Raw genomic sequence first — 72,089 nt, 5'->3', positions numbered from 1 at the left:
CCAGCTACTCTGGAGGCTGAGGCAGGAGAATGGCGTGATCCTGGGAGGCGGAGCTTGCAGTGAGCCGAAATCGCGCCACTGCAGTCCAGCCTGGGCTACAGAGCGAGACTCCATCTCAAAAAAAAAAAAAAAAAGACACCTCCACGTTAGCAACACAAAGTCCTTTAGAACTGGAACAAATTAAAATTTTCTATAATTTTTAAAATCTTTTGTAGATATGCAGGCTCACCAAGTTGCCCAGTTTTGAAGTCCTGGGCTCAAACGATCCTCCTGCTTCAACCTCCTAAAGAGCTGGAACTACAGGCATGAGCCACTGTGCCCAGCTGCAAATTTAAATTTTAAAACTCTGGGAATATGTAATATGATCTTAAATGTGATCAACGACAAGATGTGTGTCAATGAATTAACCACATTTATGGCATTCACAAGAGGTAGGTTTGTCATCATGAAAAGCTGGTAATATTTTTGTGGAGATGGGGTGGGGCAGAATGGTTCCCATAATAAGTCCTAACCTCACAACATTTCACATTTTGAAGGCAGTAAGGAAGCTGGGAGGAGAGCAATCAGTGCCAAATTACACAGCTTCCATGCAGGCGCAAGGCACTCTTTTGTAACACTTGGACTTTGTCTTTAGTGCCTTATTTCCCATGGTGCACCTGTCTCTCATTCTCATAACAGGAAGGAGGGTATTCTGGGGCTGAGACACAAGTGGATCATGAGAAGTAAGAGGCTATCAGTCTTTTCCATGCCCAACTACCTCTAAATTTTCTGTGTTGCAACACTTCTTCTTCCTCTCTTCTTCCATCAATAAGGAAACATTTGACTATGTCTGGAGACATTTTTAGTGATTACAACTGAGGGTGGAGTGCTCCTGACATCTCTAGTGGTTAGAGGCCAGAGATGTTGCTAAATGTCTTACAATGCACAGGACAGCTTCCCACATCAAAGAATTATCAAGCCCAAAACATCAACAGTACTGGGCTGGAAAACCCTGCTTTCATGTTCTGATATCCCAGCTGTATTATTGAAAAGCATCTCTTTGAACTAACTCACAATATGGTTTGAATAGCTGATAATGCATGTATAACCCTGCCAGGGCCAGTTGGCTTTTAAAAATGGTTCTCACTTGTTGGCAGGACTTTAAGTCAGGCAAAAAAGGAGGTGAAGACTCTTGGGTAGCCACTAGGTGAAAGTGTGTGTGTGTGCGTGTGTGTGTGTGTGTATTTGTGTGTTGGGGAGGCTCTCCTGGCTATTCCTTTCATCTCATCATGGAGGCATCTACCTACTTGTGCTATGGGTAGAAAGACCAGCCCTGTCCACTCATTCTGGCAAGGGCTGATGTGAGGACCCAGGTGTGTCATCTCCCCTACCTGCAAATGATGGGAGGCATAAGCATTGACTGACACACATGGTCCAGTTTACCCTGTGAGGAGAATGATTCTCAGTTAAAAGATTGAAGGGATAGAGCTGGGTCAGAAAAGCCACAACACAAAGGCTGATGTGAAGACTGGACACATTGGCCCTGATGCCTACTTCTGCACAGCCCTCTCCAAGTAGTTTGTGAAAATGTACTAAATGCGTCTTTTGAGTTAGGGGTTCTCAACTTTGGTTTCATGTGAGAATCCCTAAGGAGGCTTTGCAAACTCTAATGCCCAGGACTCATAGCCCCCAACCATTTAATGAGAATATTTAGAGGTGAAACTCAGGCATCAGTATTTTTTAAGTTATATTTTATTGAAGTATAACATACATATAAAACGTGCATATATCTCTAGCTATTCCACTTCTGGATATATACACAAAAGAATTAAAAGAGGGTCTCAAAGAGATATTTGTATACCCATGTTCATAGTAGCATCACTCACAACAGCCAAAAGGTGGAAGCAACCCAAATGTCCATTGACAGATGAATGGATAAACGAAATGTGGTATACCCATTCAATAGGATATTATTTGGCCTTAAAAAGGAAGGAAATTCTGATCTATGCTATAACATGGATAAAACGTAAGGCCTTTATACCAAGTGAAATAAGGTCCCCAAAAGGTAAATACTGTATAATTTCACTTATACGAGGCACCTAGAGTGGTCCCATTCATAGAAACAGAAAATAGAATGGCAGTTGCCAGAGCTGGGGTGGAGGGAGGAATGAGAGTTGTTGTTTAATGAGCTTGGAGTTTCAGTTCTGCGAGATGAAAAGATTGGTATCACAACATTGTGAATGTACTTAACATTACTAAACTGTACACTTAAACTGATTAAAATGATAAAGTTTATGTTGGGTATATTTTGCCATCATTTTAAACAAATATATATATCAAAAGAATACAGCTTGATGAATTTTCACAAAGTAAATACACACAAACATCCAGCACCCAGATGAAGAAATGGAATATGACCAGCACCTCACAAGCCTTCTTGATGCCCCCTCCTGGTCACTATCTTTACCCCAAGGGTGTTGGTATCCTGACTTCTAACACCACAGTGTAAGTCTAATTTTTAAAGCATCTGCAATAGTTTAAAGATACATATTTTATACCATCATTCCCTATGCCTCTAATTGACTTCAAAGATTTTTTTTTTATATATAAAAATAAATGCGCTACTTTGGGCATATATCTTTGTCCACATCTCTCTATTTTCTTAGGATAGATTGATTCCTAAAGGTGGAATTTCTGAGTCAAATGGTGTGAAATGTTTAAAGGCTCTTGATTTTTTTTTTTTTTTTTTAGATGGAGTCTCACTCTGTTGCCCAAGCTGGAGTGCAGTGGCATGATCTCGGCTCACTGCAACCTCCACCTCCCAGGTTCAAGGGATTCTCTTGCCTCAGCCTCCTGAGTAGCTGGGATTGCAGGCGTGTTGCCACCACACCTGGCTGATTTTTGTATTTTTAGTAGAGACAGGGTTTCTCCATGTTGGCCAGGCTGGTCTCAAACTCCTAACCTCAGGTGATCCACCTGCCTCAGCCTCCCAAAGTGCTGAGATTACAGGTGTGAGCCACCGTGCCAGCCCCTAAAGGCTCTTGATTCTTAAAGGCATCAGTAGAGGTTTTCAGGGGATCACAAGGTGCAGCCATGGCAAGAATCACTGGGCTGGAGTTTGTGGAGGACCTCTGATCAATTCCTTAACGAATATGCCTTTAACTTCCACTTATCTGGACTTGATCCAAATTGAAATTATTTAACGATTCAAAGAAAAACGATGTAGCAGTTGAGTTGGTTTTGGCTGCAAGGAAACAATTAGATATCACTCAACAACATTTATTGTTCTCCCTTAACAAAAAAATCCTAGGTAGGTAGATAAGCAAAGAATTTGGAGTTACTTGGGAATTTAGAGAAAGAATTTGGAGAATTTGAAGAGAAGAAAACAAACAATATGTAAAAGTCATCCCATTTTACATTCTTTTGAAACAACATATATATCTAGCTAGGGAAAACAGGATATGGAGCAGAGAGGGGAGTATAAATAAGTAAATCATAGTGTTTTAGGTCAAATACCAGATTAAGTATTTAGAATTTATTAGTCCATTTAATTTGACACTTAAAAAATGTGAAAGAGCTATTACTGTTACAGGAAAGGGATCCGGATCCAGAACCCAAGAGAGGGTTCTTAGATCTTGTGCAAGAAAGAATTCAGGGTGAGTCCATAGAGTAACATGAAAGCAAGCTTATTAAGAAAGTAAAGGAATAAAAGAATGGCTACTCCATAGACAGAGCAGCCCTGAGGGCCGCTGGTTGCCCATTTTTATGGGTTTTTAAAAATTATATACTAAACAAGAGGTGAATCTCCTTTTTAGACCATATAGAGTAACTTCCTGATGTTGCCATGGCATTTGTAAACTGTCATGGGGCTGGTGGGAGTGTAGCAGTGAGGACGATCAGAGGTCACTCTCATCACTGTCTTGGTTTTGGTGGGTTTCAGCCAGCTTCTTTACTGCAACCTGTTTTATCAGCAAAGTCTTTATAACCTGTATCTTTTGCTGACCTCCTGTTTCATCCTGTGACTTAGAATGCTTTAGCCATTTGGGATTGCAGCCCAGTAGGTTTTAGCCTCATTTTACCCAGCCCCTATTCAAGATGGAGTTGCTCTGGTTCAAACACCTCTGACATTTCTATCTCCATTTCTCATGAGATACAAGCCAAAGATTTATTTTTTAATTTTATTTTTATGTATTTATTTATTCATTTTTTGAGACAGAGTCTCACTCTGTCACCCAGGCTGGAGTGCAGTGATGTGATCTCAGCTCACTGCAACCTCCACCTCCCAAATTCAAGCAATTCTCCTGCCTCAGCCTCCCAAGTAGCTGGGACTACAGGCATGCACCACCATGCCCGGCTAATTTTTGTATTTTTGGTAGAGATGGGGTTTCACTATGTTGGCCTGGCTGGTCTCGAACCTGTGACCTCAGGTTATCTGCTCACCTCTGGCTCCCAAAGTGCTGGATTACAGGTGTGAGCCACCGCGCCTGACCAAGATACAAGCCAAAGATTTAAATGATGTGTCCAGGAATACCCAATTTGCTAGCAAGTGTCAGGGAATCAAATACAGTCTCCATCCTGCCCCCAGCTTGCCAGGTGGCTTTGTGCATGCTCTGGGCACTCCCCTCCCCAGGCCAGTTTTCAGCCACTTGGAACAAATGATCTCAAAGGTTTATTTTAGATTTAGCTATTAACCTGAGTGCCATTTTCAGCAGTTACACATATACTAATGGTTACTGGAAGCAGGACAAAAGAATAGCTCTGAAACCAATGGCATTGACTACAGCTTCAGGAGCAATTTGGGAATTAAGGATAGCTTAGCAAAACTTTAATATTTAGCCCATTAAAGCAGACTATGGACCTTAGGATGCTAAGCCCCATCACTGTGTGGCCCTCCCTGGATTCCAAGGCTCCAAGAGTCCTGAAGACACTTCCACGGTGGGCATGGCTGCCCTAAAACTCAGTCACTGTTAACTTACTTTATGCTAAGACAGTGGAGGCTCACCATGGCCAGCCTTGTGAGCTCAGAGCCTTTCCACGACCATTTCTCTCCTGTTGATGCTTCTCAGCCACAGATGCCATCCATCAGGATCACAAAAGGCTTTCTTTCTTTTTCTTGCTCTATAGATCCAATGAAGTCTTTTCTGTGTCCAGCCAGGAAATGGAGGAGCCTTATAGCTTAATTAAGATGAGCTTATTCAACATCACTCAGAGGGAGCTGCATTTCCCAGTCTGCTAACAGCATTTTTACTAACATTAAAATGGCTTATGAGAGGAGCAAATTAACATTGCTATGGAAACTTCAGAATTTTCTGACATTTTAGAGTTGACATTTTTAGCCTCAATCTTTCCTCAACAAGGTATTTAGTATTTAATAAGTTCTGGGATTAGGAGCTTTATTCTCCAGAAACAAATATTAGCTATAGTCTGCAAAGAGGGCAGTTGCCTAAATGTTGAATAAACCCAGAATGTTTTCCCCAAACATCCAGAACACGTTTAATTAAATGCTACCTATCTCTCATACTTCCTCCAGCTGCTAACCCAGACTATTCTCCATCTATATCCATAAAAAAATAAAAAGGAATCTCCAGACATTTCTGTAGTGGGAATTTTTTGTGACTTTAAAAAATACATATTCAAAATTTTAAACGTGAATATATATATATATATACACACACACACATACAGACACACACACACACACATATATACATATTTTTTTGTTTTGAGATGGAGTTACGCTCTTGTTGCCTAGGCTGGAGTGCAGTGGCACAATCTTGGCTCACTGCAACCTCCACCTCCCAGGTTCAAGTGATTTTCTTGCCTCAGCCTCCTGAGTAGTTGGGATTACAGGCATGCACCACCACATCCAGCTAATTTTGTATTTTTAGGAGAGACAGAGTTTCACCATGTTGGCCAGGCTGGTCTCGAACTCCTGACCTCATGTGATCCACCTGCCTCGGACTCACAAAGTGCTGGGATTACAGGCATGAGCCACTTTGCCTGGCCAAAATGTGAATACAATTGATGTGACCAAAAATGTCAGTTTTGAACATTAAAGAAAATGACAATTTAATGAGACTAGAAATTGAATATTAGTCTTGCTAGAAAGAAGAAAGCAAATTATTTCATTTTTGATGAGAAAACAATATTTAAAACTCCAAGTTTCTAGGTATTACTTCATCTGTGTCATTTTTTTAAGTGGATTCCATCCATCATCCTCTCCGTTCAGTTCAGATAATGTCAGCTGGAATGGAATCTACACGCTTAGACTTCAAATCAGCTGAGGTAATAACAGCTAGGACAGATTTCATCCAATAGACATTTAGTACTGGGTTTCTTCAACAATATTTATCTTTAACCAGCAGATTCCATCTATCCAAAATCACTGAAGATGACAGTGCTCGTATCATTTGTAATGGTTTCCATTTATACATTCCACTGGGATGTGTAAACACATGGAAAATCAAGTGGAAAATTAAGGATACATCTTAACAACAAAATAAAGACAGGTAAAAAGTCTGTGTAATCCTTATCTTCTATATCAATTTTTGTTAAGGTTTTTCTTTTACTTTTTTCCTCCTTTTTTCAAATAAAATTTAGTTCTCTACTTAGTTTTCTGGGTTTTTTTCTTTAATATTAAGATGCAGGAGAACTAGAAATGATAACTAATATTAAAACAGGTCATATGATTTTTATAAAAAACAGGAATCTATTTTCACTGGAGGACACCCACTGACATCTCTTGAGTTCTCATGACAGGCCAGGCCCACACATGGAAGAACAAATGCTTCTCTTCTCCCAAAACAGTTGAGTGGAAAATGAAAGAAATATTTAATAAATTCAGTTTATCCTTAGCTTGCAAGGGTCAGCCTGCAGTCCCGCCAGCCTGGTCCCTGTGTTGGATTTTTTCCTGCAGCGTGACCAGTGAAATCATGATGGAAGGGACATCAGCCCAGCCTTCTCAGGACCTGCTGCTGCTCCTCTCCCAACAGGCTCCAGTCTCAGTGCTCAGGGCTTCAGCCAGTTGTGTGCTGGTAAATGTTTAACACAAGCTCTCCAAAAAGAAAAGGGTTGGATTTGCTAGTTCCCTTAGTATAAATAACTCCACCGTAGCCAATTTTTTTTTTTTTTTTTGAGATGGAGTTTTTTACTTGTCTCCCAGGCTGGAGTGCAATGGCGCAATCTCAGCTCACTGCAACCTCCACCTCCTGGGTTCAAGTGATTCTCCTGCCTCAGCCTCCTGAGTAGCTGGGATTACAGGCGCCCGCCACCATGCCCAGCTAATTTTTTGTATTTTGAGACAGGGTTTCACCATGTTGGTCAGACTGGTCTTGAACTCCTGACCTCAGGTGATCCACCCGTCTCGGCCTCCCAAAGTGCTGGGATTACAGACGTAAGCCACCATGCACCATGGTCAATTTTTAGCTACCAACATGAAGTCACTGAATATGGAATTGGGAAGAGATGTGCACAATGGGTTCTAGCAAGCTGGCAGAGCTGGCACCAGTACATCCTCTGTCTTTAGCCCTGGAGACCAGCTCCCTGATGACTGTTCCAGAGTTTTAACACCTTCTCTTCCTGGTGAGCAGGGAGGTGGCGGGTTCAGGCCCACTGCTGACTTGGCCAAGCAGGAAAGCACTCAAGACAGATGGCAAAGCTCATAGGCTATGGTGCTTTATTTAATCACCTGAATGATATTTCTGTCCTACTCCTCCAGAGAAAAGAAGACACCAGCATCATGAATAAATGTAACACATGAATGTCGTTAGCATATACAGTCATCCCTCAGCAGCCACAGGAGATTGGTTCCAGGATCTCCTTCAGATATCAAAATGCACAGATGCTCAAGTCCCTCATATAAAATGGTGTAACATTTGCATGTAACCTATGCACATCCTCCTGTATACTTTAAATCACCTCTAGATTACTTATAATACCCAATACAGTGTAACACTGTGTAAATAGTTAATAGTGTATTGTTTAGAAAATAATGACAAGTTTAAAAGTCTGCACACGTTTAATACATACATCCGTATTTTTCTCCTGAATAATAATAATAAAATGGTGTAGCATTTGCATGTAACCTACGCACATCCTCCTGTATACTTTAAATCATCTCTAGATTACTTATAATAGCCAATACAATGTAATGCTGTGTAGTTAATACTGTATTGTTTAGAAAATAATGACAAGTTTAAAAGTCTGCACACATTTAATACATACATCCATATTTTTCTCTTGAATACTTTTGATCTGTGGTTGGTTGAATCCACAGATGCAGAATCTATAAATATGGAGGGTTGACTGTAATTATGTCCCCTGTGTCATTATTGCCAGAAGTCATTACCCAGAGCATGGTGTTTGGTTAAAGGTGGTAGAGGCTATATTTGTATTCAGACAGGAGGGGAAGTGGTTTGACCATTTTGATCTAAATTAATAAGCAAGAATGATTAAATTGTCAAGAATAAGAAAAATAAACCTACAGTCCTACAGAATATCAAGCAGAGCAGAAGAAAAGGTGCTGATTAGTTAAGAGTCAAGAACTTTATGTTCTAACCTTATCTCAAATCTACCAGTGGAGTGTGCTGTTAATTTAGGACAAGTTGTACATCATATGTTCACATTTTCCACATACATTATAACCAAGTAATAAATACACTTTTCTTTTCTTTTTTTTTTTTGAGGCAGAGTTTCACTCTGTCACCCCAGAATGGAGTGCAGTGGCACAATCTCAGTTCACTGCCACCTCCGCTTCCCAGGTTCAAGTGATTCTCCTATGTCAGCCTCCTGAGTAGCTGGGATTACAGGCACACACCACCATGCCAGGCTAAGTATTTTTGTATTTTTAGTAGAGACAGCATTTTGCCATGTTCCCCAGGCTGGTCTCGAACTCCTCACCTCAGGTGATCCGCCTGCCTGGGCCTCCCAAAGTGCTGGGATTACAGGTGTGAGCCACCACGCCCGACCCACCTTTCTTTTAATAAGTGAAAGATCATTTGATATGGTTTGGCTCTGTGTCCCCACCCAAATCTCATCTCAAATTGTAATCCCCATGTGTGGAGGAAGGGACCTGTAATTCTCATGAGTGGAGGGAGGGAGGTGATTGGATTATGGGAGTGGTTTTTTCACTCTGAGAACTCGCTCCAGTGAGTGAGTTCCCACGAGATCTGATGGAATTATGAGGGGCTCTTCCTCTTCCCTTCTTCTTCTCTTGCCTGCTGCCAGGTAAGACGTGCCTGCTTCCCCTTCTGTCATTATTGTAAGTTTCCTGAGACTTCCTCAGCCATGTGGAACTGTGAGTCAATTAAACCTCTTTGGCTTTTTTTTTTTTTTTTTTTTTTTGAGACAGAGTCTCGCTTTGTCACCCAGGCTGGAGTGGAGTGGTACGATCTTGGCTCGCCGCAACCTCCACCTCCTGGGTTCAAGTGATTCTCCTGCCTCAGTCTCCCGAGTATCTGGGATTACAGGCACCCGCCACCACATCTGGCTAATTTTTGTATTTTTAGTACAGACAGTGTTTCACTATGTTGGTCAGGCTGGTCTCGAACTCCTGACCTCGTAATCCACCCACCTCGTCCTCTCAAAGTGCTGGGATTACAGGCATGAACCACCACGCCCGGCCTGGGTCCCATCTGTTAATGTTCGAACACAGAGGAGGTGGAGTTCCTAGAATATTGGGACATAGAGGCTTCACAGAAGAGTATCTTTTTTCTTTATAAATTACCCAGTCTCAGGTAGTATCTTTCTAGCAGTATGAAAATGGACTAATACATCATTTATGCTGCCTTGCATAGTGATTTTTCCCTATTTGTTTAGAAAAACAAATCGTGAAATAAATATTTATTGTATTTTCACAGTGCTCAAGAACTGTGTGGAGAAATGTATTTAAAGTGGTTTGTCTAATTTCTAAACAATCATACGAGGAGTGATGCTTTCAAAGATCAGTGTTCTACTCAAAAGAGTTAAATTAGAAGCTCCTAAGCAATCTAATGATGTTCTGTGTTACAAAGTACACTTATAACATTTGTTTAGAGTTTCTTTAGAACCAGTTTATGAACCTCATGATAAAATCAGTCTGAGTAATAATTTTACGTGTGAATTAAAGTTACATTTTCCATCAAAGTCTTTGTCCAGAATCATCATCAAAATACTTTTGGCTGCTTCCAAAACTAAAATTCATTTCTCAAAAGAAAGACTAACCCTCTGTGAGGTTGTAGAAAAGAGTCTTAGGCTCTGAGAGCATTTTTTTACTTTTTTTCTTTTCTCTTTTTTTTTTCTTTTTCTTATAAAAAGTACCATACATTCAGAAGAATATAAAAAAATATGAATTGGCTAAGGAATAATAATGATAAAATAAACACCTGTGTACTTACCACTCAGGTTAAGAAACAGAACCTTACCTCAAACTGGCTACGTAATTAAAAGGCCTAGTCCAAAATAAAAACAAGGCTCCATTGCTCAAAAACCAGGAATAAAGTGCTATTAAATGTACTAAAACATAAAGCTTTTTCTTTCTTTCATGTTTCTCCTCTGATCATGCACATGTTCCATTGTGCCATCAGACTTTACTTACAAAACACAGGCTCAAAGATAACATTATCAAGAATTTCAAACCACGACAGCCAAGCCTTAAACCTAGTGCAGGGCCCTTCTTCAAAAGGGGCCCCATGTGATGGTACAGGCTGCACACATCAAGTAAACCCTGAACTTGGAAGTCTCCTCTGCATGTTGCCCCAAATGTTTCTCCTTCCCTCTCTTCCAGGGTGAATACAATTTCTAAAGGGCAAGGTGGGTGATTAAGGCATCACTGGAATAAGTGCATAACTCCTGAAACATCTCATTCATTTGGATGTACCTTTATTTGACCAGGGAATAAAGACTTTCTTACTTTGGAGTCACACTGTACAAAATGCTGTCACCATAAATAAAGGACAGAACTTAGTAAGGCAGACAAGGCATAGAACCACGAAAAGTTAGATATCAATATAAGACGAAGTTAGCATGACAAGAGATGAAAAGAGCTAGAATAATGTGTCAAAGCAGGAGTCACAGTTCAGGAAGGATATTGACAAAGTGCTCTGAGGAGGGTGGCTGCAAATGTAGAAACCATGTGGTATCCGTTGAGGTTTCCACTGAAGGACTTGGAGAAAGGAGGACTCAGAAGGCTCGATGGCTGTCTCCAGTCAGTTCTTAGGTGGAACAGGGAGTCGGCTTGTCCTACATAGCCTCCAGGACTCTAAACAGAGAAAAGACCTTAACCAAGATCTGGAACTTTATCCAAAAAAGAAACGGAGTATCTGGGACAATGGTAAATTCCACACTGTTGGATGTTCAAAGAGAAGCTGGTAATATTGCAAGCAGGAGGGATATTGTTGAAGGAGTTCAAGCACCAAATGAGTGATGAGGCTGGATGACTTTTTAAAGGGCCCTTCCAGCCCTCAAGTTCCATAATTCAAATTCAAATAAGACAGGGGCAAAATGGTCACCCAAGGAGTGCTCTGTATTCATAGGAAGGGGGGATTAAGCTCTCACACAGTATTTTTCAAAGTACATTGCCAGCCATTTCAGCTTATGAAATCAAGTGGGCTGACTAGCACTTTAAAAAATGAAATTGAATAGAAACAGAATGCATCACAAGTAGGATGGGTAAATGTGAGCAAATATGTGTGTGTTTATTATTTACTCTGAAGCTAGGATAAAAAATTTATTTTGAAAGCTTGGAAGCTAGACAGAATCCCCCAAATGCCATTTCCCATTGTGCAGGGCTGTCCCTGGCAAAGTAGAGGTACAGCTAAGCAGAGAAGGACTGCAGGTCAACCTAGGCTAGTCAACGTATCAGGTATACAATGAACAATGCTAACCTCTGAAGCAGGAGACCCACCACCAACCAGATGAGATCATGGATTACAGGCAAGAGGAGCAGGTGAATCAAGAAGACAAGACAGTAAATGAATCTCAGATTTACAGTGAAGGATTAGAGAGTGCTGATACTCAAGGGATGGACTGAATCAAACAGGAAACTGGAAAGCCATGTGGGCACCACGCAATCGACAAAAGGAAGCCAGAGAACATTACTGCCCCTTTGAAATAATTCGTGTATAAATCATTAATTGATGTTAAAACCGTAGTGTGAAATGTTACTGAGGACAATATATTAACATAGTCTAAAAGTCTAACCACATCTATTCTTCACTAATTCTGAAAGGGAAAAGCTACCTTTACAACAGAGAGATCTAGTGGCCATTTCCTTAACCAAAAAAGCTAATGCAACATCAACCATAAAGAGGTGAGCAGAACTTATGGAGCCTCTGATGGGATGCATTGAGAGGAATACAACGTCACCTTTGTTGGATTCTCACCAGAAACATTTCACTTGAATCTAGTCTTGAGGAAACAATTGGACAAACCAAATTGAAAGGCATTCTATAATACTGGCCTGGACTTTTAGAAAATGTTTGTATCATAAAAGGAGAAAAGAGGTTGCAATGGCCTCTGATGGTCATAAGTGTTACAGATCAGGAATCAATGTGTCCACAGTGGCCTGACATCATCCTTGTTCCAGAAAGACTCAGCAAGAGCATGACTCATGAGGCTCTTCCTCAAGTTAAAAGGGATAACAGGAAAGTGAGGATGCTGAGCCTATGTGCTGAGCATTATATGTTGCCCCTTTTAATATTGAAATCCCGTTTGAAGTAGATGTCATTGTCCTTCGTTTACCGATGAGGAGACAGAGTCAGATCATTTGCCCAAGGTCATGCAGAGCTGGCATTAGACTCACATGCACCAAATCCAAATCCTTCTCCTCTCTCTTCTTCTTTGTAAAATCACCATTTTCAATCACAAAATATTGCAATGATGAAAAAATAAATACAATAATATAACAGACACCTATGTAGTCATCAGTTGGATAAAAGTTAACATTTTCTCACAATTGTTTTATATTTTTTTCATTTATGGCTCCTGATTTAAATACCCTCTTCAATTCAAGCACCTGGGGATTTCTTTTCTCTTTTCTTCCTTTTCTCTTCCTCCTCCCTTCCTCTGTTTCTCCTCTCGGTTCAACCATGTACTTACCATAGAGGAGGTGGTGATTTTATTTTATCTAGCATTTCTATGTGTTATAGTGGAAGGAGCATTCATATTAGCTCAATCTATTTTGTCATCAGAGCCAGGCTTCCAGTTCTATGCTCTTTCTGCTAAATTACAATAGTTGGCAACATAAGACATGTACCTGGATTTTCACAGTATGCAAAACTTAATCACCCAATCACCAAGGCTCATTAGAATCTCTTCATGGTACAGTTTCCAGGAAAATCCGACATGAAAAATCAGGACTAGATTCCTTTGGTCTTAGAATTTTGAGAATGGCCATTAAAGAGTCAAATTTGGAACTGCAGCTCACTGTGCTTTTTTATTCATAGTTTATTAATTTGCAAAGCTGAACAAATCAAACCAGCACCATGGATTTTGTGAAGAAAAACAAGCAGGAGGTTATCAAAAACCGTACATAAAAGGTTGTAAATTCATGAGCTTTCTATCTCCCTTCAGATTCTATCAGATGTTACACTAAGCTCATTAAGTTCCAAGAAAGTATCTCTTCTTCTGAGGTTCTCCTCTCCAAAAAGCCAGTGATCTAGAAACCATACATATGCCTTGAGTATATATGGGAGGTGATGTAAGTATTCCTCTTTATGAAGCAGTGAATTTGTCAAGCAAAGCATAAGATGTTTTCTCCCCTAGTAGTTTTTCCCTGACTGGCAATATTTAGGAGATACAATCCTAAAAATATATGGTAATGGTCCCTGCCCTGAGGGTAAGGATGATGGTAATCTTTAACATTTGCAAAGATGTTACTGTACTAAACATTGTATAAGCATTATACAATGTTCATTTAATGTTCACCAAAATTTGCGAGACAGGTACTACTATGATCTTCATCTTACACGTGAGGAACGGAGCCACTGAGAAGTTAAGTAAATTGCCTAGTTAGAAAGCGCTGGCGACTGGTCACAAATGCTCATTCTAATAAGTCCTTATTTGCTTTGACTCCAGAGCCCTGAAGGCCTGCTTCAAAATTCCATCTTCAGTGTTAGCATTTCCTGAGCTGTTTCCCCCTCACAGCCACTCCTGTCTGCATGCCCTATATCATATCACATTGCTTTGTGCTTATTTGTTGAGGTATCTTTCTCTCCTCACAGATTCTCAGTTCCTTGAGAACAGATACAGAATCATATGCATCTTTGTTTCCTCAACACTGGCCATGGGACCAAGTACATGTTAAGGGAGAGTTGTCATCATCAGGGCAGTTTTAATCGTAAGTAATAGAACTAAATTCAAACTACTTTAGCCATTATTTAGTGGTTTACGTGATTAGGAAAGGCCAAGGTTGTAGCTAACAAGAACTTTCAGCTTTCTTTTTCTTTTTTTTTTTCCTCCTCTGTACTTATAAGCTCTTTTCTTGCATCAAAGGCTGATGGACTCATTCCACACAGAGGAACCATGGCTGCTGAGGCTCTTTAGTGTATTTTCCAGTTTGGTCAACTGAGATGGTGGTGCCCGACCATCACCACTGCTAAAGACCTCCAGTCTTCAAAAGTCTCCCTGGGGTGGGGGAGAAAACTCCTCGGCATGGGTTGAGTCACATCCTTACTACTGAAGTGATCAGATTGAAGTGTGATGATTGCAGTCATGACTAGAACTGCACAACTGAAGTCAGGGAGGAGGAGGAATTACCCCAAAAATGGTAGGAGGTGAATTTGCTAGAAGCCAACAAGAATGTTAGGCAAATAAAACAATTTCTTTCTGTCACAGGGCTCCAGTTCAGTTTTGTTGAACTGAAATGGAATTGGAACTGTGCCAGCCCCACTGGAATTGGACCCCATATTCTCTTCTGTCTCTAGAGAAGCTTTGGCCTTACCTGAAGCTCACTCTCAGGCCAATGGAAGATAGTGAAGTGTGATTGCATGAATTCTTGGAATCAGCACGTCATAAGGAACAAGAAGAAAAATATCAGGAAATAGGGGAAACAATTTGGTCTTGTACAGATAATTAAAAGTATTATTAAAATATTATTTTTTCAGTTTTCTCTCATCATTTAAAATGTTCCATTTTTGTATATATTTTCTGTCCTATGTAAGATAATGCTGTAGTCATATATGTGTATGATTTTGAAATAGACATACAAATAGAGGCATGGGCATAAATGTAGCTTAATTTCAGTTTTTACTGATAAGGAACATAAGTCAAAAAGTTTAGCAATCATTGTTCCTATCCATTAAGACTCAAGTCCCAAGCAGACTCTTCCCAGTAAGACTCCCTATAGTTTTGCTCTCTTGGGACCTCCCCAAGGTCCTCGCAGGCTTTCATGATAAAGTCTCACACAAAGTTTGGTCTTCAAATAAGGTCTTCATCTAGGCAGAGCAAAGGCAGAGGACGTGCTTTCGAAACCCCCAAAAACAGATCTGCACTTCAGAAAACTACAGATGCTGGTACTTTTAATATGCACATTTCCCAGTGCTTATAAGTCACCTAGGTAATCTAATAATTGTTTAAAATTCAGTGAGATTCTTCACATGATGAGGTAAAGTTACCAGTGCATTCTCTCATCAGTGTTCTCCATGGAGACCCTGCACACCTCCTAAAATCCAGGGAGCCAAACTGTCTTGCCTTACTTGAAGAGAATAGAAAAAGAAAACTTTCAAATGCATCCTCATCTGCAAATGTGTGTGGTGATACCTTCTCTATGTTAAGTGCCCCACACAGTGCCTGGCAATTATTGGCATCATTAAAAGTTGGCCCAGGAATCCAGAGGGTAGCAAAAAAAGAATCTAGCAGAGGAAGTAAAGAGATCAGTCTAGGAATAGAAGAGGAGAAAAAAGACTTAGATGAGCCTGGGTCAGCAGAAGAAACAATATTTTGTGCTAGGAGCAAGGAAATCTTTTTAAAAAATACAATGATATCCCAATCCCCATAAGTTGCTTACCTAAATGTGTGGGAAAAAAAAAAAGTTAAGAGGATAAAATAATTGAACAGAAGTAGAGATAGCCCCAAGAAACGTGTAATTAATTATCAGATGAACCATCAGAAACTGGAGCTAGGGAGCTCCAAGGACTTATGCTTGCTGTCCCTGGAGCCAGGTCCCATCTTTGGTGGTTGGTCCATTTTGGCCATTTAGAATAGAAGCTGTACCTCATGACCTTCAGACAAGAGCATAACTGGCCTCATATCAGAAGACATGCTGTTGGTTGTAATTCTGTTCAGTTCTACATTGATTATGTACTCACTACATGTCAAGACCTGGAGTGGGTTCCAAGAATTTAAGGATAAATAAGACTTGGTTCCTGTCCTCAAAGAGCTCAAGGTCTAGTTAAGAAAACAAACAATAATCATCATTTCATTACAATATGGTATGTGGAATGGAAAGTCAGCCTTAGCAATGTTACAAATATTCCAAGTTTTCTTCCATCCATTATCTCTTTGATCTGGAAACAGCACTGAGAGATGACTAAGACGACTGTCCTCATAGTTACTAAGAACTTGTGTCTTATATGAAGTGTACTTTCCTCACTTCGAAGTGCCTCACATAATTAACTTCAGTTAATCATTGATTGAGAATCTACTGAATGCAAGACTTTATGCCGGGGACCGGGTGTTTATAGAGGTATATAATTTGGTTCCAGAATTTTAAAAGCTTAAATTATAATTAGAAAAACAGACTATTTGGATAAGCACACATGTAAAGTACAAATGGCAAATGAGTTACAGTTAATACATAAAAAATGTGTCTTTGGCAATGACATAACTGGGTGGGAAACCGCCTGGATGGGAGAACAGGAATACCCACATTCTGTCTCAGGCAGCTACTCTTTTCAAGACGTGCATCTCTGCAGGGACTCAAACCCCGGGGCATAACTCCAGGGAGGTGACTGGTCCCTGTGGAGAACTCCCTTACCTTAAGGTGTGGTTTCTCTGAATGGCCTAGAAACAAGGCAAAGAAGCTCTGACCTTGACTCAACCACAGACCTTCCCACACACCAAAGAGAAAGACGTTAGAATCTGAGCAAGACTGGGTCACAGTGCTGAAGACCCTGGAGAAAAAAAAAAAAAAAAAAAAAGAGCAAGACTGAGGATTCAGGCTCCTACTGCCATTTCCCAGAGTTCTAGAAGCACCATCCAATACAGTTAGGGAAAGAAGAGATATAAAAATTGGAAACAAGGCAAAATGATCATGATTTATTAAGACTGCAATTGTATTTTTAGATCTCTCAAGATGATCACCCCCAAATCTGGGAACTAAAGAAAGCATCAAAAAGTGGTTATTTTATTAAAGTACACAATAGTTTTAATATAAACAAACAATAACCAGATGGGAAATATAATACAAGAACTACCTTATATACCACAGCAGGTAAAAAAAAAAACAGGTAATATATAAGAAATGTAGAAAATATATACACGGAAAAATTTTAAATGACTGCATAATGTAACAGAAAGTTTATCTTATTCTTGGAAAAGAAAATAGTAATATAAAGTCAACTATCTCTAAATTAGTTTGTACATTTTATGTTACCTCAATAAAATAGTATTTTTTTTAAATTTTTTTTAGTATTTTTTAACAGTAGGAATTTTATAGAATGATACTGGAATTAAAAGGAAGGAATGCAAAGAAAATTTCTGAGGGAAATAAAATAGTAAGTAGTGAGAGAGACTGTAACAGACATTAAAGCCTGTAAATGAATAAGGTCCCATTTTCTTCTGGAGAGGAAATAATCAGGAGATTCAATGAACAGAAAACAGAATCCACGAAGAAACTCACTTATGCTTATTTATTATCTTTTTATATATATATATTTTTTATTATACTTTAAGTTCTAGGGCACTTGTGCACAATGTGCAGGTTTGTTACATATGTATACATGTGCCATGTTGGTGTGCTGCACCCATTAACTCGTCATTTACATTAGGTATATCTCCTAATGCTATCTCTCCCCCTTCTCCCCATCCCACAACAGGTCCCGGTGTGTGATGTTCCCCTGCCTGTGCCCAGGTGTTCTCATTGTTCAATTCCCACCTATGAGTGAGAACATGCAGTGTTTGGTTTTTTGTCCTTGCGATAGTTTGCTGAGAATGATGGTTTCCAGCTTCATTCATGTCCCTACAAAGGACATGAACTCATCATTTTTTATGGCTGCATAGTATTCCATGGTGTATATGTGCCACATTTTCTTAATCCAGTCTATCAATGATAGACTGGCTTATTTATTATCTTATAAAAGTAGCATTCCAAACTAGTTGGACAAGTTAGATTATTCAAGAAATTGTGGGAAAACTGACAGCTCCTTGGAAAAAACATAAAGCTAGATTCCTGTCCTACTCCTCATATAAAAATAAATCCCAAATAGGACGGACAGAGATTTCAACATTAAAAAAAAAAAGACCACACAAGTGAAAAATAAAATACCATCTGAGTGGCATAATGAAATACAAGACCCAGAACCATAAGGCAAGTATTGATAACTTGCACAACAAAATGCCCCAAATCCAGAACACTGACAACACCAAATGCTGATGAGGGTGTAGAGCAACAGGAACTCTTGTTCCTTGCTACTGATTATGCAAAATGATACAACCAATTTGGAAGACAGTTTGGCGGGTTCTTACAAAACTAAACATACTCCTAACATATAATCCAGCCATTGCACTCCTTGGTATTTACCCAGAGGAGCTGAAAACTTACATCCACATAAAATGTAGCACATAAGCCAGTCACGGTGACACGTGCCATAACCCCAGCTACTCAGAGGCTGAGGCAGGAGGATCACTTGAGCCCAGGAGTTTGAGGCTATAGCTCGGATCACACCTGTGAAGAGCCGCTGCACACCAGCCTGGTCAACAAAGTGAGATCCTGTCTCTAAAAATAAAAATAAAAAAACAAAACAACACCTGCACATGGGTGTTTATAGGAGCTTTAATTGTAATTGACCAAACAAGATGTTAATAGGTAAATGGATAAACTGTAGTACATCCAGACAATGGACTATTATTTATCACTAAAAAGAAATAAGCCTTAGCCGGGCATGGTGGCGGGTGCCTGTAGTCCCAGCTAATAGGGAGGCTGAGACAGAAGAATGGTGTGAACCCGGGAGGTGGAGCTTGCAGTGAGCCAAGATCACGCCACTGCACTCCAGCCTGGGTGACAGAGCGAGACTCCGTCTCAAAAAAACAAAAAAAAAAAAGAAAAGAAAAATAAAAAAATAAAAGAAATAAGCCATCCAGCCATGAAAAGATATGGAGGAAACTTAAATGCATATTACTAAGTGAAAGAAGCCAATCTGAAACAGCTTCCGTTATTCCAACGATATGACATTCTGTAAAAGGCCAAACTATGGAGACAGTAAAAAGATCAGTGGTTACCAGGGATTGGGAGGTTGTGGGGAGAAGGGGCAAGAGGCAGAGCACAGAGGATCTATACGGCAGTGAAACAACTCTCTATGATACCGTAATGGTAGATACATGCCATTGAACATTTGTCCAAACCCATGGAATATACAACACCTAGAGTGAGCTTTAAGATAAACTACGGACTTTGGGTGATAAGTATGGCAATATAGGTTCAACAATTGTAAGAAAAAGGTACCACTCTGGGCCAGGCATGGTGTCTCATGCCTGTAATCCCAACACTTTGGGAGGCCAAGGTGGGTGGATCATTTGAGGCTAGGAGTTCAAGACCAGCCTGACCAACATGGTGAAACCTTGTCTCTAATAAAAATACAAAACATTACAGACATGGTGGTGCACGCCTGTAGTCCCATCTGCTCAGGAGACTGAGGCACAAGAATCACTTGAACCCAAGAAGCAGAGGTTGCAGTGAGCTTAGATCGTTCGCGCCACTGCGCTCCACCCTGGGCAACACAGTGAGACCCTGTCTCAAAAAAAAAAAAAAAAGGTACCACTCTGGTGTGGGATGTTGATAATGGTGGAGGCTGTGCATGTGTAGGGGTAGGGGGCTTATGAGAAATCTCTATATTTTCCTCTCAATTTTGATGTGAACCTTAACCTGCTCTACAAAAATAGTCTTAAAAAATAGTTAAACTATATGCCAGACGCGTGGCTCAGGCCTGTAATCCCAGCACTTTGGGAGGCCGAGGCAGGCAGATCACGAGGTCAAGAGATCGAGACCATCCTGGCCAATATGGTGAAACCCTGTCTCTACTAAAAATACAAAAATTAGCTGGGCGTGGTGGTGCATGCCTGTCATCCCATCTGCTCAGGAGGCTGAGGCACAAGAATCGCTTGAACCCAGGAGATGGAGGCTGCAGTGAGCCGAGATCGAGCCACTGTACTCCAGCCTGGCAACAGAGTGAGACTCTGTCTCAAAAAAAAAAAAAACAATGTTAAACTATGTATGTTTAAAATAATAAAATGACAAGCTGGGAGGAAACTTTATGCAACACATATATTTCCTTAATTTATAAAGAGTTTTAAAAGTTTCTTATAAAACTGAAAAACAGTCCAGTAGAAAAACAAATTAAAAATAAGAGTAAGGAGATACAAATGGCTTGTAAGCACATAAAAACACTCAACTTCTAATTTTAAAAATGTAAAAGTAAACATTAATACCAAAATGTTACACCCATCTAATTCTCAAAAATCAAGTTTGATAGTGTGCGTTGTTGATCAGAATGCAGATTATCTCACATGTGGTTGCTGAAATTGTAAGTTAGTACCCTTCTATGGAGAAAAATTTGATCAAAATTTAAAATGCACATGGCTTTTAATTTGGCAATATATTGCTATAAATTTAACACAAAATATATTTGCAAAAGGACAGTGAAGTCTATTTATAATACCTCTTGCATTGTTTATAATACCAAAATTTGTCGACAACCTAAAACGCTTCTCAATAAGAGACTGTTAAATTATGATTGATACATGCAATGGAATACTGTGTAGCCATTTCTTTCTTTTTCTTTTCTTTTTTTTGAAACTAAAGGTCTCACATATTTATTACTAAACCAAGCCTACTAGCACACACACAACACATACACAAAGAAAAAAGAGAAAAAATATATTCCCAATAAAACATGTCCAACTGTCCGGATAGTGGTGACATTTTCAGCTTGCTATGGGAAGATGGTCATGACCTTGACACTGCATAAATGTGTGCCATCTCATGTGCAATTCCTTAGAGACCCAGCTTGCTTCCTCTCCAATGTCTCCTTTTGGAGTTGTACCTGATTTTATTACCAGTTTTTATCCAAATCCACTGGGGAATGAGATGATTTTGCTATTGTTACTTGGCCAGGAAATGCTTAATCCTGAAAGTCTTGTGAGAAGACATGACAAGAAGTGGAGTCAAGCACACACCATGATGGTGGAAAAAGGAAGAGAGAGCCCATTTCTTAAATAATGTGGATCTGTGCAACATCTGTACAAATATAGTAAAAATAGCAAAAACAAGTTTTTAAGTTTAAAAAGCAAGGTGCATCTCCTTGAAGTTGAGGTATTTGGGGAAAAAAAATCAAGGTGTAAACCTTTGAGCCTAATATAATCCTTTTTATATTATATACTAGTATGATCCCCATTTTACAGATGAAGAAACTGAGGCACAGGAAATGTATCAATTAACCCAAGATTGCAAACGTATTATGTGGTGAAGCTAGTGTTTAAAACCAGCAGTTTTGGGTTCAAACTAAGTTAGTGGTGGTGGGAATGGAGATGAGGAAATACATCTGAAAAATATTAGGGTACAGAATCTACAGGCCTAAATGTGAAGGATAAATAAGAGGAAAGGAGGAGGGATAATTTTCAGATTTTTTTGTTAAATCGCATTAACAAGAAATTCTGGTTTTTGGCAAACTTACTCTACTTTTCCCTGAATTCTCTTATCTCAGGAAATTAGAAATACTAAGTGAAAATATTTGTAATAACTTATCTAATTCCCAGAGCTCACATTGAGTCAGGGAACGTTCAAGCTCCCACCAACCAGAGTGGAAAAGCCTTCTTGAATATATGCACCATTCTGTAGAGACTGCAGAAGATTCATACTTTAGAAGTGGGGCTAAAATAGCTATGAAGACTGTTCTAGATACTGATCCCCGAGAACAGAGCTCAACATAATTTACTAAAATATCAAATAGATTCACAATGAATGTAACTGCCTGCTCTAGCAGAGCTCAACACTCTTTAAATAACAATATCTATCTATCCACAACATGATTCACAGTATCTATCATCCAATAATAAATTAGTAGACCTATAAAGATGCCAAAAAATGTGACCCACAATCAAGAGTAAACTAGTGAATAGAAACAGACCCAGAAATGAGAGAGATGATACATTTAGCAGAAAAGAATATTAAAATAGCTATTTAAATATGCTTTATATACTTGAAGATATCAAGAATAACATAATGAGAAAAATGGAAGATATTTTTAAAATAAATGGGAACTCTAGAAATAAAAATACAGTATCTGAAATGAAATTTTTATTGGATGGGATCAATAACATATTAGAAATTGTAGAAGAAAATATCCTGAACTTGAAGACATAAAAATGTAAACTTATCCAAACTAAAGCACAGAGAACAAAGTTCAAGATACATGCTGTAAGTCCTAAAGCAATCACTTTTTAAAAAGCCAATAGTGAAGATAAAAACTGAATACTAAAGGCTACTCACATTCACCACTTCTATTCAACATTGTACTGGAAGAGCTATTCAGTGCAATAAAAAAGGAAGGAAAATTATTTATTCTGAAGCAAAATAATCATGTACAGAGGGAAAAAAACTGTGATCAGGTAAATATGAAAGCGAACTGGCATTCGTTGATAGATACTATGATTTTTTTTTTTTTTTTGAGACAGAGTCTCACTCTGTCACCCAGGCTGCAGTGACACCATCTCGACTCACTGCACTTCCGCCTCCTGAGCTCAAGTGATTCTCATGCCTCAGCCTCCCAAGAAGCTGGAATTACAGGTGTGCACCACCACCACCCGGCTAATTTTTGTGTTTTTAGTAGAGACGGGGTTTCATCATGTTGGCCAGGCTGGTCTCAAACTCCTAACCTCAGATGATCCACCTGCCTCAGCCTCCCAAAGTGCTGGGATTACAGGTGTGAGCCACTGCACCCGGCCGGAATTATTGTTAATACTTTTAGGTTTGATAATGGTATTGTTGTTATATTTTAAGAGTCCTTACATTCTTGTGAAGTATACTAAAATATTTACAGTGAAAGAATATGGTATCTAGGATTTGCTACAAAATATTTTGTGGTTGTGGGAGTGGGGATGGGAAAGAGGGTAGGAAATGGGTTAATAATAAGATTGGCCTGAGTTGCAACTGGGTGATAGGGATATGTGGGTTTGTTATGCTACTTTCCTCTATTCTTGTACGTGAATTTTTTTCATAAAGACAACATAAAAGAGTGAAAACGGCAAATGACTAAGTAACAAAAGATACAACATACGTAAGCAACAAAGAGACAGTGCCTAAATTATATAAAGAGTTCCTGTAAGTCAATTAAAACAAAAAACAGACAACCCAACTACCAAAAAATAGGCAAGAGATTTGGACAGGAACTTCCAAAAATAAGGATATTCAAATGGTCAGTAAACAGGTTGATTACTAATCAAGGAAAAACAGTTAAACCATAACGGTTATGACTACACATCCCTTCAAATCACTGAATTTAAAATGACTGGCAATACCAAATGCTGGTGAAGATGTGACCCAATGGGAATGTCCACACACTTCTGGTGAGCATGCAAACTGATATAACGACTTTGGAAAATAGATTGGCTTTATCTACTACAGTTAGACATATACATACCTTATGATAGCAAATCTATTCCCATGAATACTCTTGGGGGAAATATATGTTCATGTGCAAATTATATGTTAATGTCCAAATCTTTGGACAAGAATGTTCACAGGCAGTATTATTTATAGTAACCCCAAACCAGAAAGAACCCAGATATCTATCAGTAGAAGAATGGATAAACCATGGTGTAATCATACAATAGAATTCTACTTAGCAATGAAAATGAACAAATCACAGCTAATATACTATAATATACATGAATCTCCTAAACACAATGTTAAGCCGAAAAAAAAAGGCAAACATAAAGAAATCATGCTGTATTATGCCATTTACATAAAGATCAAAAACAGGCAAAACAAATCTGTGGTGATAAAAGTTGGGAAAGTGGTTGCTTGTGGAGAGGATGGAATAGGCAGCAATTGGGCAAGGGTGTGAAGTGGGCTTTGGAGTGCTGGTATTGTTTCATTTATTGACATGGTTGGTAGTTAGTTTGTTTTTTGTGGTACTTAAGTGTGTTCATTTTGTGGGAATTTTTTGCTATTTACTTATAACTTGTGTGCTTTTCTGTGTGTGTATCTACTTCATATTAAAGAGTTTAATACAAAGAGATAAGTCATTCATTCATTCATTGTTCTGTCAATTCATTGATTCATTCAGTAAACCTTTGCTGAGGGTTGGTGTATTAGTCTGTTCTTTAATTGCTGTAAAGAAATACCTGAGATTGGTTAATTTATAAGTAAAGAGGTTTAGTTGGCTCATGGTTCTGCAGCCTGTACAGGAAGCATGGTGGCATCTGCTTCTTGGGAGGCCTCATGGAGCTTTTTCATGGCAGAAAACAAAAGCGGAAGCAGGCACTTCACATGGCGAAAGCGGGAGCAGGAAAGCAAGGCCGGAGGCGCTACACACTTTTCAAAGACCAGATCTCAAGAGAACTTGCTCGCTATTGAGAGGACAGCACCAAGGGGGATGGTGCTAAACCTTCCATGAGCAATCTGCCCGCATGATCCAATCACCTCGCACCAAACCCCACCTCCAACACCGGAGATTACATTTCAGTATGAGATGAGGAGTGGGGACACATATCGAAACTGTATCACTTGGCTGCAACATCATTGGAGCACCAGTTCTTACCGGATTGCAGTGTTTCTCACAGGGAAAAAAAAAGTTCTTGTGCACAGGGCTAGATTTTTAAAAACCAAGGGTTTGAAACAATGTATTTACTCACTGAATTTAATTTAGTCCTAACCAAAACTTGCTGGTTTAGTTCAGCCAAGCTATTGTGCTTCTCTGGGCCCGTGATGATCCGTAGAGTAAGTGATCTTTCTTTTAGCTCTGAAAGTGGTAATTTATTAATTCAATCAACTGTAGTTGAGTGCATATTACCTGTGCAGTGATTTGCTAAAGATAGGAGCCACAAAACTAGAAAAACAAACAAATGCATGTTCTCACTCTCCAGAAGCTCCTAGCCTTGCCAGTAACAAAGGGACCACTGTGGTGGAGGAAAGTAAGTGCATCGGTGGACCTCATGCCCAGGATGCTAAGGGACCACTTGTGAGCCGCTGCTAAGCCTGATCCCAAAGGAAGGCAGCCAGAAGCGGAGACCCGATCCCACTTCCGGCTGTGTATTAAATGCTGCTCTATAGGATAGAGTATTACCTGGTTGGGGCCAGCACGGCTTCTCTGAGGCCTAGAAGCAGGAGAAAGCTTCAGTCAGACAGAAAAGCAGCAGAAAGATGAGAGTGAACAAAAACAAAGGGTTTTTTTACTGCCTTTTATTTTTCAGGTCTATGTAGATAGGATGCTGGGAGGCAGTGTACAGAAGGGAGTGGGAGTCCAGAGCATGGCAGGGCCAGGGCAGGAAAGACCTTGATTGCCCTGATACAAATCCCAGCAGGAAGGAGCCAGCGCTTCCCCAGACACAACTTCCGGCACCTGCGGCTGAGCAGGGCCAGTGAAAAGCAGTCCCCTAGTGGCAAGTTTGGGAGCTCCCGGTTGCTCGTGGCCTGAAAATCTTGCTCCAAAGAGGACAAATTCTAAGGGCTCTTCAAAACCCCAGAGGAATACAAGCCCACTGGAAATGTAGGTAATCAGCTATGCAAATGTGAGGTTAGTCGCACATAGGAAAGCACAATAAACAAACAAGGGATCTCCCGAGAAAGTACCAGAAGACGCCTTGGCTTAGAGAGCGCTCGCTGGGACAGCATTTCCCCAGGGCAAGGATCTGCTGATTCTGAGTGTCTGAAGGGTTGCTTTGCATGCGGCCTCAGCAGATGTGTCCATTTGCATGTAGGTAAATTTCCGTATATAAGGTCTTAGCATCAAGCAGGTCTTCAGAGGACTGAATGTTACAGGATTAAAATCTAAAACTCATTTAGCATTCACCAGGGCAACCAGCTAATAGGCATCAAGATTTGCATCAGAGGATCAAGATCTGTAGTTGGTTTAATGGTAAGAAATAGTCTTAGAAATAGAGCTTAGAAAAAAATTTAGAGACATTTATAGCAGCCTCAGAGCTGCCCCCTTCGGCAGCTCTACAGTTTCTCACTCTATCCTCTGTACAGGAAGGGGTGTTTCCAGGGCCTACTTCCCTGTGGGCTCTGTCCACAGTGCTCTTCAGGGCTGCTCGTGGCTAGCCTAATGATGTTGAGCACCACTGGCTTTTCACAGGGACGGGGCTGCTGGACACCCTGCAATGTGCAAGACAGTCCTGCCAGGTGAAACTGTCTCTTCTCCTGCATGACTTTGGAATGTCCCACTGAAATTTTATGTACATGAACAACCTGCTGATAAACTTCTGAGCATAAAAGCTAATTCAGTTTGGTATGTAAACAAAATATTCAGTTTAATTCACACTGAATTTTTCAGCAATGCAAGTACTATGCAAACTGGGGAAAAGACTAGGCTTAGTTTTATTCGGAGTTTTGTTGAGAGTTGTTCACTATGTCAGAGAAACTTGAGGTTAACATGTGCAGCAGCTCCATTTGTGGGTTTCCATGTAGGGGGCCAAGTGTTTGCCTGCTTCCTGTTGGCTTCTAGCAAAATCGGGCCTCCACCTCTGTCTACTGAAATACATATTATTTTACTGTAAGTTACTATCTTTTTATTTCTTCTCTAGGCCGTTGTGTTGATTTTTTGAAATTAGGCATATAGTTAGGTTATTATCTATTAATTTTATTTCAGCCTAGTAAAATGGGGGAGGAAGGTGGCACAAAATATTTCTTTTCTCTTTCCTTCCTTCCTTTCTTTCTTTCTTCCTTCCTTCCTTCCTTTCCTTCCTTCATTCTTTTCTTTCTTCCTTCCTTCCTTCTTTCCTTTCTTTCTTCCTTCCTTCCTTTCTTTCTTTCTCTTTCTTTCCCTCCCTTTCCTTCCTTCCTTCCTTCCCTCTCCAGGGTCTCACTCTCTCATCCAGGCTAGAGCACAATGGCATGTTCACGACTCACGGCAACCTTGACCTTCCAGGCTCAGGCAATCCTCAAGCCCGAAATTATTTCTTTTCCTTGTCTTGTCTTGTCTTGTCCTGTCCTGTCCTGTCCTGTCCTGTCCTGTCCTGTCCTGTCCTGTCCTGTCCTGTCGTGTTGGAGGACAGAGTTTCGCTCTTGTTGCCCAGGCTGCAGTGCAATGGTGAGATCTGGGCTCACTGCAACCGCCACCTCTTGGGTTCAAGCGACTTTCCTGCCTCAGCCTTCCGAGTAGCTGGGATTACAGGCACCCGCCACCACGCCTGGCTAATTTTTGTATTTTTAGTAGAAACAGGGTTTCCCCATGTTGGCCAGGCTGGTCTCACACTCCTGACCTCAGGTGATCCACCCACCTCGGCCTCCCAGAGTGTTGGGATTACAGGCATGAGCCACCGTGCCCAGTCAAAAATATTTCCTACATAAGGGCCTCCATGTCTGACAGGGTAGAGCACAGAGGGATGAATCTGGCCCTTCTCTCTCACAGCCTCAGCTTCTCCATCCCTTAAATGGAAAGAATGCCTAACTCATAGGGTGGGGCCTGGGAGTGTTTCTTTGGAGCTCAGAAAGGGATAGAGGATATGAGAGAAGCATCATTTATTGAGCACTTACCATGCATCCAGTTTTTTGCTCCTTGGCTCCTTACAACAGCCTCAGGGACTAAAAACAATCACACTCACCATCCCCCTGAGGAACCAGGCTCAGAAAGAAGGTGTGTCTACGTGCACTCTGATCTTCCTGGGCCCCTTCCTCCATCAAAAATATTAACAGTTCTATTTTATAACTGCATTGGTATAAAGACAAATACATTGATATGTATTAAAACATTTTCTTCAATCTAAAGTTATATATATATATGTATTTTGTAATAAAAAAATAACATTTTAATGGGATCCTAAGAGTATGGTGGGCCCTAGGCATGGTGCCTCCTGTGCCTGAAGGGTAAGTTGGTCCTGTGTGTCTGGTCCAAGGTCATAGAGCCCTAGTGGTAGTGCTGGGGTTTCAGTGCTCCCCATACCTGATGTGCTTTGGGGACCCCAGGCGAAGGGAGGGATGGAGCCAGGAGGGGGCAATGGGGAGAGGAGGAGTTTCCATAGCAACTTAGCTAAAAATGAAAATTCAAAATATGGGTATTTACTGGCTTCTTCTAGACGCTGTGTACTACTCGTGATAAAATAAAACCAGCATTTTTTTATACTTAGAAGGCAGGCAACCCTGCTCATAGGCAATACTGTAAAACAGAGAAATAAGCAAGGGGTCCAGTAATCACTTGACTCTCTAATAAGGCTTCCTTTAATCGTAGTTGGTGATTTTAATATTTACAAATTGCAACTTAGAGTTGCACAAAAACATTTAAATTATGAGGAAAGTGATGAAAAAAGAAAAGTAGGTCATCTCTAACCTATTGAAACTTCATAGGAAAATAGGAGCTAAGTTCTAAAAGTTCAATCTAATATAATCTTTTCAGAATACCTGTAGGGCAAATGGTGCTGCTGTCCACCTGGAGAGGCACTGAGGGGCATGTGTGTGTGTGTGTGTGTGTATATGCACATGTGTGAGGGGTACACCTTAGGTGTCAACAACTTTCAGAAGGACTGAAACTGGTGGAGCTGGTTGAACCTCAGAGCCCCAGTGAGGCTGCAGTTGGATCCTCATGGTGTGAGGTCAACATCCAAGGCAGAGCCCTCAGGCCTCAGCTGGGTTCATAGAAAGCAGAAAGCACATAGGGGGGCCAGGTACTCCTGGGGACTCACAGGGCCCTGATCTGGGAAAATTGGCATGGGGTGGACAGTAGAGTACCCCCGTGGGCAGGCCTCGAGGTGCTGAAGATCTCTCCAGTCAGTGCTCAGCATGCATGAAAATGACCTCGGATGTCAGGGAAGTGGGAAGGAGGGAGGCTGGGCAGGGCCAGGGTGAGTAGACCCTGGAATAACTCACCACATTAGCCTGGGGAAATTTTTCAAAACCGGGGGCTTTAGAGCCATCCTCCACCTTCAGTGGAATACGAAGTGAGTTGAATGGTGGCCCCTAAAAGATATGTCCGTGGCCTGGAATCTGCACATGTGACCCTATTTGGAAAAAGGATTTTTGCAGATATTATTAAAGATCTTGAGATGAGATTATCCTGAATTACCTGGGTAGGCCCATAATCCTATCAAAGCACAGAAGAGGAGAAGGCATAGACGCAGAAGAGGAGGAGGCTGTGTGAAGACAGAGGCAGAGATTACAGTGATGCAGCCACGAGCCAAGGAAGCCTGGAGGCCCCAGAAGCCAGAAGAGGCAAAGAAAGGTTCGGCCCTAGAGCCTCCAGGGGTAGCATGACCCTGCCAACACCTTGATTTCAGACTCCTGTCCTCCAGAACTGGGAGAGAATAAATTTGCTGTTTTAAGCACCTTGTTTGTGGTACTTTGTTATAGCAGCATTCTACTCTGCAGCCCCGCATGAGAACATTGAGCTGTCATCAAAGCCACAAGGTACTAAAAATGAAGATTTCGCAGAAAGAAATCTGATCCGACCCAGGCTTTCAGGCACCACCTGGGCTGGCAGGCCCTGTCCTGAGGTCAGTGCTGTCACGAGCCTGGGCTCGATCTTGTGACACTGGCTCTGCTGAGCCTCTGCTGAGCCTCTGCTGGACACTGCCAGTGTGGGCCACTCTGTAATGTGGGGCCTCAGCAAGGTCCTTGCTGGTGGGATTGAACAGAATCTCAGTGTCTCTCTCACACATAAGTTACGTGAATGCATCTCTATTAAATGCTTTTATTTTCTCCCAGGCTTCACTTTATGAATGGGATTTTAATAGCTGAAATTATTGGATCTAGAGATGTACTATAATATCCATTGTCATTTTAAGAAGCTACCCTTCCATTAAGTGGCTCTGAACCCTGTGACAAGCACCTGGTGGCAGTGTCCAGGCATCAGTGGAAGCAGCACTAAGAGCGGCTTAGTGCTGTAGCCATGCTTACTACTCCTTCCCCCAAGCAGAGTGACCAGGGATGCGGGGTCAGAGCAGCCACATAGCCGGGGCTGCTCAGCTACAGAACTGGGGCAGAGGCACTGGAGACACTTTGCAGCAAGCACAGAGAACATCATACTGCTGGCTAGAGCCAGAACCCTGGACCCAGCTGTGGGACCCAGTCCCATACCTATCAGAGGAAAGAGGAAACCCCAGGTCTTGGGGAGCCCCACAGTGGTGGAGGTCACGGCCACACACTTAAATTTTGGCTTACCTGGAATTAAAAGATGGGGATCGATGTATGCCTGGCTTAGGCTAAGCAATTTGCATGCATTATCTCTTATAATTCTTACCCAAACCCTTTAATCCCATTCTATTTATTATTTATTTATTTATTTATTTATTTATTTTTTGAGATGGAGCCTTGCTCTGTTGCCCAGGCTGGAGTGCAGTGGCATGGTCTCGGCTCACTGCAACCCCCGCCCCCCAGGTTCAAGCACCTGAACTCAGGTTATCCACCAGCCTCGGCCTCCCAAAGTGCTGGAATTACAGGCATGAGCCACCTCACCTGGCCTAATCCCATTTTATAGAAGAGAAAACGGAGACTTGGGAAGTTTGAGTAACCTGCTTATGCTCCTGTGACCCCCATGTCAGCTAGGATTTGCATTCAGATGGGTCTGTGGCCAGAGCCCAAAAGCTCAAACTGCCTCTCACTAGGCGAGGAGTCCATTTTCCCAGTCACTGAAACTGTTCCTTGCACTTTTTTCTATGTCTTCTGTTATCCTTATCGCATTGTATACTGATTTGCCGTATGAAACAGCATTCTAAACCTAAGTCACACCGATTGATGACTCAGGCTTCGTGACAACTGGGCTGAGCTCTCACATGGTGACGCACTCGGGGGCTCTCTGTTCCTGCTCTATTCAGTCCCAGTCTTCAAGTTCATTTTTCTGTTCTTTGAGTTTTTCTGTTCCAGTCTTACTACCATCTTTCTGAACTTGAGTCTATCTTTGTACCTGCCTCTAACAATATTTCTCTCTTCCAAATAGTTATTTTTTAACCCGTTATATTAGAATTATGTCTAACATAAGAGCAAATGGACCTTCCATAAGGAGCTCAGTGTCTCTCTCACAAATAAGCTATGTGAATTCATCTCTATCAAATGTTTTTCTTTTCTCCTGTGCTTCACTTAATGAATGGGATTTTAATAGCTGAAATTATTGGATCTAGAGATGTACTATAATATCCATTGCCATGTTAAGGAGCTACCTTTCCACCAGGTGGTTCTGAACCCAGTGACAAGCACCTGTTTTCAGGAGCCAAGAAGTCCCTGGCAGAGTGCAGAGGCTCTCAAGTAAGGATTCTGGAGTGCTGATCCATTCTTCACTGAGGTCCAAGGAGAGCAACCTGATATCTAATCGCCGCCTAAGAAAGTCGCCTGAAATATTTGTGTCTCCTTGTTCATATGAGGAAATAGAGTTCAAAGGAATCAAATCTGAACCCATTGTTTTACTCTAAAATACAGTAATTGATAGAGAAATGAAATCCCACCTTTTACCTCGTCCCTTGTGACACAATATCGCCACCTGCTGGCCAAAACATCACAGCGCAATTGTGTGCATCAATTGTTCAGAATGTGTATTAGCTGTCAACCTTGAAATACAGATTACAGCAATCTGTGTTCCAACCCACAACTTAGCACTCTAATTCTAAACTTCACAAAGCCAAGTATCAAGCCCCAATTACACTGCTTTTCTCCAGAAATATGCTTTCTTTTAAAATCAGAAATTACAATATTAAATGTTTTGTTCTTAATTTACTTTAGATTTTACATTTAATAAATATAAATTATGAAAAAATATAATAATAGGTGTATTGTCTGATAGTAGGCAGAAAGCATACTGTGTGCCAAAGAGAGACCTGGGTGCATAATCCCGCTGTCCCATTTACTGGCTATGTAAATCTGGGCCTCAGTTCCTTTATTTGTAAAATGGAAATAAGAATACATACCATAGAGTGTAGTCATGCAAAATAAAAAACATACATTTGGTGCCTAGAACATGTGGTTCAGGACATGCTGATTTAGTCTCCTTTTATTAAAGAAACGATCATTCTGTTAACTAAATATGGACACACCCACCACCTTTCCTCTAAAACTACTACAAGAGAAATATGATTTGAAAGCATAAATCTCATACAAGACTCTAAAAGCAAAAGCAGAACTCAGATGGTAGAATAGTTTATTTTGTGTTTGTTTATTGACTTTATGGTTTATTACAATAACTTTCATTGAATAGCTTCAAAGGAAAAGAATTTAGTGCAATAAGGTTCTGCTATTACAAACATACATTTCATTTTTAAAGTGAATCAAAAACTTTTATCTGAGGAAGTAGAGGACTAAAGAGAGCTGAGTGAATAACCTCTATGAGCTGTCAAAGCAAGCAAGCCTCCAAGGGGGTTCTTGTGCGTGAGTTTTCAAAAGAAAAATACTGCATTCAGAGAGCAGAGGTAACTTTGCCTGGTTATCTTTATCTGATATTCTGACATGAAATGCCTCATTCTCAAAGGATTGCAATTGTTTTATTTTAATTCCATGGCTCAATACAGTGGTGAAGAAGGTGGATTCTAAAGTCAGGTTCAAATCTTGATCTTGAACAAACTACGTAAATTCCCTACACCTTGCTTGTAAGGTTACTGCTGAGGTTTGATGAAGCAATGCATGCAATGGCATGTGGTTGGAACAATGCTGGGAATAAAGTAAGTGCTATATTCATGTCAGATAGTGTATATTTAAGAGCAAAGAATATTACCAGGGATTTTAAAAAGTCATTTCTGGCCAGGTCCAGTGGTTCACACCTGTATTTCCTAGCACTTTGGGAGGCAGAAAGGTCTCTTGAGGCCAGGAGTTCAAGACCAGCCTGGGCAACATAGAGAGACCCCTGTCTCTACAAAATACAAACAAAAATAAAAAAAAATAGCTGGGCATGGTGGTGCAAACCTACAGTCCCAGCCACTCAGGAGGCTGAGACAGGAGGATTGCTTGAACCCCGGAGGTCAAGGCTGCAGTGAGCAATGATGGCGTCCCTGGATTCCAGCCTGCATGGTAGAGTGAAACCCTGTCTCTAAAAAAAAGAAAAAACAAGGTCATTTTTTAATGATAAAGCGGTGAATTCACCTAGAGGACATAACAATTCTAAATGTTTACACAGCTAATAACAACAGAGATTTTATTGATTGGTTTCATGGGTGTATACATATTCTAAATTTATCAAATCATATGCTTTAAATATGAGTAATTGTACATAAAGCATACCTCAGTAAAACTATTTTTAAAAAGTGACATAAGATAGATGCAGGGTGGTTGGCAATATGACTGTAGATATAGCCTGATTTGAGAGGCATTAGGACACTTTCACTTCCCTATCCCAAAAGACTACCATGTGGTTTTCATGAATGCCTGAAATTACCTCATTATAGTTTCATTCTTTGGGAATAAAATCATATTCCCTTTTAAAATGCAAAGAAGAGTAACTCTTAATGTGACATTGGTTGTTTTAGTACCTCAATCAAAGTGAATTTTAAAAATTATTTCCATTTTTCTAAGGGCCAACTTGGATAAGGATGAAGGGGAGGAGAGATCCTGATTATAGGTGTAGTACACACACCTGCTATTTCCACCCACCCACTATCCATTCTACTTTCTTCTCATAATAAAAGCCTAGTTTTCCTTTGAGGAAACTGCGTCTCCTCGACTCTCAGTCCATGTGACTTTGGTGGGGTTGACCCCACCCTTCCCCCCAGTCGTAGACATTGAGCAAGAAATGGATCTAGCCAATTATCTTGATGAACAATCTTCACACCCAACGATCCTGGGCAGTATCCTTCACTGTTTCAGAGTTGATCTGTGTGGCCAACAGAATAATGCAGAAATGATAGCATGTACTCAAAGTCAATGGGACTCAATTCCAGGGATTTTCTTGGAGATATTGGGAAAAAGAAGTCCCTTTCTTTTGGACTTGAAATGTAGAAGCCTGGAGCTTTCGAGATCCATCTTCCTATATAGGGATAGTTTGTGAATGAAGGCAAACCAAGAGAGAGAAGAGAGCACATAAAACTAGATATTGTTACAGCATTTGGGCATTGTGGTAAGCAGTCTTAAATATGGCCCCAATCCTTGTCATCTGGTGTTTACAATCTTGGGTAGTATCCTCTTACACTGTTTCAAGGCAGGTCTATGTGGCTAAAAGAACAATGCAGAAATGATGGTATATGGCTTCCAAAGTTAGACCATCAAAGAAAATGTGGTGTCTGCCCCACTCTCTTGGATCACTTACTCTGGGGAAAGCAAGTCACATGTCAAGAGGAAACTAGAGTCCTCTGGAGGGGCCCAGTTAGGGAGGAACTGAGGCTGTTCACCAACAGCTAACACTAACCAACCACGTGACTGAGTCATCTTAGAAACCAATTTTTTGGCCCCAGTCAATTCTTCGGATGATGTAGCCATAGCCTACATCCTGACTGCAACCTCATGAGAGAGAACTGCCCAGCTAAGCTGCTCCTAAGTTCCTCACCCACAGAAACCATGAAAAAAATGATTGTTGCTTTTTTCAGCCACTCAGTTTTGGGATACCTTGTCATGCAGCAATAGATAACGAATACAAGTATCACTGTCACTGCCATGCCTGGAATGTTCAAAGCCAGACCCTAGGCCAAGCATAATATGATGAAAAAAATCACTGGTCTTCCTTCCCAAACTCTCCAAGCTCGTTCCTGCCTAAAGGTGTTTGTACTTGCTGTTTTCTCTGCCTGGAAAATATTTCCTCAAAAACTTTCCATGGCTACCTGATTATTTAGGCCTCAGCCCTTGTGTCACATCCTCAGAGAGGCCTTCCCTCAATACTACATTGAAAAAAAGTGTCCCCTCTCCCAGTCACACTCTATCACATAGCCTTATTTGTCTCCCTAGAACTTGGCACACTATGCAATTTTCTTCTTTATGGATTTGTTTACTTGTTATTATGTGCCTTCCTCCAGCAGACCATGAGTTTCGCAAGAGTAGCAGCTGTGTCTGACTGGTTCTCCACAGTATTGCTGATGCCTAGAACATAGTCCGTAATTGCTTTTTCAATGAAAAAGATTTGAGTTCCACTCTTTGCTCATGGATGACCTTGTCAAGTCATGCCCTCCCTGCCCAAGTTTGTTGTAAAGGTGAAATGGAATCACCTATGTGAAATTACCTCATACACTTCCCGACACGTGGGACATCTTCAAATGTCTTAGCCTAGCTTCCCTAGAAAACAGGCTGAGACAAAGCTTAAGTGCAATGCTTTATTGCAAGGAAAACCCTAGGGCTGGGAAAATGAGGGGAAAGGAAAGAAAGGCAGGGAAGAGTAAGAAGCCAATATAGAGTAGTGCTACTGAGAGGCCCACTGCCTCACAGATACAGCCAGCCACCTGGCCATGAGAGACATCTCCAGATAAGCTATAGAAGACCACCACCCTTCAGAACAGTCCCTCACTGAGAGGAATGCAGAGGTATTTAGTCCATCCGTTTCCACTGTAACATGCTTCGCCTTGGTCAAAGTGTGCCCCAAGAGGAGTTACCTCCCTTCTACTTTGGGGATTCATCACGTAGTCGCCAAGGAAGCCAGACTCCACCCGCTTTGGTGTGGCACTTCATCTGAGGCCAAAAGTGATGTGTGGACCCAGAGACTCTGGGCTCTAGTCCCCAAGGGTTCTGAAGATAGATGAGGTTGAGAGAGTCTGAAGCAGTCCAGGTGTGTCTGATACATCAAGAAATGCCAGTGAGTCCTGCATGTGGGTAAGAACTGAGACCAGGACCCAGTCCTGGGACTGAGGCACATAGGGTTCAGGGATGGAGGAGAGTTTGGTCACAGGTTAAGAGGCTGCACATTAAAGCAAGGATGTCAAGAGTGTCCAAGAATCTGAGAGGAGGGCAGATCTGGGTCTTGGTCGTCTGTCCTCAAGATCCTCATGGCCCTGCAGGTCCAGTCATTAGTCCTCCCTGCTGTTGTCTCTGTGGCATCTGTGTTTTCCATCTGCTCCCTGGTCATCTATCTTTTCCCACCCTGCATCCCCCTTATCCTAAGCACAAGGCCTTCTCAGGTTCTCTGGCCCTCTCCCTTGGGCATCTGACACTTCCTTGGGGAATCCCAGAAACTTTTGGATGTTTGTTTGTGCTCTCTTAGGAAACGAGAAATGCAAAGGCCTATGATATGGTTTGACTCTGTGTCCCCACCCAAATCTCATCTCGAATTGTAATCCCCACGTGTTGAGGGAGAGACCTGGTGGGAGCTGATTGGCTCATGGGGGTGGTTTCCCCCATGCTGTTCTTGTGATAGTGAGGGAATTCTCACGCAATCTGATGGTTTAAAAGTGGCAGTTTTCCTCGCACTGTCTCTCTCCTGCCACCTCGTGAAGAAGGCGTTTACTTCCCCTTCACCTTCCACGATGATTGTAAGTTTCCTGAGGCCTCCCCAGCCATGTGGAACTGTGAGTCAATTAAACCTCTTTCCTTCATTAATTACCCAGTCTCAGGTATTCTTTATAGCAGTGTGAGAATGGACTAATATAACCCATCTCAGACCATTTCCTCCTGGACACATAGGCTGCCATTTCTAGCTTGTCATACCTATACTCTCATAAGAGACTTATCCACAAGAATCTCCTGGGAAGAAAGGTCCAGGTCTGCTCTGCTCCTGAATATTACCAAACCTACTCAGGATTTTTAACATGCGCACCCTGACCCTGGGTCTCCACCCAGGAGGACCCTTCGCAGAGTCGTATACCAGTTTCTAACCCCATTACTCTTCTCTTGGACTTATCTCTCTTTTTCAGCAATCATTAGAACCCTTCACGTATTCTATCTCTTGTTTATATTTATAAATATATATGTTTTGCTCTGAGTTCTTTAGGTATGGTTTCTGAGGCTCAAAGCCTGGTACTTGTAATTTCATATTTTTTTGTTTCCAAGATATGCTCATTACTAAATGTTTTGATAGTTTATTTTAAAACTCAGTTGACACTTTGTCTTTTCTCAGCACATTTGCTGGGTCTTTTTTCCTATGAGGCAAAACTTCCATTTGGTCTCTTACATTGCCCAGCACTTGCAGTTAGGCAGGGCCACTTGACTAGTTCTGGCCATGAAATATGGGTAAAAATAATGACTGCTGCATACCTACATCCATGTACAATTTTATGTGCTTTCTTCTGCTGTGCCTACCGAGGAGGACATGCACTCAAATGATACAGCTACAAGGTGACGGCACCTGCTTTAGCCTGAGTCCTGAGTGACTATATCGAGCAAAGTCCTTCACTGACCCACAGCGAACGTGTAGCATGAATGAGAAATAAACTATTGTGTGTTTAACCATTGAGATTTTTGCAGCTGTTTATTATTGCAGCACAGTCTGGCCTATCCTGACTAATACCATAGGCTGGAATGCTCTTACACATTGATTGAGGAAGTATCAAGAATATAATGAGATTCTTGAGGGAAAAAGAAAAGAAACAAACAAACCTTGGTTGATACTACAAACTATTATCCCATTATAATTTTATAAAGCTAGAACGTTATTCAAAATATTGAACAACCTGTATAGCATGAGTCCAACTAATCAGAACAGGCACAAAAACAAATCAGAAGAGATATCACCCAGTAGAGTATGCAGGGATGTGTCAGCTGAAGATCCTTGGCATGTTGTCAGAGCAATATGAGCATTAAATATCTTGAATATGGAATAAATGAATGAGCAATAAGGCTGATTATAAGCTGAGTTCATGGCCTCTGCATCTAAAATTTACTTAAAACAAAGAAGGTGGACCCCAGAGTCTGGAAGGTTAAATGGATGCATTTCCCTGGCCGTTCCTTCTGCTCCAACCTGAAAAAAAAATAAAGCAACTGGATCTCAGCATCCGTATCTGCTTATCTATTTTATGGCCAAATCATTTCTTATCTGTTAATATTTAGCCTGCTCAAAATGTGACCATTTATATGTCAACATATTTATTGATGTGTTTTCAAGTGTACTTCTAATTGTCCGGAATGTCAAATTCTTTCTGGGAAACTCAAATAATTGACATATTCCTGCCACTACGGATAATCAATAGTCTAGTGATGCCCTGAGTAACAAACTGAGAGACCAAGAAGACCTCCTGAACCACCAGAGAAAGATTCAAGAATGTTCTGGGTGGTTCTAAGGTTAAGTACACACTGCTGTGGGCTTATTTGGACACGGGCCATTGTTATATGATTGGAATATTTGTCCCCTCCAAAACTCATGTTGAAACTTGAACACAAATGTTTCAGGATTGAGAGGTGATTGGATCATGAGTGCTCTGCCCCAGTGAATGGATAAATCCATTCATGGATTAATTGATTAAAGGGTTAATGGATTAATGAGTTATCATGGGAGTGGAATGGGTGGCTTTATAGGAAGAGGAAGAAAGCCTGGGCTAGTACACAAATGTACTCAGCCCCCTCACCATGTGATGTCCTGCCTACCTTAGGATGCTGCAGAGTCCCCACCAGTAAAAAGACCCTCACCAGATGCAGGCCCTTGACCTTGAACTTCTCAGCCTCTCTAAGTGTAAGAAATAAATTCTTTTTTCTTTATAAATTACCCAGTTTCAGGTATTCTCTTGTAAGCAACAGAAAACAGACTAATATGGTGATTACTAATGCCATTTTAGTAACTTTCATCTAGCCAGAAGAAACAATTCGCAAAGAATCTCATTTCTCAACCATTGAAAGAAATGGAAGTCTTCCATAGTGTGGCCAGTGAAAGCTTACATATTACAAGAGACTATGAACCTGGAAATAACTGAATGGCAGAAATTATGTGCAAAAATTCTGTCTTTGTACTTACATGCTTGGCATATTACACATGCATTTCTAGCTTTATACATGCCCCAAGAATATTTTTGGGAGATGAATAAACCCCAAGTTGCAAAGACAATTTCCTTGCAAATAAAGGACTTTGTCTGACTAATCCAAATGGCAAAATAAAAACAGGAGACAGAAAGATGAGTCTTTAAATCTTAAAAACACTTGAATTGTAGTTAAAAGAAAATCAAAGCCTCAGATGGTAGAGTGTTGATGCATTTAGATGAAAATTAAAATGAAGAATGAAGAAAGCACTAAGTAATCCTCTTCTGGTTGAGTCAAAGGATTTGCTTCCTGAAATTCAAGTGATGATAGAAGGAGGGAGTACATGGTCTAGTGTCTGAGCTTGGGGAAGAGTGTGGCAGGAACGTTGTCCTGACAGCAAGGTTGGAAGGGGAAAAGAAAGTTTGTTTGGCAAGCTTGGTCAAAGCTTGTTTGTTGGGAAATCAATGTAGGCAGGGAAGGAGAAATTTCTGGAACAGAGATTCCTTAACTTGGAGGAACAGCGGCTGCCTCCAAAGATCCAACTGTCCTTTCATTTATTTTAGAAGAGATAAAGAAGGACATATATTAAAAACAAAAAGACTTGGGGTTGAATGAGAAGATCTGGAGTCAGAAAATGCAGATACCAGAATTTTGTAGCTACTAGCAATTTATTTTACAGAAAGCTTTTAAATATTGGAAGCAACTTCTCTTTTTTTTTCCAACATGGAGAAGATTAAATGGAGAGGATGGAACTGGAATTTTTTTGCAACTTCTATTTCTCTATTTCAAAGCTGCTAACAAGTCTGCCATAAACACCAGCTGGGCTGCAGCTGGAACAAATTCGGTGTATGGGTCATTCTCATGAGTATTTGACCAAGCAACCTTGCCATATGACTTTTCATAAGCATAAAATCTGGAATTGTAAAAGAAACTGAAATCAACATTTATGGAGTGGGTCTAAAGGGCAGGCCCTGCAGACCTGAAGTGTAGGTCACATGTTGCTGCAAAGATTCCTTCCTCTCTACTTCCGGCAACTGTCCCCACTCCTACTCCCACTCCCCATCCTTGCTCTTTTCTCCTGGTCTCTCAAGGTCTCATCCTTCTCTCACTATCTGCCACAGATGTCCAAAGGGACTGAGAAAACTCCACTATTATGAAGAATGAAAGAAGGGAGATTGAGGAATAACTAGCCATCTGCCAATCACATCATGCTCTTGTTAAGTGTCTCGGCATCTGAGAAGATACTTCATTCTAAATCACTTTTGCATTCCCAGAACCTAGTCCAGTGCTTGGCGCATAGTAGGTGCTTAGTAAATGCCTGCCAAATAAATTACTATCATGTAAGAGAATCGCAGAGCACAGATTTTTAGTGTAAACTTTGTGAGGATACAAATAAAATGCCTCTTAAATAATTAAAGCATTGAAGATACTCATTATTTGTATCCTAATCTAGTACTCAAAATGCAGATGACTTCTTATTTCTTTAAAAGAGGGGAAACCTTTAAATTAAAACAATAGACAAGAGGCAGAAAATGAAAAGACTAATAGGCCTAAAGTTAGGCGTAATCCCACCTTCTTGAGTTCTGATTTCAGCCTCCTCACTTACCCAAGAAGGCATCTGTCATCCCTGAAGCCTTAGGAGGAAGTTTATCCTTCCTTAGAACCAGAAAATAATGGGCACAATTGTCTGCTGGTCCCAGGCAAAGGGTGGCACTAATAGGGGAAAGGAGAGAGAGGTGATGATAGGGTTAATCTTAGACTAGTAATTTTCAAGAACATGGCATCAAAGAAAACACCATTGGTTTCCTAACAAAGAGCTTAAGTCACCTTTAAAGCAATAGCGCAACACCAACATGGAATTCAGTCTCCTCCCAGGAGGTTTTGTAGCTTCCACTAAAAGCAGGTTTTGGAAAGGCTCCCTCCAGAGTTCTGCCCAGCTCTCTCCCTCTGGCTCTTGTGGTGTGCTTTCCTTTGCTCCTCACAGAGCCCGTGGTCCAATGGGAAGCACAGACAATTACAATCCAGAGTGATGGACAGACGACACCCTAGAGTGTGGCCAAGGCATCCAGGGCTCACAGGGATGTTGGCGTGCAGAGTGGCTGGGAGGCTTCAAGGAGCAGAGTGTCAGGAGAGATTTAGAGGGCAAGCAAGAGTTATCCAGCCAGGGAATGAGGAAAGGAGGAGACCCAGACCTGAACAAAGACAAGCAGGAGAGAGTGTGGCATACCTGGGGAACTCCGGATGGCTCAGCAAAGTCTGTGGGGAAGGTGCCACGTGGGGCAGGGGCTAGGCTCACCACGCCAAGGAGTTTGGATCTCATCTGTTGGTGACAGGCAGCCAGTGACAGGCTTTAAGAGGAAGAATAACATCGTTGGGTTGTGTCACGAAAACCTGGCAGTCATATGGGGCATAGAAGAGGGAAGATTGGGGACTAGAAAACTAGTGAAATTGTTCAAGGGACACAAATGAACATCTGGCCAGGGCAGGAGCAGGTAGGATCAGAGTTGGGAGGACAGATCTGGGAGCTTAGAGGAAACCTGGCAGGCTTTAGACAATGATGGTCTCCAAGGGAGTGAGGGAGGGAAAGGAGGCAAGGGTAGCTTTCAGGGCTTCTAATAGGAGCCATCTGAAGCTTGATGGTGCCATTACACCTTAGAGGAGCAGAACTGGGAACACAGATACTTTAGAAGTGACAAGCCTGGTTTTGTTAGATCAAGTTTGAAGTATCTGTGGGACATCCAGGTAGAGGTGTCCAGTCGGCAGTGGGTACTGAGGTCTGTAGCACAGGAGAAACCAGGCTGGTGAGGGACACCTGACACCTGTCTGAGTTCAGGTTCTCAGGAGTAAGGCCCAAAGTTGAGGATTCATGTACAAGTGGTTTATCACAGAAGTCCTCCCAGAGGAGTCCACTGAAGGAGTGAGGAGCATGGGAGGGAAACAGAGGGAGCTCAGTGTATTGGTTTCCAAGAGCTGCCATGACAAAGTAGCACACATTGGATGGCTTACATAGCATGACATAGCACGAAGGTGTCAGCACGGTTCGTTCCTTCTGAGGGCTGTGAAGGAGAATTTGCACCCTGTCCCTGTCCTGGCTGCTGGTGGCTGCTGGCAGACTTCAGTATTCCCCAGCTGGCAGACGCATCACTCCAATCTCTGCCTTCATCTTCACACAGTGTCCTCTCTGTGTATGTGTCTGTGTCCAAATGTCTTCTTTTGATAAAGACTCTAGCCCTATTGGATTAGAGACCCATCTACTCCAGTATGACCTCATCTTAATTTAAGTGATTATATCTGCAACAACCCTATTTCCAAATGAGTTCACATTCTAAGATAGGGGAGGTTAGGACTTCAACATGGAAATTTGGGTTAGATACAATGCACCCCATAACATGAAGCAAGGTGAGATCTAAGCAACAGGCTTGCAAGGGGAAGCCTCGGCCTCGCTCCCCTGGGAAACTGTGGGTAAGAAATGCCTCAGAGTCATCCCAATCTGAGCTGGGCTTTCATGCTCCTGGGCTGACAGTCAGCAGTCAGTGGTCTCAGGGCTGTGGAGGGAGAAATGGAAACTGCTAGTCACCTCTAGAACTGTGTGTATCTTTGTGTGGTTAAAAACACAGTAAAAGAATTTTTAGGGCCGGACACGGTGGCTCATGCCTGTAATCCCAGCACTTTGGGAGGCCAAGGCAGGCAGATCACCTGAGGTCAGGAGTTTGAGACCAGCCTGCCCAACATGGAGAAACCCCGTCTCTACTAAAAATACAAAATTAGCTGGGCGTGGTGGAGCGTGCCTGTAATCCCAGCTACTCAGGAGGCTGAGTGAGGCAGGAGAATCACTTGAACCCAGGAGGTAGAGGTTGCAGTGAGCAACCATTGCACTCCAGCCTGGGCAACAGGAGCAAAATACGGTCTCAAAAAAAAAAAAAAAAAAAAGGAATTTTTAAGAAGCACTAACACTGTCCACTACAATGGTCATTAAGATTGAAGAGTTAATTTGCCATGGGAATGGCTGAAAGCCAAGACCCATATTCCAGAGGCAGGAAGAACAAGAGGCACTTGTGAAGGAGAAAGGAGGTGGGCAGAGGACCCAAGAATTCAGGTAATGAAGATATTAAACCAGGTGCACTAGTTTTGTAGTAACTTTCGATCCCAACGCAAAAATCAAGACAGCTGACCAACCAGATATAGATGGGGACAAAGGGACACTTTTGAAATGAAGACTGAAAAATCTAGGCCATGTCGTTGTTATACCTGGGCTTAATGTGTGCTGGAAACCTGGCTGATGGAGCCTCAGGACCAAGGTGAAGAAGATGAAGGCTCCTATTTCCATCTGTTGATCTCATTCCATGATGGTCAGCCATGTTGGAACATTCACATTTCCCAGCGTCTGGATTCTGGCTCCTGGGGAGTTGAATAATAAACAGCACTGAGCACTCTGGTGGTGACCATAACCAGAGTCATCTGAAAAAAATCATAAAGTAAAACCACAAAGCTCTGATTTGAAAAACATCATCTAAGACAAGAAATCTGTTTGATGTCTGAACATACTCATCATCTCTGCAGGCCTGGCTAGCCGACTTTCAATCAAACCACAATGTCTAACAAAATGTTTCTCTGTATTTAAGAAAAACAACAACAATAAAAAAGCCTCTTCAAAGACAGAACTATCCAGGAGATCGAAGTTGTGAGAACAAACATTATTTTCACGTATTTCTTTTAAAAGGAGACATACTTCTCAGGATGGTTCCCTAAATAAATAATTATCCAAAGGACACCATCTTCACTAGCCTTCTTTTTTTTTTTTTTGAGACAGAGTCTCACTCTGTTGCCCAGACTGGGGTGCAATGGCACGATCTTGGCTCACTGCAACCTCCACCTCCTGGGTTCAAGCAATTCTCCTGCCTCAGCCTTCTGAGTAGCTGGGATTACAGGTGCCCACCACCACTCCCGGCTAATGTTTTTTGTACTTTTAGTTGAGACAGGGTTTCACCATGTTGGCCAGGCTGGTTTTGAACTCCTGACCTGGTGATCTGCCAGCCTCGGCCTCCCAAAGTGCTAGGATTACAAGGGTGAGCTACTGTGCCGAGCCCACCCTAGCCTTCTGAGTCTGAGACTCAGAGGGGTCCCAAGGAAAATCAGGTAGCTGCTACTTCAAGAAAGGGATGCTGGACTAGCAGGAGTGACAGATGTCCAGACACAGGATTTGTGAGTGTCAGCTGATCATGACCAAGCATAGACCTCCCCTTGGAGACAAACTGAAAGGCCATGTGGATCTAGAAGAGCAAGCAGCCCCACAAATATCTCAAACAGTGACACCATTTACAAAGGGCTGCCTTCTTGGCTTTCCTACCTAGTCAGAAAGACAAAGAAATGCAATACTGCTGGCAGTTACTATTTAAGGATTTAGTTGTCAAGTTGCTAAGGAAGTTGCAGAAACAGATGGACAATACCACTTAGGAGATGAAATCTTCAGAGTTCCTGGGGGTTATGGAGCCCCATTTCCATCCCTCCCTCACGCCATCTGGGCTTTGATGTGGGCTGTGACAAAAATACCACCACTTTACTGCAGAACTGCAGGATTTAAAATATGGCAATTTCACGGAGCTACATTGATAACATTCCTCAGTTGGTGTCTTAGCTGCCATATCTGTCTGACAACCTTGCCTTTCGATTCTTTGTGATACCTGGAAAACAAATATTTATGAAATGAAGAGAAGAAAGTATGAATTAGGAATATGCAATTGACATCAATATACACCAAACTCCGAGCTAGACACTGCCACATGTAATTTAATTTGATCTTCATAGTAATCCTGAAATGCTGATCAGAGAGGTAACTTTAAAAAAACTTAGTCTGTAGTTTGGGAGATAAAGCATACACAGAGAAATGTTAAGTGATGAAAACAACAGGGTGCAATAATAGAAAGGATTCATTCATTCGTTCATTCATTCATTCATTAATCAATAAACAATTACTGAGCACCTGACAGGCACTGTCCTAGGTACTGGACAAACCATGGTAAGGAGCTCACATTCTACTGAGAGAGACAGTCCGTGAACAACATCAACATGGAAAGCAGGTGGTGACAAGCGGGATGGTGGAAAGTGCTCTGGAGAACCCAAGGCTGCCAAGTGTGATGCCCAGTGAACTGCCATGAAGGGAGAGAGGAAGAGATGGGCTGAGCCTGGGCTGCCGAGGAGGATGCCTAAAGGAAGAGAACTCAACCTTGAACTTGAAGGATGAGTAAAATTTAAATGAGAAGAGTGCATTTATCTGTTCACCACGTAGGCAATATTTAGTGAGCACTACTGTCTATTAGAAATTCCAGTAACAATTAGGCTTTGTCCAGTAAGCGATTATTACTTGAATGTCTGACAGAGAGATAGTTGCTCAATAAGTTAACTTAGCTTATTTCGTGTGTGTGTGTGTGTGTGTGTGTGTGTGTGTGTGTGTGTATATGAAATATATAGGCCAGGCTTGGTGGCTCACACTTGTAATCCCAGCACTTTGGAAAGTCGAGGTGGGTGGATCACCTGAGGTCAGGGGTTTGAGACCAGCCTGGCCAACATGGTGAAACCCCATCTCTACTAAAAATACAAAAATTAGCAGGGCATGGTGGCATATGCCTGTAGTCCCAGCTACTCGGGAGGCTGAGGCAGGAGAATTGCTTGAACCCAGGAGGCGGAGGTTGCAGTGAGCCAAGATCATGCCACTGCACTGGGCGACAGAGTGAGACTCTGTCTCAAAAAAAAAAAAAAAGAAAAGAAAAATATGTATCTCATATATACATATAAAATATATATAATCACATACACGTGTACACACACACACACACACACACACACACACAGAGCTTATTATTATCTACCTACCAGGCGAAGTTCCAAGTGCTTTATGTACTTTACTTCATTTCACCCCCAATATACAAATGAAGAAACTGAATTATGGAGAGATTGAGTAACTCTAAGTCACAAAGCAACAGAGCTGGAATTTAAACACAGGTAGTTTGGTTCCAGAGCGGCACTTTTAAGCAGCAGTCTGCAAAGTATGGCCCATGGGCCAACTGCATTGCACTACCTGTTTTTATAAACACAACTTTACTGGAATATAGCTATACCTGTTCATAGTATCTATGGCTGTCTTTGTGCTATAAGGACAGAGAGACCATATGGCCCACAAAGCCTAAAATATTTACTATCTGGCTCTTTACAGGAAAAGCCGGCCTTTAACCATCACACCACACTGCTTCCATGGATGGGGTGGAGACGGTGATAAAGTCCAGACCCTGCCCTCGAGAACATCACAGCCTAGTAAAAATAAGAAGCCATTTCAGTGCATCCTGCTCTCACTATGTAACATAAAAATAACAATTAACAAAACAGCAATAATGACAATAACAGTAATCATAGCAAGCATTAGTTGAAGGCTTACTGCATGCCAGCTGCAGTCCTTGTTCTTTACACTTAGTAAGTCACTGAATTCTCCCAACGACCCCATGAAATCTGTCCTATTACTGTCCTCACTTTATACAGCGGGAAACTGAATCACAGTGTTTAACAGTGTTATCCATCACCCCCCGGGAGCACACAGACTAGATCAGGCATTCTGGGAGGAAGGTGGAATTCAGGGAGACAGAAAAGGCAGACACCAACTTAGGACAGTGGAGGCTTCACTGTCCATAAAAATTGATTTGGACTTTTTTCCTTGATCAATTATAATTAGAAATATAGAAGATACATTTTACTGAGGGGCCTGATTATTAGAAGAAATCTCCTCTGGCAAAGTCTTTGGCAGTAAATCTCACCAGGAAGTACCCTACTTCATCGTCAAACCTCGGTTTCTCATAAGGAAATCTAAGGAGAGTCTCAGGAGATAAAGAATGCCAACAGCCCCGAAATCGCTGCTGTTGGCAAAAATTTTGCTTTAGAATAGCACCTGCCATCAATGGGTGCTCAATACACCCACTGAGTTTTATATTTTGTGATTGAGTTAGTTATATATTTTGTAATTTTTATATATTTCATGCACAGTTCCTGAATGGTCTTCTAACTAATCATTTCTGGTATCATGTCAAATGACTGGGCTCCTGTGCCAGTTCACAATGAGGAGGAGTAAAGGAGCTGATCGCTATTCCAGTGCCAGGTGCTGGGCCATGTACTTCAGGTACCCAGCACTTTACCAGGTTTAATACAAATGACAAAATATAGGATTTCTGCTTTCAGCTAGGGACCAGACTTACCTTCCTATCTTAACCAACTGAAAAAATGGACAAACTATATGAAACAATGTTCTTCAGACATTAAAACCTGGCCATTTAGGTGATCACTGAGAAAAGGAAAACAAACAAGGTGAGTCCTATGAGTGCCTTAGCTCAGGACTTGGAGCAAGTTTACAGGCTACAGGGTAAGAAAGGTGGCCCCAGACAGAGCCTGGTGGTCCCCTGAGTTGAAGAAACTCAATTCCTAGTAAAGAGAGAAAAAGGTGACTAAAATTTGTAGGAAAAATAACAGTGTGACATTGTGAGATAACAAGAAATATATATATTTGATCTCTGCCTCCAGTTCCTGACACAGTGCTCCTGAAACCCTTGTAGATGGTGGTGCTAGGAATCTTTTGTTCTAAAATTTGGTCTTTGACCCCAGTTCCTGACAGAGCTCCTGGGACCTTTGCAGTTTCCTAAAGTGATAAGAATGTCTGACATAGAGCTCCTAAATCCCTTCGAATTTCCGGAGTGGTAGAAGCAACTTTTGTTCTGATTAAGCAATTCTTGGTGGGCTCCTGGATAGCCTGAGGATGGAAGCTTGTTGCTAGGGAAACCAACCATGTAAACAGAGGGTTGAAACTTTCAGTTCCATCCCCCAACCTCTGGGGAGGGTGAAGAGGTTGGAGGTTGAGTTGATCACCAATAGCCAATGAGGGAATCAATTATGCCTATGTAATGAAACCTCCGTAAAAACCCACAATGATGGAATTTGGATAGCTTCCAGATTGCTGAACACATGAAGGTGCCTGGAGGGTGGCACTCCCCTTCCTCCATATTTTGTCTCGTGCATCTATTCCATCTGCCATTTGTCTGTATCCTTTGCAATATTCTTTTTTTTTTTTTTTTGAGGAGTCTCACTCTGTTGCCAGGCTGGAGTGCAGTGGCAAAATCTTGGCTCACTGCAACCTCTGCCTCCCAGGTTCAAGCAATTCTCCTGCCTCAGTCTCCTGAGTAGCTGGGACTACAGGCACGCGCCATCATGCCCAGCTAATTTTTGTATTTTTAGTAGAGACTGGGTTTCACCATGTTGGCCCGGATGGTCTTGATCTCTTGACCTCGTGATCCACCTGCCTTGGCCTCTCAAAGTGCTGGGATTACAGGCATGAGCCACCATGCCTGGCCTTGTAATATTCTTTATAATAAATGTGTAAATGTAAGTGAAGTGTTTCTCTGAATTCTGTTGAGCCACTGTGGTAAATTAATTGAACCCAAAGAGGGGGTCATGGGAACCCTGATCTATAGCCAGTCAGTTGGAAGCACAGGTCACAACCTGGGGCTTGCTACTGGCATCTGAGGTGGGGGCAGGGACCAGCAGTCTTATGGGACTAAGCTCTTCACCTGTGGGATTTGATACTATCTCCAGGCACATAGAGTCAGAATTGAATTGAATTATTGGACACTTAGTTGATGTCTACTGGATAATTGCTTGATGTATGGGGAGAAATCCCCATATATCTAATGTCAGAAATACTGTGTTGAGTGACTGTGCAAGAGAGTAGAAAGAAAAAAAGGGTTTTCCCTCAAAACAAGGAGTAAGAGAGAGAGAGAACAGGCCGGAGTTCTTCAGAGGGATCCCCTTGTATGTATGGTTGTGCTGTACTGATCTCCATATGCAGATAAGGAGACCACTGAGAATGGGGAAAGAATCACTGAAAAGATGTAGGTGGAACAATTCCAACAGCTCACAGAGACTAGAATAGTTTATATGCACTAGTCTGAGTGGAAAAACCTCCAGATACGTAGAGCATTGTACCTGTAAGAAGGGTATTGCTTCATAGTGGGACCAAATAAATCAAGAAGTCCTAAAGATTGTTCTGAACTCCCCTTCCTTACAAAGCTTAAAAGCAAGACTTGAAAGGTTCAAACTGTTTCCAAATAACTGAATCTCAGAACACAGCCCAGCAATATTTAAATAATAGTTTAAAAATACTGAGCATTTAACAATGTAAAATTCTCATTGTCCAGCATCCAGTCAAAAATTATCAGGCATGAAAAAGAAGCAGGAAAATACAACCCATACACAGAAGAAATAAACAATCAAATGAAACAGACATAGAATTAAATTAGCATACATGGATGTTAAATGAGATATTATAAATATACTTCATATGTTCAAAAAGTTAGAGGAAAATCTGAACATCATAAGGAGAGAAATTAAACACATATAAAGGACATAAATGGAACTTCTTATAGATGAAGAATACATTATCAGAAAAGAAAAAACACCAGCTTGGACTAATAGCAGATTAGACACTGGAGAAGTAAATACTAGTGTCTTTAAAGACAAAACAATAGAAATTATACAAAATGAAATGCAGAGAGAAATACGATTTTAAAAAGTATATAAGAGCTGCACACGGTGGCTGAGGCCTATAATCTCAGCACTTTGGGAGGCCAAGGCAGGCAGATCACTTGAGCTCAGGAGTTGGAAACCAGCCTGGGCAACATAGCAAAACCTCATCTCTTCAAAAAATAAAAAACAAAAATTAGCTGGGTGTGGTGATGTGCGCCTGTAGTCCCAGCTGCTCAGGAGGCTGAGGCAGGTGGATTGATTGAGTCCGGGAGGTCAAGGCTGCAGTAAGCTCTGACTGGGCCAATGTGCTGTAGCCTGGGTGACAGAACAAGACCCTGTCTCAAAAAACAAACAAGCAAAAATAATAAGAACTGAGTATCAGTGACCTGTAAGACAATATAAAATGACCTTGTAACTACAATTACATTTACATGTCATTACTTGTAATAGCAATTACATTTACATGTAATAAAAACATATACTTGGAATGCCATATGAAGAGCAGAGAGAGGTATTAAATTCCTTGGTTAAATTTTATAAAATATGTATAAGACATACACTAAAAACCAAAAAGCATTGCTGAGGGAAATTAAAGAAAGAGAGATATGTCCTATTCATGGGTCAGAAAACTCAATATTGATATCTGTCCGTTCTCCCCAAATTGATATATAGGTTCAATATAGTTCCAATCAAAACCCCAGGCTTTTTGTAGAAATTGACAAACTAGGTCTAGAATGTATGTGAAAATGCAAAGGACCTAAAACACGTAAAGCAATTTTGAAAAAGAAAGTTAGTGTGGAATGAGTTATATTATTTGATTTCAGTACATGCAATAGAAACATACAGCAATGGAGAGAGTGGTATTTGTGTAAAGACAATCATATAGGTCAATGGAGCAGAGAATCCAGAGATAGTCTCATTCACATGTGGTGAATTGGCTTTTAACAAAAAAAAAAAAAGGCCAAAGTAATTAAAAGGCCAAGGTAATTAAGTAAGGAAAGAATAATCTTTTCAACACGTGGTCCTGGAACAGTTAGTTATCCAAATGATCCATATGTAAGAAAATAAATCTTGACCCTTATCTCAGACCATACAGAAAGACTAACTCTGAATGAACCATAGAGCTAAGGGTAAGACATAACATTATACAACTTTCAGAAGAAAACACAAGAAAATCTCTGTGACTTAGGCTTGGGAAAGATTTCTCAAATCGAACATAAGAAGCCTGAAATACAAAAGAAAAAATTAATAAATTAGACTTCATCAAAATTAATAACTTTAGCTCTTCAAAAGACACTGTTTAAAAATGGAAAGAGGCCAAGCAAGGTGGCTGATGCCTGTAATCCCAACACCTTGGGAGGCCAAGGAAGGAGGATCACTTGAGGCCAGGAGTTTGAGACCAGCCTGGGTAACATAACAAGACCCCATCTCTACAAAAAGGAGACAAAAGAATAGAAAAAAGACAAAACAACAGAAATTATGCAAAATGAAATGCAGAGAGAAATTTAATTTTAAAAAGTATTTTTTAAAACTTTTTAAAAAAAGTTTGCCAGATACGGCAGCTCATACCTGTAAGCCTAGCTACTTGGGAGGCTGAGGCTGGAGGATCTTTTTCTCTTTCTTTCTTTCTTTCTTTCTTCCTTTCTTTTTCTTTCTTTCCTTCTTTCTTTCTCTCTCTCTCTTTCCTTCCTTCCTTCTTTCCTGTCTTCCTTTCTTTCTTTTCTTTCTTTCTTTCATTTTTTTTTAGGAGCTTTCTGGTGAATAATGGAAAACCTGCTAGACAAATTCTAAAAGAGCTGTAACACTACATGGAGATTTTTCAATACATATATTGAAAAACTTTTTGTAGATTTGCGATAATTTGAAAAAATTCAAAGATGAACTGTGCAGCCTAGAAATATCAAAATTAAGAAAAAGTTAGGTATGTCATGAATGCATAAAATTTATGTAGATACTAGTTTATTTTATCACTGACTACCATAAAATATACACAAATCTTTCATATAAAGTTAAAAGTTAACAAAACTTACACACACACAAACACGGACTGTGCATGGCACCATTCGCAGTCAAAAGAAATGGAAACAAACATAAAGATGCGGTATTAAATCAGAACTGCATAAAATTAACCTGTACATCCTGTGGTACTGTAATAACTTCATAGACACCTCCTGTTGTTATTGTGGTGAAGCTTACATTTTAAGAATATCCACTTAACATGCCATGTAAGCTATTCATCTCCATGTGGGCAGTTCATCTCTCCAGTAAGCTGCACATCCAAATAAAAGGTGATCTTTGTTGGTTCTCAGGTATTTTTCATTGTGTTTATTGTAATACTGTAATCCTTGAATAACACCATGGGACCAGTAGGAAGTGCCACCAGTGATGCTGGAAGTGTTCCCAAGAAGCAAGAAAAGTCATGTCAGTACAGGAAAAGACTGAGTTTCTTGATGTGCCATAGATTGAGGCTTGTAGCTGCAGTTGCCGTTTTAGATAGAGGATTTATCTTGTAAACAGACAATAGAAACTTAGGGTATCGATAAATACGGTACAGTACTGTAAATGTATTTTATCTTCTTTATGATTTTCCTAATAACACTTTCTTTTCTCTAGCTAGCTTTATTGTAAGAATACAGTATATAATATGTATAACATACAAAATATGTGTAAATCGATTGTTTATGTTAGCGGTAAGGCTTCCAGTTAACAGTAGGCTATTAGTTAAGTTTTGGGGGTGTCAAAAATTATATGTGGATTTTCAACTGCAGGAGTGGGGGGGTGTTGGTGCCCCTAACCCATTGTTCAAGGATCAATCACATATAATAAACCTTTACCACTCGAAAATATTAAGAAAATAAACCAATCAATTTAGGTTAAAAATTGGCGAACTATTTGAACAGACACTACACCAAAGAAGATATGACTTGCCACTACCTACATTAAAAAGTGTTATCAGAAAAACATGAAAATTAAAACTACAATAAATTACCATTGTACAGTCACTAGAATAGCTACAACTTTAGAAGACACATAATATCAAATGTTGGCGAGGAGCGGGAGAACTGGCACTCTCAGGCGGTTCTGGTAAGAATGTAAAATGGTGTAGCCATTTTGAAAAACAGATCGGTAGTTTTTTAAATAAAGGCTGCCATATGCCCCGCACTTTGACTCCCAGGTATTTATCCAAAAGAAATGAAAATATTCATCTGCCCAAAGACTTATGCACCAATACTCATAGTAGCTTTATTTATAGTAGGTAAAAACTGACACCAACCTAAATGTCCACCAATGGATGAACAGAAAAACATATATTGTATGATATTCATAAAATAGAAAACTACTCAGCAAAAAAGAAAGGAACTCTTAATAATAGCAACAACATAGGTGAATTTCAAAAGCATCATGAGAAGTTAAAAAAAAGATTGGCATAAAGATTATAACAGCATGGTTCCGTGTGTATGAAAGTCTAGAAACGGCAAGATGATGGTAATGGAAAGCAGACCATTGGTTGCTAGAGGCCAGGAGTGGGAGAAGGGGATTAACTGCAAGGGACATAAGGACATTTTTGAGGGTGATGTAAAAATTTAATATCTTTACTGTGGTGGTAGTTACACAACAACATAATTTTAAAAAATCACTTAATTGGGAACACTTAAAATTGGTGAATATTTACTGTATGTAAATTATACCTAAATAAAGCTGACTCTACCCCAAAATGAAGCATGTGTCATCCCCAGTTCACAGATGAGGACACTGAGGCTTATAGAAGATTGAGAACATGCTTACATCACAGAACCAGCAGGTACTGACTCCAAGATTCAAACCCAGGTGACTAAGTCCACAGCTCATCTTCCTTCTTCCACATCTGGCTTCCTCCCTTGCTTATTCATTCCACAAAAAAGTATTAAAGGCTCATATTAAAAGAACTAGCAGAATAAGTCATGTATTATGAAGGTCCCTTGGCCAAGAATCTATGGTTTTCTCCACTTAGTTCTTATCTTGAAGCTCCTCCTTCATCAGGCCCTTCTCTCAGACTATTGCCCCACCTAGGGCATGAAGGTGCATCTCTGAGATATGCAAGGCTCTCCAAGGCCTGCCCTCAGCCTGGAAAGCCTGAGCCCCCTGCCTTTCCCTGCGCACCCTGCCTCATCCTCCCCCTTCCTTCCTCAAATCTGGGTCTTTTGCTTCCCTTATCTCTAGACTCAAATTCACCCCATTCCCATCCTCAGCACTTGGAGTTGATATTTACCAGCTCTCCATTATTTTGTTCTTTGACTCCCTTTGGCCTTTGTCACCTACAGCCTATGGACTCCCTAACTAGAACTTGAGCTCTATGGAATGCTACTCATTGAGGTAGTGTGTTCCCACAAAGCACCAGACAGCATCTGTTACACACCTGGCACTTCCAAGCAGGCTCTTGAATCTTCTCAGCCCCACTTAGTTCAACTGAGCAAACCCTCACTAAGCCCCCTGCTCTGGCTCATGTCATGCCTGGTGTTACAAATACACACATGAGCAAGACAAGGTCTTGGTCTTCAGGGGCCTGCAACACAGCAAGGGAGAAAAGCCTGTGAACAAGTAACTACCCACCAGGGCAGTGGACACAGAGAGAGAAATATGAGCAGGTCCAGCCATCACAGAAGGCAGGCGCTTGCTCTCCTTGGGGTAGGCAGGGGCATGACGGGAGCCAGTGTGGACAGCAGGGGAGTCTTCTCGGGGCAGGTGACCCCTGTGCTGGGTTTAAAGAATGGAGAGGTGATGTAAAAAGCCCCAGAAACGCCGTGTGCAGAGCCACTGACACATGAAGGGGCACAACGTGTCTGGGAAGCAGAGTTCGGTGTCGTTGTGTATGGAGGGTAAAGGGGGAGGGCAGGACCTGAGGTCTAGGAGGTGGCAGGGCCAGGAAAGAAAGGGCTGTTGTTACAAGAATCAGAGACTAAGCCAGCCAAGAGCCAGATGTGGTGTTAACAGAGGCCAACTTTGACCCAAGTACAGAAAGTAAAGTGATGGAAATAGTACGTACTTGGCTTCCAGTATGCGTTAGTGTTGGACACTCTTCTAATCATCTTACAGGTATCACACCAGTTGGTCCTCACAACCCAATCAGGTAGTAAGTACCATTGCTATCCCCATGTTACAGATGAGGAAATTGAGGCCTAGAGAGGGTGAGTAATTTGCCTACGGTCAATATGTTTTCAGGAAGTTTGACTCAAGAGTCCAACTTTAATCAATTTGCTTCTCTTATCCCAGAAATACCAGAAGGATTTCAGTTTTTAAAAGGCCTCCAAATAACACTAGGCCAGTCATAAGGAATGAATACAGTGTAGGTAAAAATCTAAAATAAAGGAGATAAAGCACACTCAAATTATTTTGAGATGAATGCTCAAAATTACCAAGGAAGGGTATTCCTCCTGGAAAAACAGCTAGAGGTTTGTACACCTCTTAGTCTGTAGAATAGCAGGGCTATTGTCTGGATAAGGTTATGACTTATAAACACGATAAGGTGGAAGTCTATTGATGCTACTGTAAGGTGGTGCTGTTTAGGTTACATCCCCTGAGTGGCGTTTCAAGCATGTTTGGTGGAACTTGGCATCTTCCGTGGAATAACTACCTTTTCTTCTGAAAAAGGAACCAGCAATCTTCCCCTTAGCTATTCCCAGATTTTCTAGGACTCAGGGGGGATCCCTGTGACTCCCAGCAGCATAAACCATAGGCTCAGAACACACAATTTCTTTAGGCCGCTGGCATCTTGAAGGTCCTAACTAACATCCTGTTGCTCACAGGACAAAGTCTAAATTCCTTAGTTTGGCATTTGAGGTCACCCACAACTACCTTTCTCATTTATCTATCACCACTGCCCCCTACACACATCTGTTCCAACCCAAATGACCCACCATCCCTCAGACTTGACTTGTGGATTCCTAAGACTGGGTCTTCACTCTCAGAGTCGCTTTGGCCTGGCTGCACCCGCCTTGCCTCACTCCCTGCTGTCCCATCAAACAAAATCCAACCCATCCCTCCACGGCTCAACTCAAGCACAGCCTGGTCAGCCCCATGAGAAGCACCCTCTCTAGGGTGTCTGGTGTCTCTTTGTGTCTTTCTCACTGCTCTTCCCATCCTCACCCCATCTTCCCAGAGGGGCAGGACCAGGTCACATACAAGCCTGGATTCTCCCCAGGAACCATGACTAAGCCTGATAGAGACCAGGTTCTCATTAAATATTTGCTAAATGACCACAGAAATCACTTCTTATATTCACTGCCTCCAATTCCTAAAAATCTCAGACACCAGCAATCTCAGATAAGAATGTGTCCTATCTTGAAACGAGTCACCAATAAAAAGAATATTTATACATTTTCTCTATGGCTTGGTCTAGAACATAATAATTCACTGATGAGAAATTCTTGATGTTTGATTTAGTTCCTCAAGCCATAGTGTAAGCCAGTTTTCTTTGTTTTCACCTCTGTACTTTGGAGAACAGCTGGTGCCCATATTTGGCATAACGGTCCTTGGTAGAGTTCTCTGAGAACTCTCTTAAGCATGACTGGCTGTCACTCAGGGCAGCATGTTTATCACAGGATATCATGGTACCTTCTGCATAGAACTCCATAAAGGGGAGCCCCTATGGTGTAAGTAGCCCGCACATCTTTTAGTCATATGCCCACCTAATCAAGACCTGCTCTTCACTTGAAGATTTTATTAAATCAACTTTCTCCTCTCCAGGTTAAATAACCTCACCTCCCCCAGGGATTATCTCTGGACTTCTCTAATATTTTCAAGTTGAAATAGACTACATTATTTTTGTAAGGGTCAAAGAGAAGCTTCCAAATATATTAAATCTTGCATGTGTACATGTGTAGAGTGTGTGTGAGAGAGACACACAGACAGACACAGAGTATGAAGCTTTCATTCTAAAGATTGGGTTACAGTATAAAAATACCAGTCTAAAGCTTAATGAACATAAGGTAAGCATTTGGAAGCCTGCTTAAATACTTGGAATAGCTCTTCTAACAGCTGGGACCTCTTGTCATTTTAGCTCCAGGAACTGATCAAAGACCACCAAACAGCCCTTTATGTGGTCACCTCAGTATGGTTCCAAAGCAGCAGATGTTGGGAGAGAGAGAGAGAGTGGAATCTCCCACTCATTTCACGCTGGGCATTTTTTACTTGTTGGAGTTATTTCAAGATTCTTAGGTTTGACTTCTTTGGCCCTGACCCAGAGATTCTTCACTGCTTGGGTCAATCCTAAAAGAGTGGTTGGATTTGGTTTTGCATTTGTGCTTTAGGTAAATCTCAATCACTGTCTCTGTTTACAAGCACGCACACATATGCACAAACAGACACACACTCACACTCACACACACGATGGTGTACACCCAAACTGTTGACTGTGTCCAGGAAGAGGCTTGCCTGTGGCTCATTTTCTAGGGGAGACACTTTGAAGCATCCCTTCCAGATCTTAGACAAATAAACCCAGTTCTATGTTTCGAGCAGCAGATGGCGCTGTGGACCGCACTCTGCAGGGCGATCTAGTGTGATTTTTGAGGGATTTTACAACCCCCTAACAGGAGGGTGCTCTCCCCCCAGAGCCTGGAGTTAGGGACAGTCGCCATTCTGACACACTCTCCTGCAATCTTACAAACATTATTCATCCACTACAAGCCTGTGAATGGATCATAAAATGTATAAAAACCGCCTCTTAGTCATGTATTCATTTGCTCAGCCACAATTCAGACCGTGCTTCCTCTCTGCCGGCTCAGTTCTGGGTACCGGGATACGGTGGCAAACAACACAGATGGTTCACTGATGCCCCTGCCCATGCAGAACTTTCTAATTGAGTAGTCAGACAACACAAACACACAAATAACTCTGTCATGTAATATCTGTTAGCAGAAAAAAATAAGCAGGCTCTTTAAAACTGGCTGGTTGGGGAAAGCCTTTTTGGGGGAGGTGACATGTCAGCAGAGGCCTAAATGATTCTAAACAGCTGGTTCCAACCTTCGGCGCACATTAGAATCACCTGGGGAACTTTTCTAACCCTGGTGTCCGAGGCCCACCCCAGGAATGCTGACCTAACTGATCAGGGGTGAGTTCCGGGCTCTGGGGGCTTTTAACTGTCCTGGGTGACCTGAATGTGTGGTCAGGGTTGAGAGCTATTCACTCTAAGTATCTAAGCAGGAAATCATGCACTTGTTAGGAAATTACCCTGTAGCTGCATGAAAAGTGCTCGTGCTATTCAGAAGAGCAAAACAGTGCCTGGGACTCTGTTGCTGATTGAAACACAGTCCAGCTGGGCAGCAGGGATCAGCCAGCAAACTAGGAATCACCCTATGCTCTGCCAGTGCTCTAGGCTGGCGAATTGTCTTACTTCTCTGAAGAGTGGAGGGAAACATGGCGACTTCCCTCTCCTAGGCCCACTGGAATTCATTTCCAGGGGCCCCTGGGGAGCAAGGGCCATCCTACTATCCTGCCATGTTAGGAAAGGGAGCAACCCTGTTTTTCTCTCCAGATAAATTCAGGTGACTGGCCCGGAGCTGCTAATCCCACACCACCACCTCTTCTGACCTTGAACCTGAACTTCCTGCCTCTCCCGTTTCTGCTCTGGCATTTATCAAGGATCTTAAAGGAAAGGGAGGTCTTGGATTCTGAAGCTGATGAGGGAGTACAGCCATGATCTCAGAGCCTGATGGATTCCAGCCCTCGGCCTTCAGCTCCCATGCCTTGTTCTGTCAGTCTTTCTCGGGGCACCTGGGTCCCATCTCCCTGGGTGCCAGAGTGAGAGGTGGTGATAGATGCAGCTTGGCTGTCCCCTGAGCATTTCCTTGTTTCTCTTTCAAGCAAGCTGGAGATGGTCTTTCCTCATCTGAAATGCTGACCAGGGCAGCTGGTCACATCGTCTTCCTCAGGCAGTGCTTGCAGGCAGTTTGCTCTCAGACTCGGAAATGCTCAGGGAGGCCAGTCTGAGGATCTAGACCAAGGACAGACATGCTAAGGAGAGAGAACCCTCTCTAGTGAGATCTCCTTGGTGTTTGTCCTGGTACCCAAGGTTACAGTTCTCTCTCTTCCCATTTTTTTTTTTTTTTTTCAGATGGAGTTTCACTCTCGTAGCCCAGGCTGGAGGGCAATGGCGCGATCTTGGCTCACCACAACCTCCACCTCCCGGGTTCAATGGATTCTCCTGCCTCAGCCTTCCGAGTAGCTGGGATTACAAGCATGTGCCACCACACCCAGCTAATTTTTGTATTTTTAGTATAGGCAGGGTTTCTCCATGTTGGTCAGGTTGGTCTCCAACTCCCGACCTCAGGTGATCCTCCCGCCTCAGCCTCCCAAAGTGCTGAGATCATAGGCGTGAGCCACCGTGCCTGGCACTTCCTCTTTACTTTTAATCATGAAAAATCTAAAACACACACAGAGGGAGAATGAATACTAAAGTAAAACCCACACGCTCCATCACCCAACTTCAAAATGTATCAACAGGCTGCCAATCTTACGTCATCTCTCTTCATCACTTTGGGAAATGGGACGAGAGAGTTTCAGACTTGTCAGTTTACCCATAAATACGTCAGAAGAATGTCTTTAACTAATAAGGGCTTTTTTTTTAACCACCATGGCTTTCCCATCTACCATCATATTAGCTTATATTCATATGTCCCGTGTGTCCCAAAGGCCAGTTCCTTTTGTTTTGTTTGTTTTTTTGTTTTGTTTTGTTTGAGATGGAGTTTCACTCTTGTCACCCATGCTGGAGTGCAATGGCATGATCTCGGCTTATTGCAACCTCCGCCTCCTGGGTTTAAGCCATTCTCCTGCCTCAACCTCCCAAGTAGCTGGGATTACAGGCACCTGCCACCACGCCCAGCTAATTTTTGTATTTTTAGTAGAGACAGAGTTTCACCATGTTTGTCAGGCTGGTCTCAAACTCCTGACCTCAGGTGATCCACCCTCCTTGGCCTCCCAAAGTGCTGGGATTATAGGCGTGAGCCACCACACCTGGCCTTCAAAGGACAGTTCTCTTAAGCTGAGGTCAGGTTGGTGCCTGATATAGGCAAATGCCTTACTGATTTTTGATTTAACCCTCCTCAGTTATCTAATCCCTTCTTGCTGGGTGAGGAGCAGGGAGCTTGGTAGGAACATTTGCCTTTGGCCTTGACCTGAGAGGTTTAAGGGGAGGCACTTGGAACCTGGGCTTAGACTCAAATCCCAGATCAGTCCCTTCACAACTTAGTGTGGGAGTTCCGTGAGTTGCTGAATTTCTCTGAGTCTCCACTTCCCAGTCTCTCTTATAAGGAAGACAAACTTACTTGTCATGATGCTTAACATTCATGGAGAGTGGTCTGTGAAAGTACTTGACAAAAGTAAATAAACATTAGTACATTATTATTGTAGTGTGTAATAACGTAAACATTTTTACATTATTTACCTGTTAAAAAAGATATTAGTTGAGTTTTATTCTCTAATATGAGATGTTAAGTCTGAATTATCTGGATAATTCTTAAGAAACCCATTCAAACTGGGAGTGGTAGTGCGTGCCTGTAGCCCCAGCTACTTGGAAGGCTGCAGTGGGAGGATCACTTGGGCCCAGGAGTTCGAGGCTGCGGTGCATTATGATTGTGCTTGTGAATAGCCAGTGCACTCCAGCCTGGGCAACATAGCAAGACCCCATCTCTAAGAAAAGCAAAGAAAGAAATCTACTTGAGGTTTAGTGGCCTTGTCCTTAAAAGAGACCTCCCTAGTTAAACCACTCTTTCAAGTTTAGAAGTTTAAAAAAAGCAAAATTCACTGTTATTAGCTCCCGCAGTCATTAGAAGATGGCCTTCAGCTCCTGGTAACTTTTAACTCATTTCCCTGGAAGCCGTTCACTTACAAAGGCAGGATGAACAAATATCAAACCATGTGTTCACAGGGATTTAGCTGGAGGCCGGATGCAGAATCCTAGTTTATCTCTGGGCAGAAGAGGCTCTGTTGCACTTTATTAGGTCAACCCCTGTGCAATATAAATACCATGAGATGCTATATAGGTAACTTATTCGCGGTGTTTTAGGAGAGTAAATTGGTTTCCTGTTGTTGCTGTAACAAATTACCATAAAAGTTAATGACTTCAAACCACATGCACTTTTAATCTCACAGTTCTGGAAGTCAGAAGTCTGCAGTGAGTCTCATGGGGCTAAAACCAAGGTGTCAGCAGTTCCTTCTGAAGGCTCCAGTGAAGACTCTGTTCTTTGCCTCTTCCAGTTTCTAGAGGCCGCCCAAGTTCCTTGGCTCCTGGCCCCTTCCTCGTCTCACTCAGACCTCTTACTCCCTGCCTCTCATCTCCTGCTACCCACTCTGTTCTCCTGCCTCCCTGTTACATGGGCCCTTGTGACTATATTGGGTATGCCCAATGATCCAGTGTTATCTCTCCATCTCAAAATCCTTCACTTAATCACATCTGCAAAGCCCCTTTTGCTAAATATGGTAATATTCCTAAGTTTAGGGAATGAAGTCTAAGCCTCTGAGTTTTGGGGTAGTTTGTCATGCAACAGTAGCATTCTTCCCTCTGCCTCCACCACCAGCCTGCCTACCACAGGGGAAGAAAGAGCTGTTGGAAATCTAGGCCTCACAAACCACCTCAGAACTGTCTCCTCTTTTTAGATCTTCCTGGGTGTGGACAGTTGACAGTCGCATACACCATGCTCTGGGAAATCCAGGGCTAGTCATTCAACGGAGAGTAGGAATTTGGGGCCTCAGATGAGATAACATTGCCACTCTTTTCTCCCTTGAATATGGAACTTTCTCAAAACTGTGAGCCTCCATTCATAAATAGCTATGTAGTCATCATCAAATGGTATCAGTTTTGGACCTTCCCTGTTTATATGAAGCTGTGCAGACATTATATAAATTTGTCATTCACCTTAAATCTAGGCAGGTTCTGTGAGTGTTTCGATCAGGTCCAGGCTTTAAGAGTCAGGAAACTTTCATTTCCTGTCACTCAGAGCACGGGCTCTGGGAGCCCTCCATAAAAGAAGCTCCACTGCTTTGCTGGAGAGACAACATGGAGAGGCTCTTCTGGGAGAAGAAGAAGGGCTCAGCTGAGCATGGCCTTCCAGCTGTCCCTACCAAGGCACCAGGTGTGTGTGTGGCCTGACCCTCCAGACAGACCAGCTGCCAGCTAATAGCCACTGAATGATCCCTATCTATATCACAGGCTGCAGACAAATCATGCAGCCAAGTCCTCCCTTAATTCCTGATCTATAAAACTGTGAGACAGAAGAAAGTGATTGTAGCGTTAATCCTCTAAATTGGGGGTAGTTTGTTATGTAGCAACAGGCAACCACAACAGAATTTGATGACTGCCATGTGCATTGTGAGCTAGTTATTTTCTACAGGATCTGAGGATAGAAATGTAGGGGGCATCGATCTGCAAATCCCAGTCAGTATCCACATCACATAGTGCTGATTTCAGACCCCTCTCTCTACACGGTGATAAACTAATGAGTTTACTCATCTCTGGAGCAGGGATCATTGAAATGGGAGTCACAGAGTTGTTGGGGTGACAAAAGAAATAAGAAGAGCTTTAAAATGTGAGAAAGCCAACCCAAATGTTTTAGTTAGCAATGGCAGTTACAGTCACAGTATTACAGGAGAAATGAAATGGAGAATAGTCATTCTTCACTTGTTTTAATGTTGTCTCCAAGTATGGATATTGATCATGGGTTTAAAGTCATTTGACTTTTCATCACAACTCATTTTCAATATTTAAGAAGAAAAAATAAAACAAGGGAACACAAAAATGAATTACTTTCTTCTCCCTGAGAGTTTGGGATCGAATGTGTTACTTGCTAATGTATTATGTAATTTGTGGATTATGTAATTTGTGGACAAATTTATTCTCTTCCTGTCCTGAGCTGACCTCCTTCTCTCGCCTGCCTTCTGTGATTCACATGCACTTTTATGTGTGCCCTTTCACTACAGTGTAATAAAAATCTGCTTTGTAGACTATACTTAAGCCTGTGACTACTATTTAAAATCAATTGTCCTTCAGAAAGTTTGGTCAAGCCTAACACAGATAATGATTAAAGACTGGAGTGGAAGAAATCTGCCTCTCCAGGGAAGATGGGTCGGACAATCCAGGCATGAACTTGAGCCCAGAAAACAGCCAGCACATACAAGGCTAGAGAGCTGCCTTTGAAGACATCTCTAGTTTAGTCTGCACATAGTGAGATCTGCAAAAGATTAGAAGCTGGAATTCAAGGGCTGTCAGGAACCAGACCAACACAGCCTCTGGGACCCAAGGCCTTTGATTAGAATATACGGAAGTCTGTTCTCGAGTAACTGAGAAAGAATATACAAATGCACATTTCTTTCTTGTAGAGTAAGACTCTTGGGCCAAATTTTGAATTTTAAACACCAATTTGGAATTTCCATATGTTTTTGGCTTTTGTGAAAGGCTTTGCTCATTGTCGACTAGCCTACTGTAATCAAAACCAGATCAAACGAGTGGATTTGAAAAAAACTACAAGGCAGGCCTGTCTTTGCTTAGCTTCCCTCCAGGACTGCTGTGTTTGAGGAGTTTAGGAAAGTTCAGTGTAGCCTGGAGCAGGAGCTTTTCTGTGCCTGAGGTCTTCACCTTTTCATTTGACAGAGTCCCTGCAAACAGGGGTAACCTGGCTCTTCCAAGATCAGGGCACCATCCTCCAAAGGCCGCATCCCTTGTTTAGAAAGGAAGTGGCAACTCCCTGGATGTTAATACTGAAGCCAAAGATGGGATCTCCAGTCCAGTCCCATGCTCTGGAGAGAAGGGGAAATTGCTGATGCTGTGTTCCCTGACAGTGATCTACGTTTGCTTGAGCTGAGAAAAGAATAGAGGCGTTCCTTTTACCAGCAAAGCGGAAATTTTTCAAGACTGAATTCCCCGACATTCAGAGATTCTACCCTCGAAACGGCCAAGCCCCAGAACAAGGTAACGTGGTGGCCACAGAACACAGCAAGCAAGTGTAACGTGCTCCAGAGGAGCCTGCAGGTGTTAACCTGCAAACCAGCACTGCACAGGTAAGGACAGAGGCACTGGGGGTGAGGCGCAGATGAGGGGCCTCCCAAACTGAAGCCTGGGGGCAGGGCTGAATCAAGGGCAGCAGAGAGACCAAAAGTAGGAATTTGCAGACAGGCAGGCTTGGCTCTACCATTCATGTGTGCTTTTGTCAAGTCCCCTGACCTCTAAGCTGGAGTTTCCCCATGGGAGAATGAGGGTATCACCTGCCTTGTGCTGGAGGTTGTTTGAGGATTCTGTGTGAGAACATTTGCTGCAGGTCACCCTGATAGCACAGGGAGAAAGTGGGCAGGAAGGAGCTGCTGCAATGTAAGATTCAGGAAGCGACAGTCAGTCTGGGGCAGGCAGGGCTGAAGTTCAATGCGAAGTCATTCCCAGCTTGGAGGCTAGAAGCGATGGTTCTACATAAATACTTATGGCCGCAATCAGGATTGCTCTGGGATCTCAGGAGAGAGTGTGGGGAGTACCCCTAAGTCTCTCCATCATCATTAACCTCCTCAGCTGTGCAGAAACGGATGGCTGGGCTGGGGACACCAGGTCACACAGTTGAGCCGACACCCACCCAGGCTGTGCATATCCTCAGTTGTTAACAAATGCTTCTATAAATCCCCCACAGTTCTGAATTCCAAGTTCTGTTGCTTTTCCAATCTTCATGTTTCCATCTGGCAAGATTTTTCTCCTTAAAACCAATCAAATTTGATGAAATTTGGGCTTCAGATGAATATTTAGAAAAAGAATTAAGTGATGGGTCTTTATTTCTCATTTCTTTTTGCAGCTGTTATTCCAAGTTACCAATTCCCAAAATAAACTTGCTTTTTTGCTTTGAACCAAGAATTTTACTTGACAGACAGATGATGTATAAACGGTGACCTTTCTGGATTTGCAGAATTCTTTGACTACATTATTTATCAGCCCACAGGTGCTGCATATAGCTATAAGATAGATATCAAGAAGACCAAAGAAGAAAATACCAAACGAAATTCATTTCTGTTAATTAATGCAGTGTCTCTGATGCTATTTTTCCATTAACCACATATCACATCTAGTGTGTGTGTATGTGTGTGTGTGTGTGTGTGTGTGTGACTTCAGGAACTCTGTAGGATTTCAAAACATGTTGTGAATCCTACCTTTTTTGAGATGAGGTCTCAATCTGTCACCAGGCTAGAGTGCAGTGGTGCAATCATGGCTCACTGCAACCTTAAATTCTTGGGCTCAAGTGATCCTCCCACCTCTGCCTCCTGAGTAGCTGGAAACTACAGGCACTCACCACCATGCCTGGCTATTTTTTTTTATTTTTGTAGAGACAGGGTCTCACTATGTTGCCCAGGCTGGTCTCAAACTCCTGGCCTCAAAGTAATCCTCCTGCCTTGGCCTCCCGAAGTGCTGGGATTGCAGGCATGAGGCACTGCACCTGGCTGTGAATCTTACCTTTGAGCCTCAGGCTTTGCAGTGGCCCTTCATGTTAGGGTAAACAAGTAAACAGCCTGGCCTCACTTTGCTTTAATGTTTTAAAGAAGTCTAGTTTATTTGGGAAGGAAAAGGATGAATAACAATGAACTTTATTTTTGCATGATGCCTTTTTCCAAATACTTTACATCTGTTCACTAATGAGATGATCTTGGCGACCTTGAGAAGCAGCAGAAGTTAGACATGATGCCAACATCGACACCTGTGGAAACAGTCACAGAGTTGGCTACGGCTGGCCTGAGAAGATGTCACAAGCTGATGGTGACAAAGGAAGGTCAGGGCCCAAGTCTCTCTCCTGCTTTCCTTCCTGATGAAAAATTTTAAAAACAATTATTTTACTTGTATTGTAAGGATAATATTACTCATGAAAAAATTAGAAAATAGAGAAAGGCAGAGAATAAAAATCATTTTAGTTCTACCAGTTAAACACAATTTTTTAAACATCAGTTTTCCAGGTCAAAAGGGACATTTTTGAACCAGGAAATAAATGACTCATCTAAGCTTATCTTGTAGTGGATAGCTGCACCCAGCAATCTTGCATTAATTAAGCTGTCATATGGATCCTGGCTTGCAGTGATGGAGCCAGGTGTCTGCCCACACAATGTGAGCTGAGTGGCACCAAAAGCTTTTAATGAAAAAGCTCTTGGGCTCTTCAAACCATTGTGAATCCCAGAGCTAATAGCCCTGGGACTTCCTCCTTCTCCTGATTAAGTGAGATACCTAGTTTTTCTTATTATTCAAGCTACTTTTATTCAGCTACTTTTATTGTAGGCCAAATGCAGCCCCCAGATATATTCCGTTTGGGTTTTTGCAGTATTGTCTGTTTGTTATTGGTTGGCTGTCAGCCTTTAAAAAATTGGAATATTTTATATTTTAAAAAAATACGTATTTCTGGCTTTTTTTTTTTTTTTTTGAGAGGAACTCCCACTCTTTTGCTCAGGCTGGAGTGCAGTGGCACAATCTCTGCTCACTGCAACCTCCGCCTCCCGGGTTCAAGCAATTCTCCTGCCTCAGCCTCCCGAGTAGCTGGGATTACAGGCATGCACCACCACACCCAGCTAATTTTTTGTATTTTTAGTAGAGACAGGGTTTCACCATGTTGGCCAGGCTGGTCTCAAACTCCTGACCTCAGGTCATCTGCCCACCTTGGCCCCCAAAGTGCTGGGATTGCAGACAGCCACGATGCCTGACCATCTGGCTTCTCTTGTTTAAAAAAAATCAGAAGATGCAGCAGCACTAGGCCTCTTTCCCACCTGACGGGCGAAAGTAGCTGCCCCTGTAAATCTTACCTGTGCTCCCCACTTTTCCACGTGCCTTACCTGTTGCCTGCATTGTGCCCTGGGCCTTTGAGAGTGTGCCCGAGTTAGACAGCTTACAAGGTCCCTGGGATAGAAGCCAGCCAGTTCCTGACAAGCACAGATGAGCCTCCCCAAGTGACCACTGTGGACTGTAACACATGCCCTCAGCTTCATCCTCACTGCAGACCCCTGGAAGAGCTCCCAGGGATTGTCCTTTATTATGGCTTTCTACACAAACCAGGGGCTGGAGATGTAGGGAGTGGACATGTGGCAGATGAGAAAGGGGTAAAATGTAAGCCTGGAAGTATCTGCCACTCAGGGATTACTTTCCCAGAGAAAGCATCCACAGTTGCTTCCTGTTTTGATAAGGCTGGGTCTACTGCAGAAGAGGAATCCGTCCCAGAAGACATAAGATTAAAGAGAATAAATAGGAAAGCATTCAGAATAAGACTAGGTTTGGATAACGATTCTCACTGTGAGAACAACTTGACAATCTGCCACTATGCTGAACTCTGATTTTCTACTCAACAGTTAAAGAGGTTTTGGATTTAAAGAGATGCTGCCTGCCTTCTGATTCAGCCTTTCTTGGCAGCCATATGTCTCCTGGTCCAAAAATGTCCACTGACTCCAGCAAGGGATTAAGAAATTCACACAAGAATTTTTTAGTCACGTTATTTTAAATGTGAAAGGCTTTCTCTAGAATCAGGTAAAGGGGTCCCGAGCGGATGTGTGCACAGATGGATGGGGCTTATCTGATTCCCTGTCCATCCACGCCCACACACTCCTGGCTGTCAGGAAAGGTTAGATGATGACAGTGACTCAGGAAGCCAAGAATGTGAATTATGTGAAATGAAGCCTGGATCCGCCCATGTAAGGTTACGGCTCAGCCCACCACAGCAAGCCTGAAAAGGAGACGCCATCTTGCTTAAAAAAACAAAGGAGGGGGGCTGGACTTCGTAACACTTTTGTGTCTGTGAAATAACATCCATCCAGTTTGCTGGACAGAGAAACAGAGAACGAGAGGGAGAAATGAGACCTACCTAGCAAACTTGCTTGGACCCCCTGCGGCATACATGCCAGCACACCCCGCATGCCCACGGACCCACCAGTCTTTACCCCACGGGTCTACATCAGAACGGGGAAAGGCCTCCATGGAACTGGAGTGGGAAGCCACTTACCAAGATGTCAGCTAAAGCAGTTGGATATCCACAGTCACATCATATGCTTCACTGAGCTCTTCAACAGCAGAGCAGTGAGCACAGGCGCCTCCCCACAGTGCAGCAAGTAGGGACAGCTGCTGTCCTCTTAGGCCTTGAGCAGAGGGTGGGGGAAAGAGCCGAACTGACGCTGGCACCCAGCAGTTCAAGAAGAGCAGTTCAAGAGCAGGGGAGCTATAAGAAGAGCTGAGGCTAGGGCTGTCTGCCCAAAGTCAGGCCTCCTGCAGGCCCTAGAGTGGACCCCCAGGAAGCTCTGCCCCCTCCACTCAACCTCTTTGGTGCATGCAAGGTCCTTAGATGTATGTCTCTGAGGTTCATTTTGGCAAGAATTCACCAAAGCAGAGGTCCTTGAGGGAGAAGAAAAAAAGCCATGGTGTGGCAAGATAGCAGAGTGAGGAAGAACTAGGGCTCCAGAGGGAGACAGCCTGGCTTTGAAAGTTGGCTCCACCCTGTGTCATCTTGGATGATATGTTGAACCTCTCTTTGCTTCAGTTTTCCTACCTGTGAAATGGATATAATAATAGCCTATTCGAGGAATAGCAAAGGATTGCTATGGAGACAAAATGAGATAGTATGGGTAAATCTGGGCACAGTGCAGGGTACAAAGTGCTCAGTTACTGTGAGCTTCTTCCTGTTCCTAGCCTCCTCATCCCTGAAATGGACTTGAATATGCACAAAAGCATGACTGAAATTAACATATAAAACATAGAGCTTATCCCTGACTACAGTGAGTAAATGCAAGAAGTTAAAAGAGAGGATATCCCTGGCATATCTTGATAAAGTATAAAACACTATACAAATTTCAGAGTCCACTAAGAAGTAATTTTAGTAGTCCACTGAAGTAACTGCAAAGAGGCCTGATATTAATATTTTTCAGCATAGAGAAAAATAATCCAGCCAAAGTATGTTACATTCCTACCACATGCCTGTCACTACAAGGAGAAAAAGATACAATAATAATTATAATTATTAAGCTATACCTTTTGCATGCCAAGTACTGCCTACAAATAACCTTTCTTCCTCAAAATCCTTCGAGGTAGATTTTATCTCCATTTTAAAAGTGAAGAAATTGAGACACAGAGGTTAAGCAACTTGGCCAAGCTCACACAATCAATAAATGACTGAGTTGGGATTTGAACTTGAGTCTGTCTCATGAAAATGGTAAAGATAATAGCATTGATTGAATGTTTTCTAAATACCAGGCAATGTGCTGACCTTTCACCTGCATTGCTTCATTTCATCTTCACACCAATGCTATGAGGCAGGTACTATGATTATGCCCACTTTACAGATAAGGAAAGATTAAGAAACCAGCCCAAAGTCTCATAGTCACATAGAGGAAGAATCAGGCATCAAGTCCCTGGTCAGGGTGACCCCAAAGCCCAGGCACTTTCCCAGTCACCACACTGCATCCTTTGTGTCCCAGCAGCAAGGGAGACGTGACTGTTCTCAATGTGAAACTCTTCATAATTTCAAGGGTCCTAAGTACACATGGACAGCCTGACTTCACCCTTTATGCATAAAAGATTTTGATTTCTTTCTCTGCACTACAAATGGTTCTTAGGGAGCATTTCCTCCTAGGAAAATGTGTTTAACATTCTCAGAAGGACTCTACTCTCAACCTCTCTTGAAAACCTAATAAACTCAAGGTCATGGAAAACATTGTCTCTAAGAACGTATGGCTAAAAGAGAAAGAGGCACTTAGTTAACTTGGATTTTGAAGGGTTTTACCAAGAGAACACTGGAGTGGTTTTATTTGAAGTAATTACAAGAACGTCAAGCCTTCTAAGTTGCACAAGCCTTGCATTTAGTGCAGGTAAGCCTGTCATTTGTTAGTGCTGCCAGTGGGATTCTTTTGTGGGCAGCATCTGCCTTAAGTGAAATCCTGATCCTTCAAAAGCACAACTTTCTTCAAGAGAAACAGGTGAAATAGGAACTGCCAAAATCCAGCGTTCCCTCCCCACACTCCCCCAACTTTTCTCCATATCAGCCCCCAATCTATGGTATTTACAAATCAAATCTCTTGTGTGTGTGTGTGTTTTTAGTAAAGATGGCATTTCACCGTGTTGGCCTGTCTGATCTCGAACTCCTGACCTCAGGTGATCTGCCCACCTCGGCCTCCCAAAGTGCTGGGATTACAGGTGTGAGCCACAATGCCCAGTCAAAATCACTTTTTAATTCTGCTACAAAGCATGGGCAAGAAGAAAGGTGTAATTGTCCTTCAGACATGTGCTCTCTGATACAGCAATCACAAACCACATGTGGCTATTTAAATAGAAATGAACTAAAGTTAGTTAAAATTTAAAATTCAGCTTGTCAGTCACACTAGCCACATTTCAAGGGCTTGGCAGTCCCTGTGGCTAGTGGCTATGGACAGCACAGATCTAGGACATTTCTATGATCACAGACAGTTCTTTGGGAGGAGTGCTGAGCTAGAAATTCCACTCAGGAATCTGAAAGGCCTGGAGCTTCTCCTATGGTTGCTGTTTGAGTTTCAGTTTTCCCAAAAGTAGATTTGAAGGTAAAGATTTAAGTGTGAGTAATTTATTCAAAAATTGCAGGGAGTACAAGTGGGGTGGTGGCACGGGGAAGGCCAGGCAGCCAGTAAACCTACTTAAACCTGTAGGAAACTGAGAAATGGTGTAAAATACTCAACTCAGAATTATCCCATCCAAGCAGAAGTGAGCTGGGGTATTTGTATGCCAACCCTGAGGACTGCTTCTAAGGCTGTGAATTTCCTAGTACTTCTGGTCTACCTGTGGGTAGGCAGAGATTTCAGAGATTGGGCTGGGAGTGAGGGCAGAAATTATCAATATCAGGCTGGGAGGCAGAGACTGGCAGAGGAAGTTGACCAGAGCACCCCCGCAAGTTCTGAGAGATGCAGATGCTGCATAACACCGTCTGGCTACAGAAATGCTTAAGGATCACCTTCCTCCCAGAATTTTGTCTAGAACATTATGTCCATGACCTTGATTTGTGTCACTCGAAGAGGAGCAATCCAGCTCCTATGGCAGGAAAAGCTTAGGGGATGTCAAGGGAGAGGGAAGGAGAGAGCAAAGAGAAAAAAGAAACTCAAGGATGCTCAGCAGGGCTGATTCTACATAGACTTAAGGGTGAATTGGTAGGGAAAATAGAGAAATGTTGTGCGTCATCCTTAGCGTCTGGATTCTAGGTGTTGTGAGATGTACTGATACAGTTTGTCTGTGTCCCCACCCAAATATCATGAATTGTAGCTCCCATCATCCCCACATGTCATGGGAAGGACCCGGTGGCAGGTAATTAAATCATGGTGTGTGTGTGGGAGGGTAGTTTCCCATGCTGTTCTCATGATAGTGAATAAGTCTCATGAGATCTGATGGTTTTATAAAGGGCAGTTCCCCTGCACATGTTCTCTTGCTTGCCACCACGTAAGACGTGCCTTTGCTCCTCCTTTGCCTTCTGTCATGATTGTGAGGCTTCCCCAGCCACATGGAACTGTGAGTCCATTAAACCTCTTTCCTTTATAAATTACCTAGTCTTGGGTATGTACTTATAGCAGCATGAGAATGGACCAATATATGTACCATGAAGCCTACAAGCCCGATCAAACAGTGAGATGCCCCGAGTGTCCCGTTCATGCATTGGTGTGTCCTGGAGCACAAGTGCTCAAGCTCTCTGCCCGTTACTAAGAGCAGAGGGTGTGGAAGCCCAGAGCAGCCCCCTTGTTATGATTCGAATTAGCCTGCCAAAAAGATGTGGAAGTCCTAACCCCTATGGGTACCTGTGAATGTGACCTTATTTGGAAATAGGATCTTTGTAGATGATAGAATTAAGATAAGGTCATTAGCATGGACCCAAATCTAATACGACTGGTGTCCTAAAAAAGAGGGAAATTAGGACACAGTGGCCGCTATATACAGAGGGGAGACGATGTGAAGACACAGAGAACGCCATCTACAAGCCAAGGGTGCCAGAGGCTACCAGAAGTTGGCAGAGAGGCTGGAGCAGTTTCTCTCTCAGCACCCTTGGAAGAAACCACCCCTGCTGACACCTGGGTCTCAGATTGCCAGCCCCAAAATGTCTGTTGTTGACATCATCAGTTTGTAGTACTTTTTTACAACAGCCCTAGCAAGCCAATACACCCCTCTAAGACTCCTGCTCCTTCTTGTTCTGTATCCAGGGAGCCCTCTCTAGCTGAGCAGCCGTGTGTGGAGGGGAAGAGCTGGGATTCCGAGCCACTTGCCTGTGTTTGCATCCTAGCTCTGACACTATTAGCTGTGTGACCTTGGGCAAGTTACTAAACCTCTTGGTGTTTTAATTTCCTCAATAGTAAAATAGAGATAAAATAATCATACTTAGCCTATAGGGTTTTTCTAAGAATTAAATGAGTTGAAATTTGTAAGGTGCTTAGAATAGTACCCAGCAACATAATAAACACTACTTTAGTGACGATT

General features: G+C 42.0%; 1 non-coding gene across 1 annotated transcript; it reads right to left on the bottom strand.

The window, feature by feature from the left end:
- Positions 1-51,396: 51,396 nt before the first annotated feature.
- On the bottom strand, positions 51,397-51,458 carry LOC129043289 (U7 small nuclear RNA). The gene has a single exon (XR_008504382.1). It is a non-coding gene; the product is annotated as a U7 small nuclear RNA (small nuclear RNA).
- Between the last annotated feature and the right edge of the window lie 20,631 nt (positions 51,459-72,089).

Source organism: Pongo pygmaeus, chromosome 7 (assembly GCF_028885625.2).
Source record: "Pongo pygmaeus isolate AG05252 chromosome 7, NHGRI_mPonPyg2-v2.0_pri, whole genome shotgun sequence".
In the NCBI taxonomy this organism is placed as follows: domain Eukaryota; kingdom Metazoa; phylum Chordata; class Mammalia; order Primates; family Hominidae; genus Pongo; species Pongo pygmaeus.
Note: the sequence above shows the minus strand (reverse complement) of the source record. Positions and strands in the feature narration are given on the sequence as shown.